The sequence below is a fragment of the Nothobranchius furzeri genome, chromosome 13, assembly GCF_043380555.1.
Source record: "Nothobranchius furzeri strain GRZ-AD chromosome 13, NfurGRZ-RIMD1, whole genome shotgun sequence".
NCBI classification, from domain to species: Eukaryota; Metazoa; Chordata; class Actinopteri; order Cyprinodontiformes; family Nothobranchiidae; genus Nothobranchius; species Nothobranchius furzeri.
In genome coordinates this window covers 24,272,713-24,344,801 of record NC_091753.1, presented here as the reverse complement: position 1 = coordinate 24,344,801, position 72,089 = coordinate 24,272,713, and the positions used below count along the sequence as shown (strand labels likewise).

The 72,089-nt window shown below is 44.2% G+C and overlaps 2 protein-coding genes across 6 annotated transcripts in view; both read left to right on the top strand.

Annotated features, from left to right (window-relative positions):
- vwa7 (von Willebrand factor A domain containing 7) overlaps positions 1 to 7,105 on the top strand; it is a 20,190-nt gene extending 13,085 nt beyond the window's left edge. For both annotated transcript variants that reach the window (XM_054742891.2, XM_054742892.2), the window contains 3 exons: positions 5,673 to 5,809; positions 5,949 to 6,108; positions 6,186 to 7,105. In XM_054742891.2, the coding sequence (XP_054598866.1) occupies positions 5,673 to 5,809; positions 5,949 to 6,108; positions 6,186 to 6,746 (858 nt within the window). In that variant the 3' untranslated portion in view covers positions 6,747 to 7,105. The remainder of the gene's footprint in view (positions 1 to 5,672; positions 5,810 to 5,948; positions 6,109 to 6,185) is intronic.
- A 21,636-nt stretch (positions 7,106 to 28,741) lies between these two features.
- LOC107396816 (von Willebrand factor A domain-containing protein 5A) lies at positions 28,742 to 65,176 on the top strand. 4 transcript variants are annotated; one of them, XM_015976666.3, is made up of 21 exons: positions 28,742 to 28,877; positions 29,103 to 29,147; positions 29,335 to 29,537; positions 29,619 to 29,841; positions 29,963 to 30,129; positions 30,295 to 30,409; positions 30,501 to 30,676; positions 30,761 to 30,849; positions 33,279 to 33,423; positions 33,742 to 33,821; positions 33,904 to 34,018; positions 34,104 to 34,262; positions 41,232 to 41,335; positions 43,074 to 43,303; positions 46,816 to 46,845; positions 48,996 to 49,034; positions 51,513 to 51,536; positions 59,448 to 59,483; positions 60,407 to 60,561; positions 60,675 to 60,798; positions 64,790 to 65,176. In XM_015976666.3, the coding sequence occupies exons 2-21, from the start codon at positions 29,108 to 29,110 to the stop codon at positions 64,867 to 64,869; spliced, it is 2,334 nt and encodes a 777-aa protein (XP_015832152.3). In that variant the 5' UTR covers positions 28,742 to 28,877; positions 29,103 to 29,107; the 3' UTR covers positions 64,870 to 65,176. The 4 variants fall into 4 exon arrangements, with proteins under 4 accessions (XP_015832152.3, XP_054598868.2, XP_015832153.3 ...); XM_054742893.2 differs by lacking the exon at positions 48,996 to 49,034; XM_015976667.3 differs by lacking the exon at positions 51,513 to 51,536.
- The last annotated feature ends 6,913 nt before the right edge of the window (positions 65,177 to 72,089 follow it).

Genomic DNA, 72,089 nt, shown 5'->3' with positions numbered 1-72,089 from the left:
GTTCTTCTGCCAGGCGTTCCCAGCAGACCCTCACTATGCGTTTGGGTCTGCCAGGTCTACGCGGCATGTTCCCTTGCCATCTGATCCAACTCACCACCAGGTGGTGATCAGTTGACAGCTCCGACTCTCTTCACTCGGGTGTCCAAAACATACGGCCGCAGGTCAGATGATACGACTACAAAATCTATCATCGACCTGTGACCTAGGCTGCCCTGGTACCAAGTGTACCGGTGGGCATCCTTATGTTTGAACATGGTGTTCGTTATGGCCAAACTGCGGCTTGCACAGAAGTCCAATAAGAAAACACCGCTCGAGTTCAGATTAGGTGGGCCGTTCCTCCCAATCACACCCCTCCAGGTCAAGCTGTCATTTCCCACGTGAGCATTGAAGTCCCCCAGCAGGACAATGGAGTCCCCGGATGGAGCACTATCTAGCACTCGTCCCAGGGACTCCAAAAAGGGTGGGTACTCTGAACTGATATTTGGCCCATAAGCACAAACAACAGTCAGGACCCGTTCCCCGACCCAAAGGCGCAAGGAAGCTACCCTCTTGTCCCCCGGGGTAAACTCCAACACACAGGCAGAGAGTCTCGGGGCTAACAAAAAGCCAACCCCAGCCCTCCGCCTCTCACCCGGAGCAACTCCAGCAAAGTAGAGTGTCCAACCCCTCTCCAGGTCTCGGGTTCCAGAGCCAATGCAATGTGTCGAGGTGAGTCCGACTATAGCTAGCCGGTACCGCTCAACCTCTGCCACAAGCTCCGGCTCCTTCCCCGCCAGCGAGGTGACGTTCCATGTCCCAAAAACTAGTTTTCTTGTCCGGGGATTGGACCGCCAAGGCTCCCGCCTCAGTCTGCCCCCCGATTCGCATTGCACCGGACCCTTCATGTTCCTCCTGCGTGTGGTGGGTCCACAGTTGGACGAGCCCATGTATCCGGTTCGGGCTGGGCCCGGCCGGGCCCCATGGGCGAAAGCCTGGCCACCAGGCGCTCGCTCACGGGCCCCAACCCCAAACCTGGCTCCAGGGTGGGACCCCGGTAACCCTCCGGGCCGGGTACTCTGACTCTTCATTTTAACCGCCATGAAAGATCCTTCGAACCGTTCTTTGTCTCGCCCTTCACCTAAGACCAATTTGTCATGGGAGACCCTACCAGGGGCACTAAGTGCCCCAGACAACATAGCTCCTAGGATCATTAGGGCACTCAAACTCCTCCACCACGATAAGGTGACGGTTCAAGGAGGAGTCTTGTTAACTTATAAATGTAATTCTGAATGGGATTCCTCCACTTGTCCATCATGAGAAAAAAAGCTCACCAGCTGGTGTGGAAAAATAACCTGACAGGAGGAATCGTACAACCTCAGGGAAAGGCTGTCGTCGTCGTCATCTTCCTCTGCTTATCCGGGTCCGGGTCACAGGGGCAGCATCCCAACTAGGGAGCTCCAGACCGTCCTCTCCCCGGCCTTCTCCATCAGTTCCTCTGGCAGGACCCCAAGGCGTTCCTGGACCAGATTGGAGATGTAACCTCTCCAAAGTGTCCTGGGTCGACCCGGGGGCCTCCTGCTGGCAGGACATGCCCGAAACACCTCCTGGGGAGGCGTCCAGGAGGCATCCTGACCAGATGCCCAAACCACCTCAACTGACTCCTTCCAATCTGGAGGAGCAGCGGTTCTACTCCGCGTCCCTCCCAAATGTCCGAGCTCCTCACCCTATCTCTAAGGCTGAGCCTGGCCACCCTATGGAGGAAACTCATTTCGGCCGCTTGTATCCGCAATCTCGTTCTTTCGGTCATTACCCAAAGCTCATGACCATAGGTGAGGATTGGGACGTAGATCGACCGGTAAATCGAGAGCCTGGCTTTCTGGCTCAGCTCCCTCTTCACCACAACAGATCGGCTCAGCGTCCGCATCACTGCAGACGCCGAACCAATCCGCCTGTCGATCTCCCGATCCCTCCTACCCTCACTCATGAGCAAGACCCCGAGATACTTAAACTCCTCCACTTGAGGTAGGACCTCTCCCCTGACCCGGAGGTGGCAAGCCACCCTTTTCCGGTCGAGAACCATGGTCTCAGATTTGGAGGTGCTGATCCTCATCCCAGCCGCTTCACACTCTGCCACGAACCTACCCAGCAAGAGCTGAAGGTCAGAGCTGGATGAAGCTAGGAGGACCACATCATCCGCAAAAAGCAGACACGAGATTCTCCTGCCACCAAACTCGACACACTCCACACCATGGCTGCGCCTAGAAATTCTGTCCATAAAGGTAATGAACAGAACCGGTGACAAAGGGCAGCCCTGGCGGAGTCCAACCCTCATTGGGAACAGGTCCCACTTACTACCGGCTATGCGGTCCAAACTCACGCTTCTGTGGTAAAGGGACTGAATGGCCCTTAACAGAAAGCCACCCACCCCATACTCCTGGAGCGTCCCCCACAGGGTGCCCCTGGGGACGCGGTCATAAGCCTTCTCCAAATCCACAAAACACATGTGGATTGGTTTGGCAAACTCCCATGCCCCCTCTATCACCCTTCCAAGGGTATAGAGCTGATCCACAGTTCCACGGTCAGGAAGAAAACCACATTGCTCCTCCTCAATCTGAGATTCAACTATCGATCGGACCCTCCTCTCCAGTACCTTGGAGTAGACCTTTCCAGGGAGGCTGAGGAGTGTGATACCCCTATAGTTGGAACACACCTTCAGGTCACCCTTCTTAAAGATGGGGACCACCACCCCGGTCTGCCACTCCACAGGAACGGCCCCCGATGACCACGCAATGTTGGAGAGCCGTGTCAACATGACAGCCCTACAACATCCATATCCTTGAGATACCCAGGACGAGCCTCATCCGCCCCCGGGGCTCCGCCGCTGTGTAGTTGTTTGACTACCTCAGCAACTTCCGCCACCAAGATTGGACAGTCCATCCCCAGGTCTCCCGGCTCTGGTTCCTCCTCGGAATGCGCATAGGTGGGATTGAGGAGCTCCTCAAAGTATTCCTTCCACCGTCCGACTATAGCCCCAGTTTACATCAGCAGCTCCCCATCCCCACTGTAAACAGTGTGAGCGAGTTGCTGCCTTCCTCTCCTGAGGCGCCGGACAGTTTGCCAGAACCTTTTTGGAGCTGATCGATAGTTCTTCTCCGTGGCCTCACCAAACTTCTCCCACGCCCGAGATTTTGCCTCGGCAACTGCCACTGCTGCACCTCGCTTGGCTATCCGGTACCTGTCTGCTGCCTCCGGAGACCCAGAGACCAGCCACGCCCTGTAGGCCTCCTTCTTCTGCCCGACGGCTCCCCGAACCTCTGGTGTCCACCAGTGGGTACGGGAGTTGCCACCACGACTGGCACCGGCCACCTTGCGACCACAGCTAGCAACAGCCGCCTCAACAATCGCAGAGTGGAACAAGGCCCACTCGGAGTCAATGTCCCCCACCGCTCTCCGGACGTGGTCAAAACTCTGCCAGAGGTGGGAGTTGAAGAACATCTTGACAGGTTCTTCTGCCAGGCTTTCCCAGCAGACCCTCACTATGCATTTGGGTCTGCCAGGTCTACGCGGCATCTTCCCCTGCCGTCTGATCCAACTCACCACCAGGTGGTGATCAGTTGACAGCTCTGCTCCTCTCTTCACTCGGGTGTCCAAAACATACGGCCGCAGGTCAGATGATACGACTACAAAGTCTATCATCGACCTGAGACCTAGGCTACCCTGGTACCAAGTGTACCGATGGGCATCCTTATGTTTGAACATGGTGTTCGTTATGGCCAAACTGCGGCTTGCACAGAGGTCCAATAATGAAACACCACTCGAGTTAAGATCAGGCGGGCCGTTCCTCCCAATCCCACCACTCCAGGTCAAGCTGTCATTACCCACGTGAGGCCTGAAGTCCCCCAGCTTGACAATGGAGTCCCCTGATTGAGCACTATCTAGCACTCGTCCCAGGGACTCCAAAAAGGGTGGGTACTCTGAACTGATATTTGGCCCATAAGCACAAACAACAGTCAGGACCCGTTCCCCGACCTGAAGGCGCAGGGAAGCTACCCTCTCGTCCCCCGGGGTAAACCCCAACACATAGGCAGAGAGTCTTGGGGCTAACAAAAAGCCAACCCCAGCCCTCCACCTCTCACCCGGAGCAACTCCAGCAAAGGAGAGTGTCCAACCCCTCTCAAGGACTTGGATTCCAGAGCCAATGCTATGTGTCGAGGTGAGTCCGACTATATCTAGCCGGTACCGCTCAACCTCTGCCACAAGCTCCTGCTCCTTCCCCCGCCAGCGAGGTGATGTTCCATGTCCCAAAAACCATTTTTCTTGTCCGGGGATCGGACCGCCAAGGCTCCCACCTCAGTCTGCCACCCGATCCACACTGCACCGGACCCTTCATGTTCCTCCTGCGGGTGGTGGGTCCACAGTTGGATGAGCCCATGTATCCGGTTCGGGCTGGGCCCGGCCGGGCCCCATGGGCAAAAGCCCGGCCACCAGGCGCTCTCCCACGGGCTCCAACCCCAGGCCTGGCTCCAGGGTGGGACCCCGGTAACCCTCTGGGCCAGGTACTCCGACTCTTTAAATTTACTTCCATGAAAGATTCTGTGAACCGTTCTTTGTCTCACCCTTCACCTAAGACCCATTTGTCATGAGAGACCCTACCAGGGGCACAAAGTGTCCCAGACAACATAGCTCCTAGGATCATTAGGGCACTCAAACTCCTCCACCACGACAAGGTGACGGTTCAAGCAGGAGTAAAAGGCCGTAGCATGTCGGTAAACCCAAACATGGAGGCCAGAGTCCTGGGTGACAACTGACTGGCACCTTAAAGGTGTGGTTTATTTGAAACACATTTTTTTAAATGCCACTTTTAAATCGCATAGATATTTTCCTGCAGGCTGAACATGTAAATAGTCTCCTACACCTATCTCCTGCGTTAGCCTCTGATAGAAAATAGACGGTGAAACTCTGTTTTTTTTTGACAATCCTCACAGATCTACATCACACTGTGAATTAGCATTCATGGACTCATTTTTACTTGTGACGGGAAAGGCTGTTGTTGGTTTAATATCCGGGAATCTGCAGCAAACTTTTCAACTAGTTTAAGCTAACCGTCAGCATTAGCAACACCACCACACAGCAGAACTCCTTGAGGGTTGGGTTATCCGTGGAGGTAAAACATTTACATTGCAGATCAGTGGTAGAGTCGTGGTGCTGTTATCCAATCAGAGGAGACATGTCCAATTATAATATTAATTCTTAATAATTCTTCAGAACCTATCGTCTGAAGGTCGGCTGTGATGTGGGAACATTTCAGTTCTGAGAAATGGTGCGCCGGTATATTCCTCCCCCCAAGAATGACTTACAAGGCATGCATTCCTACTATAGTCCACTGCAAATGTGTTGAATAAACAAGTGTTCAACTCCTTTAATCTAGAAGCTACAAACTCAGCAACAAACCAGCAGTCCTAACATCTTCAGTGGAAGAGGATGGCTTATGTTTCTGATGCTGAAACAAATATGATAAATAAAGCAACAGAGGTGCTTCACGAGCAGTCAGTGCACATTGTTAGAGAATTAATCTGTTTTCTTTACTTAACTGTTTCTTGCATATTGACATGGTGATGATAGAAAATGTGTTTTCACAATAAAAGTAACTTTTCTTCATCAGTGATTTACAAAGGCTTTCCTCATCCCCTCAGACATCGTCAGCCCCCCACCTGGTTCCAGGACACAGAACAACAGTAGATTTTGACATTCTGAATCACGGTCCTGCCCGACTCTTTAATCTGACTGCTGATGATGACTGTGGATACCTGCTCATGAGAGGACCGCACAGGTAATGTGCAACTGACCGTCTGGTATTCACGCTGCAGCTTTTTTTCACACATTCAATAGGAAATACAAATTCAACATAAAAATGTATTTTTTAAACAATCACCAAAATAATTTGTGTCTTTTACATTCCCGTCCCTCAGGTTCCATGTGGAGAAGCAGGGGTCTTTCCACGGTCAGGTGTATCTTCTCACTCCTGCCTCAGCTCAGGCAGGAGTGACGGTCACACTTACACTCACTGTGCATGCTCACGACCCTCCAGAGTCCAACTATGCAGTGGTGTACTTGACTGTGGTCCCCCTGGTGAGAAATATCACATTTAGTGGGAAACTTAGTTGTGGAAATTTTTCCCTGAATGAAAATATTTGTGCTCCTTCCAGAACGCTGACGCCTCTCCACCATCCTGCTCTGTTGTACGGGTCCAGTCTGACTGCACTGAAATCTGCTCTCAGTCCAGCTGGAGCGTGTCTCTGGCTGTGTCAGACAGTCGCTCTGGCCTCGCTGCTCTTCAGGTGCACAAGGGTGAAGGTGTTCTGACTTTATTTCACAGCTCTCCACCTGCAGAGCACAGCACTGGAGAGGCCCATTCCTCTGAGCAGCAACATGCTCACAAAAACACAGCAACCAGCAGAGGCCTCCACCATCAGTATGAACGCCACAACTACAGAGCCAGATTAAAGACAGAGGACCCGCCGCTGAATGTGTCCAAGTGGACTCTAGACTCGTCACAGCCTCTGTGGGTGACGTATACATCCACCTGCTGCTCAGATCAGGCAGAAGTGCTGGTGTGGAACAGCGCTGGAAACATGAAACGATGCCCTCTCACATCTGGACAGCAGAGGAGACACAAGGACAGAAGCACAGAATCCAGTGGGGCTGGGCGGGCAAAACTAACCATAGTCAGTCTCCTGCTGGTCCTACTTTGGCCCACACGACTATAGACTGTTAAAGTATTGGTTTTGTTGTTGCTTTTAGGTAACTTTAATGTTTCAAATCAGCAAATAATTTTCATTATCACACCAAAATATCCAGCATGAACACAAGAGAAAACACTATCCAGCCTAACATTGCCCTGTGGGGAAAGTAACGGACCCCTATGAAACTGTTTTAGAACACTTAGCAGGAAAAACTCAAATCAAGCATTTGAGGTAACCAGTAATAAGTCTGTGTTTTGATACCAGAGGGTTTTCCAGAGGAGTACATACATTTACACACTTGCCCAGGTTGGTTTGAGTAGTATTCCTCCATTAATAAATAATACTATCATCTGAAACTGAGTTTTATATAAATATATTTTATATCAGATGTTTATTTCCTGGTATTAGAATTTTGTTTGCTAATCTGAAACAATGAGGTGACAGAAAAAAACAAAAACGGAAGAAATCTGAGATAAAAAAAAAAACGTATTCTCACTACTGTAATTAGAAAAAAAGTGTATGTTTCCTCAGTGATTTTAAATAATTAATGTAACAGTGTGTATTTGTCCTGGCGACAGGGGGCAATTTATGCCTTAATTGTTGCAAGCAATCAGCATTTTTTGTGTTGGAGTAAGGCCTTACCAACGGATGCCCATTAGGGTCAAAAAGCCCTGGGGAGTGCAAACTTTAGCAAAATAACAAGCACATCAGACTCCCTTTCATCACTGGCAACAAGTGAAGAGGTAAATGTGTAAAACAACACCGTTTTAAAATGATGAAAATTTTGTAACTGCTTGTTACGAATCAGTAAATGCATTTTGTCCTCATGGGCTCCCACAGAAGGAAACATAGCGTCTACTATGGCATTGTCCAGAGATGTTTTCGGTTATTTCACCTTTTTCGGTTAAGTACATAACTCCACACGTGATCATTCATAGTTTTGATGCCTTCAGTGAGAATCTACTGATGGTGATGGTCATGAAAATAAAGAAAACACAATGAATTAGAAGGTGTGTCCAAACTTTTGGCCTGTACTGTATATATATATATATATATATATATATATATATATATATATATATATATATATATATATATATATATATATATGGAACATCACCTCGCTGGTGGGGAAAGGAGCAGGAGCTTGTGGCAGAGGTTGAGCGGTACCGGCTAGATATAGTCTGACTCAGCTCGACATTGGCTCTGGAATCCAAGTCCTTGAGAGGGGTTGGACACTCTCCTTTGCTGGAGTTGCTCCGGGTGAGAGGTGGAGGGCTGGTGTCGGCTTTTTGTTAGCCCCGAGAATCTCTGCCTGTGTGTTGGGGTTTACCCCGGGGGACGAGAGGGTATCTTCCGTGTGCCTTCGGGTCGGGGAACGGGTCCTGACTGTTGTTTGTGCTTATGGGCCAAATATCAGTTCAGAGTACCCACCCTTTTTGGAGTCCCTGGGACGAGTGCTAGATAGTGCTCCATCAGGGGACTCCACTGTCCTGCTGGGGGACTTCAATGCTCACGTGGGAAATGACAGCTTGACCTGGAGGGGTGTGATTGGGAGGAACGGCCCACGTGATCTGAACTCGAGTGGTGTTTCGTTATTGGACTTCTGTGCAAGCCGCAGTTTGGCCATAACGAACACCATGTTCGAACATAAGGATGCCCATCGGTACACTTGGTACCAGGGCAGCCTAGGTCGCAGGTCGATGGTAGACTTTGTAGTCGTATCTTCTGACCTGCGGCCGTATGTTTTGGACACCCGAGTGAAGAGAGGAGCAGAGCTGTCAACTGATCACCACTTGGTGGTGAGTTGGATCAGATGGCAGGGGCAGATGCCGCATAGACCTGGCAGACCCAAACGCATAGTGAGGGTCTGCTGGGAACGCCTGGCAGAAAAACCTAAGACGGTCTTTAACTCCCACCTCCGGCAGAGCTTTGACCGCGTCCCGAGAGCAGTGGGGGACATTGACTCCGAGTGGGCCTTGTTCCACTCTGCGATTGTTGAGGCAGCTGTTGCTAGCTGTGGTTGCAAGGTGGCCGGTGCCAGTCGTGGCGGCAACCCTCGTACCCACTGGTGGACACCAGAGGTTCGGGGAGCCATCAGGCTGAAGAAGGAGGCCTACAGGGTGTGGCTGGTCTGTGGGTCTCCGGAGGCAGCAGACAGATACCGGATAGCCAAGCGAGGTGCAGCAGTGGCAGTTGCCGAGGCAAAATCTCGGGCGTGGGAGGATTTTGGTGAGGCCATGGAGAAAGACTATCGATCGGCTCCAAAGAGGTTCTGGCAAACTGTCCAGCACCTCAGGAGAGGAAGGCAGCAACTCACTCACACTGTTTACAGTGGGGATGGGGAGCTGCTGACGTCAACTGGGGCTATAGTTGGACGGTGGAAGGAATAATTTGAGGAGCTCCTCAATCCCACCTATGCGCATTCCGAGGAGGAGCCAGAGCCGGGAGACCTGGGGATGGACTGTGCAATCTTGGGTGCAGAAGTTGCTGAGGTAGTCAAACAACTACACAGTGGCAGAGCCCCGGGGGAGGATGAGGTTCGTCCTGGGTATCTCAAGGCTATGGATGTTGTAGGGCTGTCATGGTTGACACGTCTCTGCATCATTGCGTGGTCATCGGGGGCAGTTCCTGTGGAGTGGCAGACTGGGGTGTTGGTCCCCATCTTTAAGAAGGGTGACCTGAGGGTGTGTTCCAACTATAGGGGTATCACACTCCTCAGCCTCCCTGGAAAGGTCTACTCCAAGGTACTGGAGAGGAGGGTCCGATCGATAGTTGAATCTCAGATTGAGGAGGAGCAATGTGGTTTTTGTCCTGGTCTTGGAATTGTGGACCAGCTCTATACCCTTGCAAGGGTGAAGGAGGGGGCATGGGAGTTTGCCCAACCAATCCACATGTGTTTTGTGTATTTGGAGAAGGCTTATGACCGTGTCCCCAGGGGCACCCTGTGGGGGGACGCTCCAGGAGTATGGGGTGGGTAGCTTTATGTTAAGGGCCATTCAGTCCCTTTACCAGAGGTGCATGAGTTTGGTCCGCATAGCCGGTAGTACGTCGGACCTGTTCCCGGTGAGGGTTGGGCTCTGCCAGGGCTGCCCTTTGTCAGCGGTTCTGTTCATTACCTTTATGGACAGAATTTCTAGGCGCCGCAATGGTGTGGAGTGTGTCGAGTTTGGTGGCAGGAGAATCTCGTCTCTGCTTTTTGCAGATGATGTATTCCTCCTAGTTTCATCCAGCTCTGACCTTCAGCTCTTGCTGGGTAGGTTCACAGCCGAGTGTGAAGCGGCTGGGATGAGGATCAGCAACTTCAAATCTGAGACCATGGTTCTCGACCGGAAAAGGGTGGCTTGCCAACTCCGGGTCGGGGGAGAGGTCCTACCTCAAGTGGAGGAGTTTAAGTATCTCAGGGTCTTGTTCCTGAGTGAGGGTAGGAGGGATCGGGAGATCGACAGGCGGATTGGTTCAGCATCTGCAGTGATGCGGATGCTGAGCCGATCTGTCGTGGTGAAAAGGGAGCTGAGCCAGAAAGCCAGGCTCTCGATTTACCGGTCGATCTACATCCCAGTCCTCACCTATGGTCATGAGCTTTGGGTAATGACCGAAAGAACGAGATTGCGGATACAAGTGGCCGAAATGAGTTTCCTCCGTAGGGTGGCCGGGCTCAGCCTTAGAGATAGGGTGAGGAGCTCGGACATTCGGGAGGGACTCGGAGTAGAACCGCTGCTCCTTCAGATCGAGAGGAGCCAGTTGAGGTGGTTTGGGCATTTGGTCAGGATGCCTCCTGGACGCGAGGTGTTTTGTGCTTGTCCTGCCGGCAGGAGGCCCCTGGGTCGACCCAGGACACGTTGGAGAGGTTACATTGCCAATCTTGTCTGGGAATGCCTTGGGGTCCTGCCGGAGGAGCTAGTGGAGAAGACTGGGGAGAGGATGGTCTGGAGCTCCCTAGTTGGGATGCTGCCCCCGCCACCCGGACCCGGATAAGTGGAGGAAGACGAAAACGACGATTATATATATATATATATATATATATATATATATATATATATATATATATATATATATATATATATATATTAGTGGTGGGCATAGATTAATTTTTTTAATCTAGATTAATCTCACTGTAATCTTGGAATTAATCTAGATTAAAATGGCTCATTCAAATTCTGCCAAAGGCATATGTGTGTGCTACCTAGATAATGAATAAAAGCAAGTCTTTGAGAATGGAGGCGTATTTCTTGTTTCAATAATGCATCACAGACTGATAAAGCAGTTTTACTACGATAACTGATGATGAAAATAAATAATGATCAATAAGTATTTGTGTTTAATAGCTGTTTATTCAGTTCAACAAATTCTGCACTGTAGGTCTACAGAATAGGTTGTGATTAACTATTTACAGTCAGTAGCATTTGGTCAATCAGTCCAAGCTCTATTCCTCCTTCTTCCACCAGTCACTCAAGCAGACCAGCTTGTTCACAATGTCTGGTGACAAACTAGATCTTCTCTTCTGCACAATATGGCCTGCTAAAGAAAAATGTATATATATATATATATATATATATATATATATATATATATATATATATATATATATATATATATACATACATATATATATATATATACATACATACATACATACACACACACAAACTATCTGGCCTGGGGAGGGGGTTAAATTTCTGGGGTGCCCTTCCAATGCCCCCGTTTAGTTTGCATGTAGGATCGCCTCTGGTGAATAGGAATAAGAGCTGGAAATGATGCCACAGCTCACCTGTATGAGCAGAAGCCAACTGTTGCTGTTGTTGTCTCTGAAAACGGCAAGGGGAGTTATCCTAGCTCAACTTTTCTAAACAAATATAAAAATTTATGAGTAAAATGTTTATTATTACAGGTGAACTTGAGTCGATGCCACATGAACAACGACCTGTAGAAACAATTTATCACTTTATCACAATAAACAGCTGCTAAAAGAGCTAAACTTAGTTGGAAACCGCACCTGTCTGAGAAATTCTTGTCTCGGTTTTCTCACATCCGAGCGCTGCTTCGGCCGCGGACGGTGAAGTGTGGCCCGGGGAAAGCCCGGCTGGAAATGTCGGAGGTAAACAAAACAAAATAAAAAGAATGAAAGTCTGATTTATGGATTAAACTCTGGTGAAAGTACATAAATTATTTACTTGTCCCGCGCGATGAGAAGGGAGAAGCGCTTTTGGTGGCGAAGGCGCGACTGTTCGGCTGCATGGGGAACATTAAACTCCGCGAGCCTGGCGTCCGTCCATACGTACGATGATCCGCGCCGAGTATACATCCGCGCCAACCAGGTATCCATCCGCGCAATTTGAAAGTCATCATAGCTTACTTAGTATAGACCCAGATCCCAACCCAACTTTGAGAATAGATTAACGGCGTCATTTTTTTTATCGCGCGATAAGAGTCTGGCTTTGCCGCAGCACGTTAATGCCGATAACGGCCCACCCCTAATATATATATTGTAACGTGAGGAAATATGGGTTTTCTGTCACAAAGGTGGTGTTGGACTCAGCTGGGTCAAAGCTGGGTCATTGAGAACTTTCACCCACAGATTAAGACCTGAACGCCAGCGAGTCTGGGAGGAAACCATAACATCTGCCACCTGCAGTACCAGAAGAAGGAGTTCTCATGGACAAGTAGTCATAACAAGTCAAAACATAAAGTTTAAACTTCCTTTTCTTGTTTTGAATGTTAAAAGTTTAATCATCAATTTGCTCATTATAAATGTGTTTTAATCAAATGAATGACTATTATGCTTTGGGGTAATTATAAGAGATTTAATTAATCCATTCCTAATTACATGTTAAGGTTGAGAATGTTTGGTACTGACCTGCACACACACTCAAGCACACAAACATTCACACACACCCACACACATCTGCTCACAGTAAACTCCAAAACACATTTGCTGACGCACACGTTTGCTTTGAGAGGAGAAAGGTTTTTGGTAAGTTTCAGTCTTATGATTTCAGTTCGTGCTTGACAACGAAAGAGAGAGGACCTGAAGGGGGGGGCAGAGCTGGTTGGCTCGTTTCTCCCCCCCCCTCACGCTGTTCCTGTAAGCCAGACAGAATAGCTGAATCGCAACTTCTAACGCAGACTCATTACCGAGTCTTTTGATTTCTGAGTGAACTTAACTTAAGAAAGCGCATCGACAAAACGCTTTACCATCAACGTGTACCGAGGGCAACTCTGGACCGGTTCCGTTCGACACCTACGTCTCCCCTGTCAGCCTGGTGTCATCTGGATGAACCACCACCATCCTCCACGGCCCGCATCCGAAAGAGGGTCCACAAGAGTTCGGTGAGACAGAGCACGGTGTTTAGCGTTTGATGCAGTTCTCTGATAAGACCTAAGTTTATTCAAACCATCACTTCACTCAGACACCTGTTTCTTCCTGAAGCAAAATCAGATACACACATGCATCCATCTCACCTCATGTTCAATTCTCACTACACTTTGCACACACACGCATCCATAATCACATCATATCACTCTCAATCTTCATTCACCGACAGAAGGTCTATTTGAGCAAGAACAGCATATCAGCTGTTAAAGATTGTCCCACAAAGTTACCAATGTTGATTGTTATTTCCTGTTTGTCAATTTTCAAAATCATTAGTTTAATTTGAAGAATTAAAACTTTTAATTGTCAAACTGGTTTCCTCATTGAACTGAAACACAGACACACAGATATTATCGTCAGTTTATCGATGAAAACAACCTTTGAGTCTTCTTAACAATATAATTGAGTAAAGACAGTTTCTCCTTACAATATAACTGAGCCAGTCAATTTTTTTCTTTACAAATATGGCTGAGCCAGCCAAATTTCTTTACAATATGTATATATATATATATATATATATATATATATATATATATATATATATATATGTGTGTGTGTGTATATATATATATATATATATATATCCATCCTAAGGCATTCCCTGGCCAGACAAGAAACAGTCCCTCCAACGTGTCTTGGGTCTTCTTCGGTTTCCTCCCAGTTAGACGTGCCCGGAAAGCGTCCTAACCACATGCCTGAGTCACCTCAGCTGGCTCCTCTCAATGTTGAGGAGCAGCGGATAAACCACATATTCAGTTATACTCTGACTGCTATCACACTGATGTGTTCATCAGTAATCACACATTCTATTTTCAGTGAATGAGATTGTGGGAGCACAGATGTGTTTTTCTATTGATGTAATAATAAGGTTAAAATTATAGAATTTTTTTTATTTCTTTATTTCATAAAAAAATATGTAATAAAACAAGATCAGAATAAAATCAATAAACATAAAATTCTATCCAAAATCCATGATTGAAAAGGAGCAGACATAAGAATACATCTTATGAAGCTCTGCCCCTTTTTACAAAATGAAAACATTATCAGCTTAATTATTAACAAAGAATTTTCAATGAAACAGTTGTACTTAGAATGTAAATAAATCACAGGACCACCTAATGAATAAATGCTAATCGACCTGTTTCTTTAACAATCAAGTGTCTTGTTGAAAAAAAAAAAAATATATATATATCTCAATTCCCCTCATAATTCAATGCTGTAACTTTTAATTTAATATATCTTTTAAATATACTAAGTGGCTTAGCAGCTTTAGTTTTATTGCTTAAATTGTTCCAGAATTTTACTCCATGGACACTCATACTGAACTCCTTCACTTTAGTTCAAAATGTTGGTTTTTTTGAATACATCAGTTCCTTTTAGATTGTAACTGCTTTCCATTCTTATGAACAATGACTGTACATTTATTGGCAAGATATTTTTGAAAGCTTTATACATTATTTGCAATAGTTAAACTCCACCAACCTTCTTCTTCTGGCTCTTGGCGTGTACAGATGCTTTTTTCTCCTCTCCTCTCCCTTTTGTCCCAAGGCTCGTTGTCCTGTCTTGTGTGCACGGTGCTTCTGCATTTTTTCTGGAAACTGGAAATTATTAAAAGTGGATCTGGTCAGATGGTCACTCAACGCGATTGACAAAACATTTTTCAACAATGAGAACGGGAGAAGGAGCTCTCGGATGCCCCTCTGGGACAGAGGCAGCTGGGTATATCATGGACTCCTGGAAACAGTGGAACATGATCTGCCTCTCTCAACTGTCTGAAGAGGATTCTGAAGATGTCTGGATATTCGTGGTTTTGGTGTCGGAATTCCTGCTGTTTGGCCTGAGCGGGTACCTGGCTTACCGGAAAATTAACAAGCTTTCGAGAAATATTGGCTCAATCCCGGAGCTCAGGGATGGAATGCATCGCACTGTGAATGCACAAACTCATATAATTGTCGAGATGAGTCGTAAGCTTGGAACTTTGGCTGAGATTCAGGCTCTGGCATAAAAGGTGGATTCCATCAATGACAGAGTTGTGGACAGATCAGCACAGATTGGGATAGATTAATTACGCCATTATTGGATCTAGAGGGGTTGATGACCAACAGAACTCTAAGGCAGAGAGGAAATTATCTCTGTCTGTCCCCAAAACAATCCTTATCTGAATCTGGTGCCCTTGAGCCTGTGAGGCTGAAGTAAAAACTCCCACGGCCTTCACCGGTCACAGCCTGGACGTCTCTGTAAGATGGTTGCACTTCCATCTTTCTAACAGTTTTGGGTCACTATTGCTACAGTATTCTAACTGATATCTAAAGCTTTTCTGATCAACTTGTAGTGCTCATTTTTGTGTGTAAAGAAACTATTTCCTTTCTCAGACTGGGTGACATTTCTCTCCCATATGGAGCCATTGCTGACAGCATGATACAGGAAAGGCTTTTCATTTTTAAGTAATGTCCTTTTATAGTAACCTGTCTGCTGGACACCTCTTAACTGAATCATCAGACTCACCTGTGGTTAACACCTGTGTAGCGGAAATCCACATTTTATCTCCTCAGATTAACTTTGTTTGGACTCACACGAAGAAGAACATAACTATTTTCACATAGTTTTTCCTCTCACATTTAGCAGAAGAAAAACAAAAAGGGGAATTTGAAACTGGCCTGCAGTTTCAGCATTTTGGTTACCTCTTACGACTCTCCCAGGATCGTAAATTGCACCAATTTGACTGGTCTCCCTTCTGAGCCAATCAGGAGGCGCAAGAAATATCAGAAACCGGCCTGTTTAACATCAACTCTCAAACTGACCCTTTTCTCAAGATGGGGGAAGTCGTAAAGCTTCCCTTAATGTCCTCCTGGGAGCTTCATGACTTCAGTCTTTATAAACCTTGCATTCCTGTTTATCTATAATCAAAGAAGGTGTTTAGGTTGTTTACCCTTAAAATAGAAATCAAGGTGCTCCAAGTTTAAAATGTTATCAGTAACAAATCTAAACTGTTTGTTTTGTATTTTCTTTTATGTTAAACATCTGTCAATTTGTGTTTCTCCAGTTAAAATTCATGCTAATGGTAAAACTGCCTAGTTTTAAGACATACATTTAGTTCTTCTCTGCTTAAAGTAATACTTTGACCCCCATCTGGAACAACTTTGGTAAATTGTGATCATTGTTGGAAAGGCAGAGGTTATGTGAAAGAGCCACAGTGTCATCAAGTGGTTAAGGAGTGAAATACATGTGGGTGTGACAAAAAGAAAGTTTATCAAAAAACCAGAGATGAAAATTCATTGTAGCAGAACAAAGAAGAAAAACGCGTTAAGCAAACCTCTGCTGGGCTTTTCCATCTGGGCCCAGCAAAAGATAATTGACGCTCATTAAAGTTGTTAAGCCAAAAATCTCAAAAGTTACGGTAAAACTCATAAGTAACCCGTTTGTTTTGTTTTCACTTTCTACGTGAAACCTGAAGTCTGCGTGGCCCGTACGGAGAGTTTTCATATTAAGAGTTAAAACAAATTTGAAATAGTTTTTCTTTATTCAACTTCGTTTGGAACAATTTGGATTCGCGATCTGAATTCCACATTTTCGGTGCCGTTGAAGCGAAGGAACCTCGAAAGTCAAGCCACTCCTGGGTAACGAGATTCTCCTGAACTCATACTTCATCGACCAACCTGGGGCCAAACATACAGGTCTCAGTCCTCGGCACTAGCCAAGACCCGGGCTGTTTCAGCTTCTGGCCACCCTCTGGCGACGAGGAGAAAGGTCTGTGTTTTGTTTCATTGGCTGACTTTCACGCTAAGCCCATTTATTGAATTCAGATTATCAGAGTTTCTGGCGTGTTTATTTCGATCCAAATTCACGTTTAGCTTTGAAGATTTATCAATTTTTCTCTGCTACCATGCACGCACACACACACACACACACACACACACACACACACACACACACACACACACACACACACACACACACACACACACACACACACACACACACACATACACAATTTGCCCCCTTTTAGAAATTATTTCCCATTTTCCTATAATCTTGGCGTCACCAAATTTCCACTTTATTACAGATCAGTTATTCCATATCACTGCCATAAAGCTTTGGGTTAACAATTGTCTTAGGCCCTGTCCACACGTAGCCAGGGATCTGCCAAAACGTAGATATTTTTCTACGTTTTGGCCTGTCATCCACACGAAAATGGAGTTTTTTCACACGAAAACGGATCTTTTTAAAAACTCCGGCCAAAGTGAAGATCTGCGTTTTCTCCGTTTTGGGGGTCTGCGTGTGGACAGACAAAACCGGAGTTTTAAGGTCTGCAACGTCACTTTCGGCGGCCAAAAATGCTGACATCACGTGTGCGACCTGTGTTTACACTACCCGACAGCATGGATGCCCTCAGAGCTGCGCTCACTTTATCAATTGTCCAAGCGCTTTTTGCTTCTTTGTTTTTGCAAGCAGAATGACTGCTCCTTGCAGAAGACCACAGACGAAGGACGAGGTTAAGAATGGGGGAAGTACTGCCGCCTACAGGTCTGGCATGTCCTTAACAACGTATTTATCTGGGTACATGTGGACAGAGTTTTTTTTAAGCGAGGTGGTGTGGATGCAAGTTTTTGGAGGGGCGGATATTCATTTAAAAAAAAACCCGGCTACGTGTGGACTAGGCCTTAATTCCATGCATGAAACGATGAGCTGTGTTTGGTCCTTTTTGTCCATACCTTAACTGGTGTTTGTAATAAACTCACAAAACATAAATAACACCTGATCATTGTCTAGAAATGCTCGAGAATAACCGGCACATTCTGTCAAGAATTCATCCTTTAGATTAATTTGTGGTGTTAACTCTGAGACTGATTACATTGTGAAGATATAGATATTAAATCCAACGGTCCAGTTCCGAAAACTGGTGGTGCCCTGATTAATTAATATAAGATTATAAACAAGCCAAATTTACGCCACATTTGAAATATAGATATAAATCTATATTTATCGCTACACCTGTTAATTCAAATTTTGTTGTCTTAAGTGTGGCTTTTCTCCTAAGACGATAATTGGGGTGTACTCATTATTGCAACATTCGCGTAAATGGATTTGTTAGGAAAAATCACTTTTTTGGCGCAAATTAAATCTTGTCTGCAATCAACGGCCCACATTTGTGAGAGTATTTTGTAGTTTGGTGTCTCAAAGAAAATGTTGATTCTGAAAGGAAACTGTTTTCTGACCAATGTAGTGGGGTGTACTCATTTATGCTGAACACTATTTTGCTATTTTTTCAGCAGCTCGGGGTAGGATAGGGATGCAGGGCTGGTGTTTGGGGCTGACACATCACTAGTGTGGCTGTAAGAAGAAACTGCATTGTAGTAACGCACCATTTACATGCCCAGTAACGGCTACGGCATTACAACAATGGGAAATTATTTAGACTACTCCATTACCTAAAAAATAATGCCATTGTTAACGCAATTATACTTAAATACCAATACTCCTGGCATTGGCCAATGGCGTTTAACATCTACTAATGTCAAGATGTCAATCACTGTCATGGTTCTGCTGTCTTCTGCTGTGTTTTGTCATTCATTGTTTGCAGGTGAGTGTGTTGGGGAGCTGCAGCTGAAGCCAATTAACTCCAGCTTGGCCAGAGGATTTAAGGAACAGCGCTCCCACACCTCAACGCTGGCTGATACTCAATTGTTGGGTAAATCCTGTCCTAAATCAGAGAGACCTGAAAACTAGTTTGTCTGTTCAACCTGATCTGCGTTTTTGTCTGCCCCAGTCCTGGATACTCTCCCCCTGCCTGAGGTGTGTGTTTTTTTTTTTTCATCTCAGCGCTGTTCGATTCCCTGGCCTCCACTCTCCACCGCTCACCTGCCTTCCTGGATCTAACCGTTCTCCTGCGACAACCTCCACCCCTGCATCAGCCTGACTTGCCTCTCCCTCCAGCTCGTATCCTGCTCAACTCAGTAAGACCGTTCCTCTTATCTTATACTTTCCTGGTTCTCTGTTTCTGCCACTCAAACCATTGTGTTTTTTTTTTTTTTTTTTTTTTTTTTTTTTTTTTTTTAACGTGTCCTGTCTGGCTGTGAAGCAAGCAGAATTGATGTCTGAATGCTGGTGACAAGCCTTACAGATTTATTCTCAGGTGGAGCATCAAAGCGTTTGCTTTAATGTCACGCCTGATACTTAAAACTTTATTGTTATTGTTGTTGAATGCTTTGTAATTCCGACCAGACACGGAGACAGAGGTGAAAGGGAAAAGAAAAAGGGGGGGGGGGGGGGGGTCCACAAAGATAAACAAAAATGAACAAGAGTCTGCTTCTAGACCTGCAGAAAAAAAAGACAAAAAAAACAAAACAAAGGGACACAAAAAAAAGGGACACAACAACAATACAACAAGATCTACCTATCACTGCGTCAACTTGATGAAAAGAAAAAAATATATATATATAATCAATATTGCTTAACTGAAGAATCACGATAATAAATCACAACGCATTAAGTGCCCACCATAGTCTTAAGACCTGTGTTTAACGTGCCCAAGCCCATACTTTTGAGAGCACCATGTGAGCACCTGTGTGTGTGTACACGCGGTTGTTTATTTAAGGTTTTTCTATAGGAGCGCCCAACAGAGAGTGTGAGGGACCACAGATCTGCCCCCCAAAGATGCACAGGAGACGGGGGGAGCTCCAAGTCCCAGAGATCCAGGTGCTGCCCCAGAACACAGGAACCCCAAGGAGACTGCAAGCAGGAAGGCCCCCGCCCCCCTCGAGAGGCACAGAGGATCGCCCCGGGGGGCCACAACCAGCAGCCGGCAGAGTCCCTGGAGATATCAGCGGCAAGCCCACAGGCCCGCCCGCAGCCTCCCACCCCCTAGCCGGCCGAGCCCGGGACCCAGCGACCCGGGACCCAGGGGCGACCACCCCCGCCAGGGACCCAGCAGAGCCCAGGGACCCAGACCCCACCAGGCAGCCACCGGGATCTAACAGGCAGATGCCAAAATCTTAAACCCCCAGACCCGGTTGCCACGAACACTCAGGCAGACCAAGGCACAAGCCCCCACACCAGGTGTGGCAGGGGGAGGGGGGACAGAGATCTATATCATCAAGAGAAGTTCCAGGAGAGGGGAGGACCCAAAGGCCCCACCTGACATATACAGTCATACACAAACACAGTCACACGCTCCCTCCCTCATTCTCACACATGCACATACAACCCAAGACTTACAAAAATGCACGCCGGACACCCACTCATGCTCCCCATACACACCCTATTCACTCTGGTCCTGGTACTGCTGCACATTGGGTACAACCATCACCGGTAACCAGAGTTTGACCCTTTCTGCTGGGGTGCTGATGAGCAGGCTCCCCCGCCCAACGCTGAGCACAGCAACCCACCACCCCAGACCCCAACCAGACAGCCAGATCTCCCTCCTAGTCTCCAGCCCCAGGAAGCCTAGCAACAACAGAGGTGGCTAAGACCCCTAGTCTCCCTCCGCCTGCTCCAATATAGTGTTGTGTGATCATGAGGTGTATTCCATGGCTGTGGTGAGTGGGCAGTGCGGGCATCATCCAGCATATGCCAGCTGATGCCACTGCACCACCCCACTTACACCCTCAGCCATCAGTGTCTGAGTGCGGTTTAAAATTGGAAGTGGGCACCGGCACTCGGGAGGAGGCTGAAATATCCCCCTGCCAAATGCCGTTGAATGCGCTCACTCCCAAGGCCCTAAGTGTGTGTTTGTGTGGAATGTCATCAGTGGAAGTGTATAAGGTGCAAATAAAATTGGGGGGCAGGTTTCCACAGGAATGCGGAAATGGGGTCCATACCCGCACTCCCTGACTTGCCTACCCCCCAAGGTCCTATGTGTATGTTTGTGTGATGATGTGAGGGAGCAGGAGGAGAGAAATATGCGGGGATGGGGAAGAATGGCTGGTTGGGCTTAGCCCTCCAGGGAGCCAGCTCCCCTACTGGCCCCAATAGGCACCTCTGTTGTCAAACTGCCACCCAGGGCATGGAGACCCCCAGCCCATCCTGCCAGGGCCCAAAGCAGCAGCATTACAGAGCCTCACGGAGTCCGAGGGCACCAACCCAGCCCCACCCCAGCAGAATATCTATGCCCACCCCTGCATTTGCACAACTTCCAGAATATATAAGACATGGGGCATCCAGGTAAGGTTGGGTCCTCCCCCTCCTGGACCTCCCCCTCCCCTGTGATGGAACGGCAGAGGAGCCAAGGTCTACCTGAGACCCCCGAACCCGAGCCAGGCACTGCTGGGTGTCCCTGCCTTCTTCCCGGCAGCATACATGTCAGGACCCGACCCCCAAGGCCCCGCCCAGATCCCCACACGGGGCCGGCCACCCCCAAACCCCGAGCCCCCAGGCCCCCACCCAGACCCGCCCAGGGGCATTGCAGCCGCCAGGCAGTGACCCATGGCCGCCGCCAAGATCCCCAAGGGGCCCCACTCAACACTGCCAGCAGTCCACCCCCCGAGGCAACCCAAGCACCTCCAGAGGGGGGCAACGGCCCCCCAGTAACAGACACCCCCAGTGAACCCACCTCCAGGGAACATCCGGATACTCCAAACTCAGACCCCACATAAATGTGGGGTCATTGTGTTTTTTCTTATAGTCGGAGTCGTCCCGTTTTCCTGTCCCTTTGGATCTGCGCTCTTATTCTTTGGTTTCTTTGTTTTTCTTAATAATAAAGACTTTTATATCATCGCTCACCTTATCCGTGTGTGATTCTCTCATGTGGGTTAAGAGACTTCAGCCCACCATGACAATCACAGGGCGGAAATGCGTCATTGCAGAAGTACCTAGACTGATGCCGAGTTGGCAACATTTCTTATAGACAAGTCTTTAAATGTATACACATAAATAAACATGTCAGAATAATACTTGTAAACTAAATGTTTTCGCTTTGATGCAAGACTTGCATATTAGCAAACAAGAGGTGCTGCTTTCAGCCGTACACAAATGTGTTCTTGGCCAAGAGCAGCCAGAGGAAGCAAAGCCAGAGCTGGCCTACCTGGTGTAATGGACAAAATGTCTAGTTTGCAAATTTCATTTAAGGAGTTGTTAAACATGATCTGTTTAAAATGTTCTGTTCTCGTTGGGAAATGATTTGGTGATGGAGCGGTTTTCTGGAAACGCATAGGTGGCTGGTGAGAGGTTACTGGGGGCCTTTGCTGTGGCTGTTACCCCAAAAACCTGGACCTGGATGAGCAGACAAAATGGATGGATGGATGGTTTCCAAACAAAAGCAGTGGTTCTCAAAAGAAAAAGTTCAACAAATTAGGTTTAGCCTTTTATTTAGCACACATGCACTGGTCTCTAATTTGTTTAATTGAATGAATCTTCACTTTTTACTATTACATGTTTTTAATCACACTTAACATTCAAAGACTCAAGTAAACCTTATTTTCTGTTTGCTATTATATGGCTTCTTTGGACAGAAACTTGCAACAAAAATATACTCAGGCACATTGGTAGATAAGTGAGTAAAAATGGAACAATAAACAATATCAAGCTTGTCAGATGAACTCAATAACTAAACGTTTTTGTTTAAGAACGTGAAGTGGAAGCTACATCAGAGAAAACCTCACAGCCCCAGAGCTTCTTTCTTCATGCTGCATCCCAACAGTGCATTTCCAGCTTCCACACACTTGGACACACACACAGCTGAAAAATGGAGTAAATTAACATTTGAATTTACTAGTAATACAATTAAAGAAACTCTGAAAACAGATCAATGTCAATTGGGAAAAACCTTGTTGAAATTTAATACAGATACAGAATGACGAACATGTCAGAGACAATATGAATATGAAAATACGAGATCTTAATTCAACTCCTTTTCAAATGGTTTGGTCAGACATTCCTGCTAAAGGTCTGCTAGAGGTCCCTTTGTAGAGACCTGGCAAAACTCATTCTGTTTCTCTCTGCACAAAAGGTGCAGATGCCACTCCTCCTGGCCGTGGAACCTTATCTAGGAGTCACTGTGCTCTCCAACCCATTAATCTCCCTCCCCTGTCCAAATGGAGGTGATAAGCGCTGCTCCATGTGGCTGCACGCACCGAAGTGAGGAGAGTCCCAACCCTACCTCCCCACCCAGTGGACACTTATGTTGTGTAATGTCTGAAGTCTGTGTGCATATCTGCCTGAAGTGTTTTTTTTTTCTTTTCTTTTTTTTTTTTTTTTGCATAGCGAAGCTCCCCTCTCTGTTGAGGGTAACTCTGAAGTGCCTTTTTTCCCTCCCCCCGACTCTATCCTCATATAACCCTCTTGATCTATTACGGTAGCGCGACCCGGGTTGCGATTGACCACAGTCACCAATTCTTGTCATGTATGTATGTATGTATGTCTCAGAATTGTGTGTACTGAAACTCAAAATTTTCTCTGGGATTAATGAAGTATTTTTGAATTGAACTGAATTGAAATCATAAAATTTAAGCATTTTATATTGTATAAATAATGGATTAGAGTGATCAGTTACTGTTGATGAGTCTTAATGCAATTTTTTGTAAAACAAACAGTGGTGTGTTGGTTCAAGTAGGAAAACAGATTAACCCCCTGAAATAGAACAAAATAATGAGAGAAAAACTCACAAGCAAGAAAACAACCTAGGTACATAAGGCAGCTTTGTTTTAATGTGAAATGTACTTGACCACAATGATTACCATTTGCTTGAACCTGTACATCCGCACACAGCTTCTTGGTAACATGGTGATTTGCTGAATATGTGTGCTGATGGTAAATGGTAAATGGCCTGTATTTGATATAGCGCCTTCTAGAGTCCTGGAACCCCCCAAGGCACTTTACAACACAATCAGTCATTCACCCATTCACACACACATTCACACACTGGTGGGGATGAACTACAATGTAGCCACAGCTGCCCTGGGGCGCACTGACAGAGGCAAGGCTGCCGAGCACTGGCGCCACCGGTCCCTCCGACCACCACCAGCAGGCAATGTGGGTTAAGTGTCTTGCCCAAGGACACAACGACAGCGACAGACTGAGCGGGTCTCGAACCTGCGACCTTCCGATTGCGAGGCGAGCACTTAACTCCTGTGCCACCGTCGCCGTTGCTGATCTCAAATGTTAGTATAAATATGAATTAATATTACAAGTGTGACAAAAATTAAAAAAGAAATCTGTAAGCTCTGTAAATGTAATGTAAATTTAACTCTTGGGGCGACGGTGGCACAGGAGTTAAGTGCTCGCCCCGCAATCGGAAGGTTGCAGGTTCGAGCCCCGCTCAGTCTGTTGCTGTCGTTGTGTCCTTGGGCAAGACACTTAACCCACGTTGCCTGCTGGTGGTGGTCGGAGGGACCGGTGGAGCCAGTGCTCGGCAGCCTCGCCCCTGTCAGTGCGCCCCAGGGCAGCTGTGGCTACATTGTAGCTCATCCCCACCAGTGTGTGAATGTGAGTGCAAATGGGTGAATGGCTGATTGTGTTGTAAAGCGCCTTGGGGGGTTCCAGGACTCTAGAAGGCGCTACATCAAATACAGGCCATTTACCATTTACCATTTACCAACGTTTAAACCAAGTGAATACAGCTTGTGCAATAATTTAACTGAGATCTGTTCACTTGTTAATACTGTTTTTATTTCTTTTTCACAAAGGGGTCCATTATCTCAAGCAATATTGTAAGTACAGCTAAATAGAATAATAAGATGTCCATCTGAATAAATACAGCAAAATGTATGTTTTTATTTGAAATATGTAAAAAAGTCCCTTTAGGTCTGGATATTAAACCCAGTGATTCTTCTACAGCCTGTAGTGAGTAATCTTACGAAGTACGTCACGTTGCATGCTTATTTTACCCAACCTTGTTTCTGTGTTTCTAACATAAAATGTATCCTGTCACATATAGATGAATTTTATGATCAATACAAATTTGAACAAAACTAAGAGTAACTTCTTGTTCATTTGATAATATTTTACACATAAATATTTATCTTGTGGCTCTGCTGTTCTCTCATTCCTCAGCAGTTACCACCCACAAACTGAAATCTTCCTCAGGAATATTCTTTGGAATAAAGATGCTGTTTGGCTTTGGGAAAACTTGTGAGTCCTGTGAATAATTAGACACAACTGAAAGTAGAATGCAAGGTTTTGAGGATCTCTTGTGAAAATATTTCCTTCTGACTAGAAGCTGCTTTTGTGTTGCTTTAAAACAAAGGTTTAAGGTCCATGGGCAGAACCTACAAACATAATACCACAAACCTCTTGTTAGCAGCTAGCAGATTTTCTATTATCAGTTCAATAGTTTTTCTTTGCCTCAAAGTTTTGATTTTTCTGAATAAACCTGCTGTTAATATTGTTATCCCTAAACATTTAAAAATGTTATGCTTTGCAGTGGCGGAACAGGAGGAGGCACCTGCATGAGTACCGCGTCTCACCCGTTGGGAGTGTGGTTGTACACTTTTATAATGAGAACGTTGATGCTTTGTATGTTTTTTTTTAAAGAATTGTACTTTAGTTACTGAGTAAATTAAAGTTACATAGAAACACATGGGAGTTTGGATAATGAAAAAATAACAACAATAATAATGTAATGATAATAGAGGGTAAATTGCTTTAAGTAAATTGCTTGAAAAGCTATTTATATTATTACCACTACTTGGGACCAATAGCTGTGATAATCTATATAAATATAGATTATCCCCTGCTTGGTGTTAGGATGATTAATTAGAAGATCCTAGGATTATTTTAATTATTAAGGGATCGTGCACACTTCGCTTTGATTCAAGAAACAGTCAGGTTTATAAACAAAGTAAGAATTTATTTACAAACACTTAAGACTTGACAAATTGTTTAAACTATTATTTACTGAGAGTGGATGCATGCTAAAGGATAGTCTGGAACCTATGTGTGAATATAATGTATTCAGAATCTCCGCTCTCAGAGCTGAGTTCTGGATATAAAAGAATTTAGTTTGCGTTAAGCTATAAGTTGTTATTATCAAAACCACATGCAGACGCTATCTCGCTGTGCTCTACCTCACCCATTTGGAGACCCCCGTTTGGATCCGAGATTTCCAGGAGCCGACGACCCTAATGCACCTGGTTCGTAGAGAAACCTCGATGCGACCAAATCAGTCCTCAGATGTCTCCGGGTCACAACGATAGATGAAACCGAGCGTCTTAAAAATAACTCTGAAGGAGTTTTGAGTCAGCTTTGTTCTGCAGGAAACTATCTTGTTGTTTCAGCTTCGCAGGTGCAAAAAAGGTTTAAGGTTTTGACAACGTGTCAAAATCCTTGTGGTTAGAGAGGTTATGCAATGGTTTTGTCTGAAGTTGAACTCAGGGAAAAACCAGAGTAAAACTAGTTTAACGGATTGATGTTATCTTGAATAGCCAGCCAGAAGTTGGCACGTTGAGGATGTTACCAAGCATCTCAGAACACACCCTCTTCAATGGAGACTCCGAATCCAGGCAAAAGGTTAACTTATGTGTCATGCATTAACTTAACTTTACTTGTGAGTGCAAATGTTCTGACCTCGTCAAGTAAACATACTAATCATACGTCATTAAACACAAATCAATGAAACATTTCATTATTTATAATTAGCAATAACAAGTTACTTTAATGATTATTTTTAATTATAAAATCTTCTTTTCTTCTTCCATCTGGGAATAAAGGAGTTTATTTCTCTGTGAGGGATTTTGGAGGAGAAAATGTTTATTGTTTATCATTTATTGTCTCTGCAGTCCAGCTGGTGTGAGGAAGTAGGCGCTGATTAAAGGGACTACATGCAGACTTCGAGTCTCCTGTTAGGGGAAAAGATTGTAGGAAGTGTCATAGCCAGGGTACCGGTAAGTTGACCTGGCTGTGCATTTGACCTGTGGGATCTCAAAATCAGCCCATTTCGTAACGTTACAATAATAAAGTAAGATTTGTGTTTTTATTATAATTTCTCCAACAGTGTTATTTGTTCATACTTTATTTCTCATCTTTGTGTGATTCAGAGAATAAAGCTGCTGTGCCTCAGCCCAGTAGAGATCCTCTGCTGCAGCTGGTGTCCCTCCAGAAGGCTTCTGGCTGCTGGATGCAGAGCTGGCTGCTGTGCTGGGAAAGACCAGTGAGAAGGCGGAGAAGTCAAAACCTGCATCGGTGGGTTGTTAACACAATACGGTTCAAACTGATTGCATTGCAGGTTAGAAATAAATTTTGAAAACACACTGGCATTTAGTGAAACTAAATCACATTTGATTGTTGCATTTTGAAACTCTTTGTAATTACAAGTCACTTTAATCCACCAAGTTGCACCACCATCTGAAAAAATGTCCATTTTCAAAGTTTTGTTGGATTTCAACCCACACGCATTTGTGAGAGTTGGAGTGGTGCATTTTGTCATGTAGAGGTTTAAGTTCCGACATGCAGCTTCATTTTATGAATCAGGTAAACAAGGAAGCGTTCGCCACCGTTCTAGCTCTGATCTGGCCTCATGGTTTCAAGGTGGATGCAAAGGTGGAGTGGGAGCTTCTGGCTGGGAGGGCTGCATCATGGATCCAAGATCAGAACAGTAGTGATCATTGAGCTGCAGCTTAAAAATGTGTGATTAAATTAATCCGTGTTTTAATTCTTATGCTCCACGTTTTTTTTCCCCATCTTCTCCAGCTACGTGTGTGTCGGAGTGTGTAGAAGCAGGAAATGCACCGTTGGGTAGCAGCGTGAAGCAAGAAGCTCTGGGGCTGAGTTTTTATTTTTTTAACAGTCTCACCTTCAAGACTAACTATGCCAAAACGTATCCCTTCTATAATAAATGGTTACCCTACATTAATGTAAAGAATACCTACATTTCAATTAACTCTGTCTCTTGTGTGATTTCCTACTTGTAACAAATGAAACTCAGCATGTGCTGGAATAAGTTATGATGTCACTAAAACTTCACAAGTGTGATTTTCTGCACATTACCCACAATGCATTGCAGTAAGATGACTGTACTCACTTTTCCAGTTTGTGGCCGGGGCGGAATCGCAGCCTTCTACCACAGCTTTTCAAAATAAAATAAATAAAATTTCCCCGAACAAATAAAACATATTAAATATATAAATAATGTAGATTATTTCATGAGTCTGTTTACTGTGCTGTATTTTTCTAAGGAAGCGGCATCAGATCTGGAGAAACCAAGAGACTCCGTATACATGGGTTCGTTGATTTGTTTGTGGCTAATGACATTTTCTAAATGCCAGTTTCTCAGATTGCTAAACCAATGCCTTTACAATTGTATTTCAATTAACCTAAATATTAAAACATCGAAATTTCAACACAACTACAGATCAATGCATTTTCACCTACATTTACAATACCATGCTGTTTCTGTCAGGATTCATGAGTTTTGCAACATTTATGCAACATCTAGTTTACATCAAGATTTCAATGTCAACCATTCTGATGATTCAGATGGAAAATCAATATTGTTTTACCGTAATTATCTGACGGATCTAGCATATTTTCTTATCTTTCTATCTTTTTCTCCCAGCCTGTCTTTCATTTTATGCATTATTCTATTTCAAGATTCACTTTGTGGTTGTTTACCAAATGTGATATGTTTATTTGTGAATAATTTCAATAACAACAAAACAAAACAAACAAACAAAAAAACCTCGAGGTCCCGCCCGCCCGGCGCGCGTCCACAACTAAATCTAACATACCCGGTAACCCAACCTTGAGCCGACGCCTACCCTGTTTAACAAGCAGAAAGCTGCGCACAAGTCAGTCAGATAAAACAAACCTGCGGTGAAACAAACATCCGTCAATCTAAGGAACTGTCTTCCCAGGTAAGCTACTTTATGTTGGACTTGTTTGAAAGCCGAGGACTGCTTTAGTAAAGCTGAAATCGGCTCCTAAACATATTATTTGATATTTTCAACTGTAAAACTGTTGGTAACAGCAAGTATCGGTTACATACGGACATAAGTGGCCTTTAAAGTACTTGTATACTATCGCCTCCCCAACTGTAATTTATTCCTAATAAATAAAACCACACAAATCTTGTTTTGCAGGTACAATGGCGAACTGTGGTCTGGTTACTATTCAGAAGGAACCAGGTAAAAAGCTGTTTAAAAACTAACAACGTTATCTGTAGCCTTTGTTCGTTCTTGTCCTTCTTTATGGATTAGTTTGTCTGACAAACACAATTCCGTCAGTATCATCTTGTGTGTCGCAGTTCTAAACAGTAACCTAATCACTGCTTGTTTATACATGTCTGTAATGTTCTAATTAATCCTGTTTCAGTTCCTCTAAAAAGCATCGAGGTGGACCTGGAGGTGAGGGACCATGTAGCTACAGTGGTCTCCACTCTGAACTACAAGAACCAGGAAGACAAACCACTAGAGGCTGTCTTTGTCTTCCCTCTGCCTGGAGATGCTGCTGTGTGTCATTTCAGTGCTCAGATTGGACAGACACACATTGTAGCTGAGGTGAAGGAGAAACAGCAGGTGAGCTGGACAGAGTTCCTCTAGAGCGGAGCTGAAACACAGTAAAGAGAACATTACTGACACGTTTCATGTGGATTGCAGGCTCGAGAGGAGTATGACGATGCACTGAGCTCCGGTCAGCAGGCCTTCCTACTGGAGGAGAGTGAGCAGAGTCCAGATATATTCTCTCTGAGTGTGGGCAGTCTGCCTCCAGGAGAGAGCGCCTCCATCAGGCTGGAGTACGTCACTGAGCTGGCTGTGCAGGCTGATGATGGGCTGAGGTTCTGTCTGCCTGCTGTGCTCAACCCTCGCTACCAACCTCGGGGTAGGAGAAGCAGCTGATGGATGAAGGAGACACACGTCCCGTTAGAACCCACCAACCTGACAAAGTCTCCAGATCAAACCAACACCAGGTGACTCCCTGTTGTCCGTCATGTTGTTTCCAGGTAGTGAAGGCCCCAGGGTCCAGGTGAGCTCAGTTCCAGCCTCTCTGGTGCCCTACAGTCTGTCCTTTTCTGTCCAAGTGTCCTCTCCTCGTCCAATCTGTAAAGTGGAGTCCAGCTGTTCCCTGGAGCCTCTTCAGTACCTGAACAGTGATCAAACACAGGCCACGGTGGGTAGAGAGCTGATGTTACTGCTGGGTGTGGTTGTTCCTAACAAGATGAACAACTTTATTTGTGTGTGTGTGTGTGTGTGTGTGTGTGTGTGTGTGTGTGTGTGTGTGTGTGTGTGTGTGTGTGTGTGTGTGTGTGTGTGTGTGTGTGTGTTTGAACTGTAGCTTAAGTTGGCTGCAGGACACAAGTTTGACAGAGACGTTGAAGTGCTGATTTATTACAAAGACGCCCACCAGCCCACTGCTGTAGTGGAGGCAGGACAGGCCTCTGCTCAACCTGGTGAGCTCACACATCAAAACTAGTGTTATTTGTGTATTTGTGAAATAAATGGATTTTATGGGATTTATGTTGATATTCTGTCCTGTTCCAGGCTCACTGATGGGTGATCCAGTGGTGATGGTGAGCCTGTACCCTGAGTTCCCTCAGTCTGTGATGTCCTCACTCGCCTCCAGTGGAGAGTTTGTGTTCCTGATGGATCGATCTGGGAGTATGAGCTGTCCCATCAATAACAGCAATCCACAAGAAACTCGCATAACTAGTGCAAGGGTATTTATCTGAGGGTTATCTGTAAAATATAAACATTTTCATGTGTCTTGGATGTTGATTGTGATGTTTTCTGTTCCTCTTTAGGACACTCTGCTGCTACTGCTGAAGAGTTTACCTATGGGCTGCTACTTCAACATCTACAGCTTTGGGTCCAGCTTTGAACACATCTTCCCGTGAGTGATTCTGTCCTTCCACACTGCAGACTAAATGTGTTTCAGTTGTTTTTATCAGTTGATGATGACCACATCAGATTTGTTGGGAAGTCTAAGGTGACTTATTCAGTCATATCGTGGTATGTCTATGGTTTCAAACAATCCAAATAATTAAAAGAAACGTTGTTATCTCAGAAGCCGGAAGCGTTGCCATGGTGATGTTCCGTCCACTCTGCTGCCTTGCAGCCCCAACGCTGTAGATCTCAGATGGCTTCTCTTTTCTCCGGACATGTTCACTTTTCACCCTCTGTCCGGAGCGCCTGGCGGAGTTACTACTTTGATCAAAATATCTGTTTTTTCGTCCCCAGGAACATGGATCAAATAATTTGGGGGGGGGGGAGAATAGTCATGAAACAAGAAAACAAAGCAAAGTGTTTGAAAAGTAAAATGTAGGAAGATTTATCTTCACTACACGTTTTTACCTGAATAAAACAATACCTTATATGCATTTAGTATTTATACATCTGATACAGTTCAAATCACCTTCAAAACTCAGTCACACACCCAGAGCTGCTTAAAGGCATTTGAGGCCAAGGCAATAACCCCCAAGCCCCCCCCCCCCCCCACCCCCCACCCCCCTCGGGCAGCTCACACCTTTTACAATGCCACGCCCCTTATGCCCTAATGGGCAGGACTAATCTAAGGACAAAAACTTGGAACCATAGAAAAAAACATGGATCATTAGTGTATTTGGCCCCTAAAGGTTTGAGAAGTACTGGACTAGATTCATCGTCTGGTCCAGCTCTCTCTTCACCACGACAGACCTGTACAGCACCTGCATCACTGCAGACGCAGCACCAATCTGCCTGTCGATCTCCCGCTCTATTTTCCCTCATTTGTGAAGAAGAGCTCAAGATACTTAAACTTCTTCACTAGAGGCAGGACATTGTTCCTGACTTGGAGTAGGCATTCTATCCTTTTCTGACTCAAGACCACGCGGTCTTGGATTTAAAGAAGCTCATTCTCATCCCAGCTGCTTCACACTCAGCTGTGTTCCGCTGCAGCAAAAGCTGGCGATCACGGTCTTATGTAGCCAACAGGACCACATTGTCTGCAAAAAGTAGAGAACTGATCCTTATTATCCAAAAATGGATACCTTCATCACATTGGCTGCACCTAGAAATCCTGTCCATAAAAGTTGTGAACAGAATTGATGACAAAGAGCAGCCTTGGTGGAGTCGAACTTTCGCTGGAAATGAACCCAACTCACTGCTGGTAATGTGGACCAAGCTCTTGATACCAATCATACAGGAGTTAACAGCCCCTTTCAGGGAGCCTGGTACCCCATACTCTCAGAATACCCCCCCACCAAGCTTTCCAAGGGACCCTATCCCTGAATAGGGAGGCTCAGGACTGTGATCCCCCGTAGATGGAACACACCCTGTGGTCCCCCTTTTTAAATAGAGGGACCACCACCCCAGTCTGCCAATCCAGTGTAGCTGCCCCAACGTCCACTCGATATTGCAGAGCCGTGTCAACCAACAGCACCACATCCAGAACCTTGAGAAATTTTGAACAAATGTCATCCACTACTCAGGCTCTGCCATCAATGAGCATTTTAACCACCTCAATGACCTCAGAACCAGTGTTTGGAGAGCCCAACCCAAAGTCCTAAGACTCTGCTTCCTCATTGGAAGCTGTGCCGGTGGGATTAAGGAGGTCTTTGCAGTACTCCGCTCACCAACCCACAACGACCTGAATCAAAGTCAGCAGCACACCGTCCCCACTATAAGCAGTGTTGGTAATGTGGAGGATCATGCGTACGAGAGGCTACCATATGTTTCTTAAATCAGGATTTTGACTGTTCGTACAAACATTCAAAATTTTGTTCATTGGAAGAAATTTAGAAATATTTCTACGAACGTTTAATGAATGAGGCCCCTGGTTTGAAGAGCACATGTGGACATGCCTGAACATGGTGTTCATTATGGACGATCCACGAAAGCTCAGAGGTTCAATAACAAAACACTGCTTGGAGTCAGATCAGGGGGGGCATTTCTCCCAACCACACATCTCCAGGGCCCTCTTTTACCAAACGTTGGTAGAAACTGTCCTAATATTCTCTTTATTTATTTATTTAACATGCGGTGGCCTCATGTACACACATTCCTCCGCAATCGTCTGATGATAAATCCCACCTGTGCATACCAAGGTGCTCGTGTCCGTTCACTGTCATTTAGAGGTCTTTGGGCTGCTTGCTATGGGTGACCCCACCAGAGGCATAAAGCCTCACAGCTTAGCTTGTAGGATCATTGGGACACTCAAACCCCTCCACCATGATAGGGTGGCACCCCAGGGAGGATGTTCTAAGAGTTTGAATGAACGCAAATTCATTAGGAAGTTCTCATAACCGTCGAAAGGATATAATACTGTTTTGTATGTGATAACAGTAAGAGTGTAGAGTACAACGAGAAGACCATGGAGGAGGCTGTGAAAAAAGTGGAGGTGATGGATTCTAATCTGGGAGGAACAGAGATCCTTCATCCTCTTCAACACATTTACAGCCAGCCCTGCATTCCCAAACAGCCTAGACAAGTGAGTAATTCTAATATATAAATTACACCAACTGGAAGTTTAACAAACCCTTTAACTCCCTTTAGAAAATCAGTCTTTAAAATGTGGTTAAAATGGACATCAACGCCTGATCCACTCACACCCTTTGTGAAAATGTTGCATGAACCGGTTTTAAAACTCGTATTTGTCATAGATTAGATTTTTCTTCCTGAACTTTACCAACATAGTTGTTACTAAATCACCAGAGTTACACACCTCTCATTCTGACACACTGATGGATTTTCTTCACATTTCTGGGTAGGACTTTGTTTAACTTTTGAGTAACGTCTCGTCCCTTAGCTGTTTGTCTTCACTGACGGAGAGGTGGGGAACACCAAAGAAGTGATTGATCATGTAAAGAAGAATGCAGGCTCCCACAGGTAACACCACAGAAACACTGACTCATAGTTGGTGTCATGACCTGCTGCTGCGTGTTGTAATGAACAAACTATGGGATTTTAGATGTTTCTCATTTGGGATTGGAGAAGGAGCCAGCTCTGCTCTTATTAATGGGATAGCCAAGGCAGGAGGAGGTCATGCTCAGTTTATCACTGGGACTGACAGGATGCAACCAAAAGTAAACAAATATAACTCCATATGTACCAACAGATTATGTTGGACCAAGGATGTGATGCATCTATTTACTTATTTTTAACAACCAGGTGATGCAGTCACTGAAGTTTGCACTGCAGCCATCCGTGGAGGAGATTTCTGTCGCATGGGATTTACCAAAGGGAGTGTCCGCTACCATCCTCTCTCCTCCCATCACAACAATGTTTCAGGGTCAGAGGTCACTGATTTATGCCCAGCTTACTGGAGAGGTAGGATTATCGTCATCTTCATCATCATCATCATCATCATCATCTCATTTCATGCTCTAAAATCCCTGTTAATTGTTGATGAGGCCTGAAAAAATACACTGACTACATTTGAAGTATTTTTTTAACACGGGAAAGGATTTTTAGGGGAGGGACTTTACCGCGTTAATTATATTAATTAATTAGAAAAAAGTGATGCATTAAAAAAAATCATGCATTTAATCGCAGCTTGCATTTCAAGCAAGGCGGAAACTTTGTCATTGCATGCTTTCCTCGCAGACCGAATATCACTGACGCACACAACACGGTGCTCTGCTAATGGCTACCAAAACAGAATAAAAACTGAAAGAAATTGCCTTGCTTGGACTAATGCAGGATTTAGGAAACACGTCCGCCTCTTTTCTTGTAAAAAATAAAATAAACCTTCCATAAAACTACGGAGTCTGTGTGGCAGACATTTTTCAGAGATCGTCTCTGCTGCTGCCCGGTGACACTGGAAACTTTACAAAAGTCGAGGTAAACAATATTTTTAACATATCTGTAACCTTTGTGCAGCGCTGAAAGCATCAGTCAGAATAACTTTTGCCCTAACATGAGTTCTGTTTCGTCCCCTCCTGACTGCCAGTGGCAGTAAACAGAGTGGATGTATCTCTTCGTGCTCTGCGCAGGTCGAGTACTAATGTAAACAAAGTCACGCACGTGACACGTAGCGCACCATGTCGCGAGTCTATAAATTACGCGCCGATAGCTACGTTCTGTTCTCTTTGATCTTCTCGCTGTTGGCCTGGCGTGCTTCGCTGGTCAATCGCTCCTTAAGTCCGTGATTCGGATCTTATTGATCGAGAGGTGAGTACTTTTTCTACTTGACGTCTTCCTGCCCGGGACCGTGTGGTCCGAGCGCTCAAAGGAGCCCTCTGGGGCGGTGGATCGACGCTGTTATCTGTCATTAGTTACCGAGAGCGGGCTGTGCGGCCGCCGCCGTTCGCCGCCGCTGCCGGCTCGGATAGGGCTCGCTGGCGGTCGCAGGTTTTCCCCTGTGGAAAGGGGAGGTGGGTGCGGCCGGCGAGCGCTACAGGTAAGTGGGGCTGGACGTTCTGACCGTGGTGGTGGCACGCTCGGATTACCCAGCCGACACACGCATGTGTGTTGTTTTACAACTCCAGGACTGAATCGCGTTCTTCAGTTTTCCTCGGAAGTCCTCGCTCAGTTCCTGTGGAGTCGCTGGCGTCTCCCACACCGGTAGGGATGATGGCGTGTACGTCATGCGGGGCTCCCCTCCAGGTGGAGGATGGCCATGACTTGTGTCCTAAGTGCCTGTGCGTTGGTCACCTCAGAGAGGCGCTGACTGACCCATGCATGAACTGCAGCATTTAGCCGCTGGCGGTGCGGGAGGACAGGCTACGTCAAGTAGAGTGCCTCCTGTTTGAGTCAGACCTGCCGCCCTCTGGTATCCCTCGCCCATGTTCCGGGAGACGGAGGGATAGACTGGATGAGGAACGCGGCAGCCCGAGGCGCAAGAAGCGGGCTGTGGCGCACTCCTCTCGCCAGGAAGTGGACACTTTGCGGGCAGAGGTGGAACAGCTCAAAGCGCTGCTGAACAGAGTGCCGGACGACGGGGGCTCGGACGACCTGATCTCTATGAGGGCCTCAAATTCTGAGTTTCAGTCCCTCGAGGAGGAGGGCCCCTCTCCGGGTCGTAGTCAGGGGCTGGTAGTGGAGCCCCCAGGCCTGGGAGGTCACGGAGACTCGGGGATGTCCCTCCATAGCTCAGCAAGCTCAGAGCTGGCGGAGGAGCCCTGTCAGTTGTGGGCGATTCTGCGAGCGGCACTGGCCAGGATTGGACTGGACGACTTGCCGGTGGCCCGTCCGGCGGGGAATCCCTTCTTCCGCCGGGCTCCGGCGGCGCCCCCGTTTCAGGTCCCACCATTGCCGGCCTTTGTGGAGGAGCTGCAGCGGTGCTGGGGTGACCCGAGACAGCTCTCCCACCATGGTAGGGATGCCAGGACCCTGGCATCAATGCGGGAGGCAGGAACTTACGGGTTGGACCGCATGCCCCCGGTGGACCACTGTGTTGCCTCTTTGGTGCTCTCCCCGGATGAGGCATTGAGGGACAGGGTCCGCTGTCCGAGCACCCAGTGTCGGGTGACCGACAGCTTACTGTGCCGGGCTTACGACATCGGGGCAAGGATGGCACGCACCAGCAATTCGCTGTTGGTGCTGTTGCTAGCCCAGTCCCAGATGCTGCAGTCGGGCGCAGCGGGGATGGCACTGGGCGATACAAACGACGCAGCCCTGCAAGCGTTTGGGCTGATGTCCAGGGAGCTTGGTCGGTTGTTGGGCACACTGGTAGTGGCTCGCCGTCAGGTCTGGTTGGTGCAGGCTCTGGTGTCGGATGACTGCCGACAGACCCTGTGCGGTCTGCCCTTGGTGCCGGGCCAGTTGTTCAGGCCCGAGGCTGAGAGGGCGTTGGAACGTCGGCGGCAGTCCAGACAGGCCGCAGAGGCCTGGAGTGGGCGTAGCGAGGCAGGGGTCCTCCCCGTGCCACAGTCCAGGCCACGAGGGGCACGGGACCCTCGGCGCCAGTTTCGTCAAGCCGCCCCCTTGCAGGTCACCCAGCTGACTGCGGCTGCGGCAGGGACTTGGAGATGCTCGGGGGCAGGTCAGGCACTGCCCCGGGGATTCTCGGGGCAGGACAGGGGCCGCCGCTCCCCCAGGGCCCCAAACAGGCGTTGGAACACGGCCTGAGGGCTGTGGGCCGGCGGCGGGCAGATTTACACCACAGCACCTGGCCCTCTGGGAGGCCCAATGCGGAGACGCATGTCCCAGGGCTACAGGTTGCAGTTCAGTCGTCGGCCCCCACCCCCTTCGGGGGTCAGGGTGACTTCGGTCACAGATCCTGCACGGGTCAGCATCCTGATGCAGGAAATAGATGTTCTCCTGGACAAACGGGCCATAGAGGTCATTCCGCCGCATTTGCAGGCAGACGGCTTTTATTCGACGTATTTCTTGGTGCCGAAGAAGGGCGGGCCCCTGCGGCCGGTACTGGACCTCAGGGGGTCTCAATCGGTTCCTGAAGGTGCTGCCCTTCCACATGCTTCGGACTCGCGATGTCCTTCAGGTGGTTTGTCCTTGAGAGTGGTTTACGACCATAGATCTCAAGGACGCATACTTCCATGTCCCGATCCATCCGGGGCACAGGAAGTACCTGCGGTTTTCTTTCCTCGGGAGGGTGTACCAGTTTCTGGTTCTGCCATTCAGCCTGTCTCTCGCCCCCCGAGTTTTCACACAGTGTGTGAAGGCAGCCCTGAGCCCCCTGTGTCGGGCAGGGTTGAAGGTCCTGCCATATCTCGACGACTGGCTCGTCTGCGCGCCGTCGTGTCGCGAAGTGGGTCTGGCCACGGCCAGGGTCCTTGCCCACGTCGAGGCACTGGGGATGACGGTAAACCTGCAGAAGAGTTCTCTGGTTCCGACTCAGCGGGTGGATTTTATTGGCATTGCCATAGATTCTGTGGCCCTGCGGGCGAGGCTGACCGAGCAGAGGAGGGTCCGGATTCGGTCTTTGCTCCGGGCCTTTCGCCTTGGGGCGGCATCCCGGTCCAAGTGTGGCTACGACTGTTGGGGATGCTGGTCTCGGCTTCTGCACTGGTGCCTCTCGGGCTGCTCCACCTTCGGCCCTTGTAGAGGTGATTCAATGGCTTCCGCCTGGATCCCCGGCGACACCGACGGGTCGAGATGGAGGTCACGAGCAGCTGTGTGGCTCTTTAGCGTCGTTGGGACGATGTCACCTACCTGAGTCTCGGCGTCCCGCTTGGCGCAGTTCCCGCCAGACGGGAGATGGTCACGACGGATGCGTCACCCCGGGGGTGGGGGGAGCATTGGCAGTGCAGGTCGGTCCAGGGGTTGTGGAGCCCCCGTCAGGCACGGCTTCACATCAATGTCCTGGAATTGAAGACTGTCTACTTGGTGCTGAGGCGCTTCTTGCCCTTTCTGCGGGGCAAGCACGTGCTTGTCCGAATGGACAGCACCTCGGCGGTGTTCCATATAAACCATCAGGGGGGCACCAGGTCATTGAGGGAGGCTCAGACGCTGCTGACCTGGGCTTACCCTCGCTTGGCCTCCGTCAGGGCGCTGCACCTTCCGGGGTGGAGGAACTCTGTGGTGGATTGCCTGTCCTGGCGGGGTCTTCCCCCGGGGGAATGGAGGTTGCACCCTCAGGTGGTGCAGAGGGTGTGGCATCAGTTCGGAGAGGCCCAGGTGGATCTGTTCGCCTCGAGGAGCAGCACGCATTGCCCCTTGTGGTTCTCCCTGGCAGAGGCCGACGCCCCTCTGGGGATGGACGCCCTCGCCAATGCCTGGCCGTTGTTTCGGCTGTACGCTTTCCTACCTTCTCCGTTGCTCTTACCAACCCTCCATTGGGTGGTAAGAGCCAACTGGCCCATGAGGCTCTGGTTTCCATTGCTTCTCAGTCTGCTGAACGGAGAGCCGTGGCGGTTGCCGGCGAGACGGGACCTCCTGTCTCAGATGGAGGGGAGGATTTGGCATCTGTCCCCAGATCATCTTCGGCTCACGGTGTGGCCATTGAAGGGGGCAGGCAGCCCCCAGTCGGCTTAGAGCCCTCCATCCAGCAGGTGCTGGATAGTGCCAGGGCTTCGTCTACAAGGGCCACGTATGCTCACTGTTGGCAGCGGTTCTCTACCTGGTGTTCCGGCAAGGACGTGGACCCTGGTTCTTGTTCCCTGCATGAGGTTCTGCGGTACCTCCGGCACCTGTTTGACAAGGGCCGGGCCGCCTCGACCCTTAAGGTTCACCTGGCGGCTATTTCGGCCAACCACCTCTTGGTGGATGGCAGGAGCATTGGGGCTCACTGTTTAGTGACCCAGTTTCTGCGGGGCGTGAGAAGGTTGCGTCCTGCCTTGTGCAGGCCGGCACCTGCTTGGGACCTTCCCCTGGTCCTGCAGGCCCTCTGTGGGCCACCCTTTGAGCCAATGACTACCGCCCCGTTGGCAGTGGTGTCTGTGAAAACCGCCTTTCTCTTGGCAGTGACGTCGGCTAAACGGGTCAGTGAGCTGCACGCACTGGACATCAGCCCCGCCTGCCTGCGGTGGAAGGCAGATGGGTCGGGGGTGACGCTGTGGCCCAATGTTGCCTTTCTTCCCAAGGTTCTGCCCTCTGGCTACGTGAATGCCGCAATCGAGCTGGGGGTGTATTTCCCTCCCCCATTTCATTCGGAGGAACAACGGTGGGCGAATTTGCTGTGCCCGGTCCGGGCACTGCAGCTCTATATTGTGGCCACAAACACTGTCCGGCAGTCGAACCAGCTGTATGTCTGTCACTGAGGAGTGAACAGGGGTCGGGCCCTTTCGAAGCAGAGACTGTCGCATTGGGTCGTGGATGCCATTGCTATGGCTTATGCGGCAGTGGGTGCAGTGGCTCCCCCTGGGATCGTGTGGCGTTCCACCAGGAGTGTTGCTACATCCTGGGCGGCGATGAGAGGTGTGCCACTGGCGGACGTCTGTGCTGCGGCGTCCTGGGCAACTCCGTGCACGTTTGCACGCTTCTTCCGCCTCAACGTTGGCCACGGGTCCACGCTCGCTTCGGCGGTGCTGCCTCTGGTGGCTACTTCCTGAGTGACAGTGAGTTTTATGTTCCTCGTGACACTGCTGGCATAAGTCTTCCATTCTGTTTACTGCCACTGGCAGTCAGGAGGGAACGAAACAGAACGGAAGTTACGGTGTAACTATGGTTCTGTGAGTTCCTGGATGACTGCCAGTCACAGGGGTCACTCGGAACTTCTCGGGCGAGAAGATCCTGGGAGACCCGAACGTAGCTATCGGCGCATAATTTATAGACTCGCGACCAGGTGCGCTACGTGTCACGTGCGTGACTTTGTTTACATTAGTACTCGACCTGCGCAGAGCGTGAGGAGATACATCCACTCTGTTTACTGCCACTGGCAGTCATCCAGGAACTCACAGAACCATAGTTACACCGTAACTTCCGTTAATGAAAGTAGTCAGACAAATGAGAGACCACTGGCTGCAGCTGGGAAAATGCTCCGCGTGTTTCTGAGACGAGTGACTGTCTAAACATCGAATGCGTTACTATCATTAATCAGCGAGGTGTGCTGAAGCGGTCATCAGTTGATCGGGAGTTAAAAGGGCGGATGGGCGGACCAACTGGAACCACTTAGTGTTCATGATCGTTCTCAGAATATGTCACACCTGCTCTGGATTTTTATACGTATATATGTTTTTACTACATGATGAGTAGAAATGTTAAATGCATTTTTTTTTAGAAATTAAAAAGCTTTAGTTTACAGTAGGGCTGGGCGATATGGCCTAAAATTAATATCACAATATATTGAGGATTTCAGCTCCAACGATAAATGGACGATAACTACCAGTATGCAACGAAACAAAAGTTGTCCACTAGATGGAGCTGTCACATGTAATATGTTGAGTCACATTTTTAGGTGACTCAAGGTGGTACAGCTTCTTAAAGGGACATGAATGTTTCCAACCTACACACATCTTTTTATTTTTGTACCATTAAATTTATTGACATGGGAAAGATTATCACGATAAGAGTCAGAAACTTTAACGATACATTTTCGATTGATTGCCCAGCCCTAGTTTACAGTAATAATAACCATGTCTAATGTTTGATTCTCTGCCTCATTTTTCATAAAAAAATAGCTTTGAGGGCACATTTTTCTGATCGATTAAAATGTGATTAATTAATATTAATTAATTACAAAGCCTCTAATTATTTTTAATCGAGGCCCACCTCTAGGTAGTATATATTTTTACCTTGCTAAAAGTTTTGATCACTGCGATCTTCACCAGAGCTAGCCGCTAATGGCGGTGTCACTGTCCTCCATTTATATGCTCTCCTCACCGATGACAGTTACATGCATGATCTAATGTGTAGACACATACACTGACTATATTTTTTGTTGTATATTTATTTCAGAGTCCAGCTGCCTCAGAAGGCTCTGTGACCGTGAAGTACAGCCTGGCAGGCCATCCTTCTCAGAACCAGCTGAACTTCGGTCTCAAACCTGCTGAGGACACTGGGTAAATCTTAGTTTGTCATTAAAATGAAAAGTTATCTGTTACTGCTGTTGGGATTCACTTGGAAGTAGGGCAATGTGATCTGATGATATAAGATTAAGGATTATATTGTGATGAGGATCTACCAAACCTCAGAAGTCGTAGAACCATCAATTTGCATTCAATCACCCGTCTGCCATTATATCTGGATGCATCTGTGGGCACACATTTGTTGTCAGTTCACCTCTGCTGGTGTGTTGTGAAAGCTGCTTTGCTTGGCTAGGTCACATTATGAAATGGGTAGAATTCACACAGGTGGAAGCTGGATTTAACAAATCAAAGCATTTTCTTCCAGGGTAGAAGTGATGATTTACATCACTTTTATTTAAGAAAAAGAGTTATATGGAATACTTGTACCACCGTTATGTGTTTAGAGGAAAGAACCACCTTCAGTCTGGCCATGTGGTACTTAGCAGCTACACTAGGGGAGAGGGGATTATGTGCTGACGTCATATATGCAATGTACCGATGTCTGATTTGTAGTCATGCTTATCACGAACTTTTACAAGCTGATAAATCACAAAGGACATGACTGGCGTGGTTGAAACGCCCATCATTAGTTTTCATTTGAATTGCAGTACAACATATGTGCGATCCAGGGTGTAAGGCAAGGCGGATTAGAAAATAGTTTTTAGCCCCATTTTTTTCATTCTTCTGGGGACTCATGAGCCGACCGGAAATGGGGGAGACTTGGGCTCCCTATTGTATCACAGAACTAGGTAATACCATCACTTTTATGGATTAAAAAAAATCATATACATAATCCTGAAAGGGGGTAAAGTTAGGCATTGCTGCTTTAAGTGGCATTTGCAGTTATTAGAGATGTAAGATATTATAGGTCTAACATTAATATCATAATTAAAATTCAATATTGGAAAATATCTGTTAAGGGTTTCCTCAGCACCCCCTTGTCCTGCATGTTTTCAATGTGCTTCAAGCACCTGATTACATATTTGAATAGCTTCCTCTGGAGGAAATCAAGTGCTGCAGAAGCCTGTTAATCCGTCATTAATTTAAAGTGAGAGTCAATGCATGGGTATAGACGTATTTCATCCACACTTCCGGTTAGTATAACGCTTCTTAAAGAGGCGTCACCTGGCGGACCGAGAGAGCGGCACTGAGGCAGGGATAGATTGCCCCCCCCCCCCCCATCTCCAAACCCCCTCTTATCTATACAGGTTATCAGCAAAAAACAGGCTATTTAGGCGTTACTTGCTCTTTAAGTCAGGTGTGTGGCAGTGGAGAAACACTGGTGTTTGAAAGGGCAACATGGAAAACATGTAGGACAGGGGGGGCGCTGAGGACCAGGGTTGAGAAACCCTGCTCTAGGATTTTTTAAACTGTGGTGGTGAGGTGTCTGGTAACGCAATTGGGATTTGGTTTAGAATTTTTTTGATCAATTTACCTAAAAGAGGTGCACCTTATCAGTTAACTCAAAGTTCTGTTGAACAGACAAGTTCTTGGGAGTGGAGAAACAGCAACACGGATCTTTGTTCTCCACCTTCACTTGAGCCTCTGCCACCATCTCTTTTAAAGGCTCTTGGGTGGTGATGAGGACTTGAGAGCAGCTGGGGATGGAGGGAAGAGTTGGGGCAGCAGCCCAAAACCTGTGTGGCTCTTTCATAGTTCTGGCTCCAGGTAGCAGGAGATGGGGCTGCCCATGGTCCTTGTGGCTCAGTACGTTTCTCCCTCCTTTCTACAGATTAACAGTCCACAGGCTGGCTGCTCGTACTGTAATTCGCTCTCTGGAGTTAGAGCAGGCACCATATGGAGATCCACGATATGGAGAAGCGCAGAAGAAGGCGGCGGAGCTCAGCGTCCAATCAGGAGTGAGCAGTTCTTTCACTGCTTTCATTGCTGTTAATAAAGACAACGGCAAGTCAGTTCAAGGACCTCTGGTGCGCAGAAATGTTCCGACTCCTTTCTACGGAAGTGAGTAATTTTTTTGTTTTTATGGGTTGTATTTTTAGTACGTTGTGAGTTATTTCTTCTTTTTTAAATGAAACTATAACCTTTAAAACTATAGACCCTATTTCAGCACATGCTCTGCTGTGACAACACTCTGTGTTTCATGGAGCCACATCTCACTCTACTGCTGGCATGTCTGTACTGACATTAATGCAGAGTGTATGTCACCATTGACTATGTCTACGTCTGTATCTCATTTGTCATCCTACCAATTGTTTGCATTGAAAGAATCATACAAATTCTTCAGTCATGCTCATAACATCATGGACACAACAACTCGGTGCTGGCACTCATAAATAAAATTCTAAATGAACAAACTCCAAACGCTGGGCAACCTAATATTAAACACGTTCCCAAAAGAAAAGAAAAAGGATTGGGCTACACTCAAATACTCAGCACATCAAGAATAAAATCATCAGACCAAAATAAAAGGCAAGAAAGTGGAAAAACAGACTCCATAACAACACCAGAGCCTCCCAAGGTTGTGTTCCTGGTTCTTTCCTGTACACACTTTACAAAATGATTGCCAGAGTTCTTTATCTACCAGAAGGGTTGGGAAATGTTCATGTGTATGTTGGTGATAAAACACTTTATGTCGGACATGAGGCCTGGAAAATGTATCCACATCACTCTGTCTAGCTATCTACAGTGGGTACGGTAAATATTCAGACCCCTGTCAATTATCCACACTTTGCTATATTGCAGCCATTTGCTAAAGTTAATGAAATTCCTATTTTCCCCTCATTAATCAGTGTTCCCACGGGGTCTTCAAAAGTCTTAAATGCATTGAATTTAGGAATCAGGAAATAATACCTTAGAAAGTCTTGAAAAAGTTTTGATTTATTACAACTGGGTCTTAAAATTAGTTCTGTATGTAAATTATTTGTACTGTAAATGTTTTGTCAACCACAATCCTTTATAGTAAATAACGTAGCACAAATAAAGAGTGGTGGAACCAATAATTAAGAATGCAGTTCAGCTTCGGGTCAAAATACTCCGAACACGTGACGTGTTCAGCTCTGGCTCTACAGCATTGATACAAAACGGTAAACACCACACAGACCTCTAGCAGAGGAGAAATGCAGAAAATCTCAGCAGACCCTGAGAAAGGTTGACTGACGCCTTGTAGCCTGGCAAGCCAGGCAAAATTTAATCTATTGTGTAGTCTGACAACGCTCCATTGACGGCTCTCGGTCGTGGGGCGGGTTCTACCGTTGTCTTTAAACCGATCTCCACATGCTACTGGACAATGAACGTGACGTACTCACCACACTGGATGTCGGTAAACGAGGCAGTCCGCTGTTGAAGAAGGCAAAAATACATCCTTTTTTTTTCTAAATAAAAAAATTAAATGCATCTATTTGCTCTCGATTCTATAATAAGCCCAAGTCCAAATAGTGCAAAATTGATGTAAAAGCCATTTCAAATGAGCTGTCGCCATCTTATTCCACTCTGTTGCATCATCCCACCCACCAGAGGAATATTGGGCCAAAAAGCAGATAAAGTGCTGTGTCCACAAACAGAGCGCTGTGATTGGTCCACCATAGGGAGCCTAAGTCACTTCCGTATCATGGTTTCCCGGAAGAACGAAAAAATAAATGCAAGTTAACGAGGCTAAAAGTTATTTTCTAAACCACTTTGCCTTACTCCCTGGATCACACATGTGTTGTACTGCAATTTAAATGAAAAGTATTGATGGGTGTTTCGACTTCGCCAGTCACGTACTTTGAGATTTATTAGCTAGTTCGTAATTAGCATGACTACAAACTAGAAATTGGCACGTCGCATATGTGATGTCGCCACAAAATATCCTCTCCCCAGAGTAGCTGCTACTTACCAAATGGCCAGATTTATGGTGGTTCTTTCCTCCTGTGGGAAGTTCACTGAACTTACAGCCATTTTCCCTCAGTTTTCTCCATGTCTGGTTCGATGACATCACTTTCATGAAGCACATTTGTTCTGGACTTATTTTCACACACAACCTAAAATATCATCCCCCCCCCATTCGAAAATAAGCCCATTCTTGGTATCAAAATGCGTCTTTAAAATTCACAGCCATCATATGTGAAATCCATGGCAAAAAACAAGCAGGATTAGAAAATAGCGTTTTAGCACCATTGACTTGCATTCTCTTTTTCATTCTTCCGTGGACCCATGGTGCGGAAGTGACTTAGGCTCCCTATAGGATTGAAACCCTATAGAGAGCTGTGATTGGCCAGCCAGAATGCTGCTAGGTGCTGCGGAGGTTCCAATGGAGCATTCCTAGACCAAACTTTGCAAAGCAAGAATTTGGTCTAGATCACTAGGCTAGACGCCATAGGCTGGGTGCCAGAACTCTGGACCTCTTTGTGACTGAGTGGAAACATTCGGGAGGATATCAGAAAAGTATTAAAATGTCCACTGCGGGTCACGTGACTGATCCCGAGTAACACTATGAGTGGAGGAGATGCTTCTCCTTTCAACAACACTTCTCTGTAGTTAGTGGATAAAAATTTAGTTTTCTCTGCAGGGTGGCTGGGCTCTCCCTTAGAGATAGGATGAGAAGCTTGGTTATCCGGGAGGGGCTTGGAGTAGACCCGCTGCTCCTCCACATCAAGAGGAGCCAGTTGACATGGCTCAGGCATCTGGTTAGGATGTCTCCTGGACATTTCCCTGGTGAGGTGTTCCAGGCACGTCCAACTGGCAGAAGACCCAAGGGAAGACCCAGGACATGCTGGGAGGACTGTTTCAGCTGGCCATGGGATGCCTTGGGATTCCCCTGGAGGAGCTGGCCCAAGTAGCTGGGGAGAGAGAAGTCTGGGCCTCTTGGCTTAGGCTGCTGCCCCCGCAACCCGACTCCGGATAAGCGGTTGAAAATTGATGGATGGCAGAGTGAAAAATTGATGGGGGTCTGAATATTTTCTGTGCCCACTAAACGTCTTCAGAGTGAAGACATTACAGCTTTACCAAGTTTGGTTACAGAGGGAAGGAATGTCAGATGTTGGAAAACAGAAGTTAAGGGATTTGCAGTGCAGCTATTGGGTTCAGTTAAAAATTGAGCTATATTCTAATAATGAATGCATTTATTTTGTTTTTGTTAGCTGGTATACTTTAAACAACAGTCCAGCTATCTGAAAGTTAATAGATGGTTTTAGACAAAATTTTAAATGTTAGTTAGCAAGTTTTTATATACTTCATTCAAACCAAGGTTTAATATGGCTCTTGGACACAACATCAACCTGGGGCTCGTTTTGCATTGATGTTTGTGTAAAAGATGAGGAATGACAGCCTCTTCTAAGCATCAAGGACCATACTATGTCAGCTATAGCTAAAAATGCTTAAACATGGTTCAGAACTTTGATTGGAAACTGTACACATCTGATTTTATCTTTGGAATGTACTTATTTTGGTTCTGACAGAGTAGGTTACTAAAACTAATGTATTGTTTTCTTCTCTCTTCTTCCTCTGGATTTTTTCAACACTCTCTTGTGGACCAGTGCCCATGGCTTGTTTTGCAATGTCAGGCCGTAAGTAAAACACTAAGCCTATACCTCTGTGGTGTGAGTTTTGAAGATACTTATCAGTGTCAGTTACTTCTTATGTGAATGATGTCAGAGTCAAGGATAACACAGGTTTCATGGGCTCAGCTGGTCAGAAGAACCCAACTCACCAAGGTCATGCTTGATATCAGATATTTACTTCTCAGTTGTTTATGGGTTTTTCTCGTCTAAGTTCAGCTGCAAGATTGATCTGAAAGACGAGCCATGGTGGCAGTTTTTACACATGGCTCCACAGATGCACCACATAATTGTAAATGATCTATTTGCAGTATCCATAAAGAGACGGTCATGAGAATGCAACATTATTGGGTTCTGGCTACACATTTACAGCCTGGCCTGCCAGACTCGTCCTCTGTTTAATTCAACACAGAGAACTATAATCTTCCCATGAGGAAGCATGGGGATGGCTGGCCAGGCAATGACATTTAGTGAGTTAAGAAATAAAATGAAACGCAGCTGAAGTAAAAAAATAAATAAATAATAAATTCAAGTTGTTGAAATGTATCTGGCCAGTAAATGGCCTGTAATTGATATAGCTCCTTCTAGAGTCCTAGAACCCCCCCAAGGTGTTTTACAACACAGTGATTCACCCATTCACAAACATTCATATGTTGGTGGTGATGAGCTACACTGTAGCTACAGCCGTCCTGGGGCACACTGACAGAAGTGAGGCTGCCAAACACAGGTGCCACCAGTCTCTCTGACCACCAGCAGGCAATGTGGGTTAAGTGTCTTGCCCAAAATCACAAACTCCTTTATATTATAAGACCCTACAGAGGTATAACTATCCATTTTGCCCCATCAGGATTGCATCAATATGTGCCACTGCCAGAAAGTTTTCTATGTCCCCAGCACTGTCTCAAGAGCAAGAAGGAGATTCCCGCACAAATGAAGGCATTCAAGAAGAGTTGGACAGGGCTGTCGAAGGTCCTTAACCCATTAGGAAAAGCAATATCTGTTCCATTATGCAAGTAGGATGGAAAGTACGGTCAGGGCCCTTCAAAAAGACTTTAGTGAGTTTCTCTGACCAAATCTTTGGAAACACTCCATGAGCGTGGCCTTGGGTCCTACTGTCCTCTGCTGTGCCTTATACTAACTGCTCAGCATTCTGGAGCTCAACTGGCTCTGTCTAGATAATACTAGAATCGGCAGCTGAGACACTAGTTAATATTCTTTTCACAGATTTACTCTTGGTACTTTCACACTAGCATCGGCTCCACTCCGCCTGGACCAGGTTTGCGGTGTTCTCATTCAGGGAGCCGTTTTTCCCTGTCTCACTGCTGTGAGGAGCACACACACTCCGTGCTGCCAGACACAGCAAAGCAGGAAACAGCCTGAGTCAGAGTCTCCAAAAGCAAGAATGCTCAGGCTGCTTTTGTTTAATAATGACTTCTCTGTTCTCTTTTGCCCCTCCCTTGTGCTCGGAGATGCACTCGTGACATCACATATCACAGACCGCCCATGTGTTCAGTCACATCCGCATTCCTAAGTCAGTGTGGAATGAACACGGCCAGACTGGAGCATGCGGGCGTAGTGGAGTGGAGCCGATGCTAGTGTGTAAGTGCCACATGGACCAGACTTAAAAAGGTCTGGAGAAGCAGAGGTGAACATTGTGCTGCCAGCAACTTTGTCAGTATGGCAGGTTTAGAGTCATTCAAACAGTTTCTTTAATTTTTGTCTGAGCAGTGCATAATGACTAGGCTAATCACAGCACCCAAGTCTGCACAGATCTGACATCTTTTAGTTTTTTAAAGTCCATCCCATGTCAGATATAGCTCGATGTACCTGAACATATTCCTGAATGCTAAAGGCACTGAAGGAGGTTATTTTCTGGAACATTTATGCTGTAGGTAACTTTATTGCATGAAAGGCTTTTCACCGGACCTTTGAATTGTTTTTGTTTTTCTAAAAGTGTGTCTAGCTTTAACGGCTTTTTCCAATATTGAATTTGGCTTTAAGAAGAAATTTTCATGTGTGACTCAGTTTTTGATCAATAATTTTAATTTTTAAAAGATTCATAGTAAAAAAAAAATTAAAACACTCAAAACAGGTTGCTGAAATTAATATCTTTCCCCTCTATTCTTCTTTTGGGTGTTTTTCATTGTCTCATGGACCAGCTCCCGTCATGGCTATGGCTTGTGCTGCACGACCAGGTCGTAAGTGAAATGCTAAATAACTTATCACACCATGAAGTGACAAAGTCTTTTTTATTTATTTAATAAACTCTCAGGGGCAGTACTTAGGAATTTTGATTCATAGATTTAGCTGCTCCCAGGTAGTTGTGAAAAAGCTAATGGGGTTCAAAATGTAAAGAAACAGGTCTTGTAATCAATACAATGAACATGCATTGTTTATGTCTTTGTTTGTTTATGCATTTGGATGGAAGGGTTCTTTTACACAAGAATGTAGCATTTAATGTTTTTACAGAATAACCATGTTGTTGTTAATCATGTGATGTTTTGCTTTTACCTATGAGTTTGCTGCACCTCATAGTTTAACAGGCGTAATGGAGGGAATCACACTTGTGTCGTAGTGTGATACTTTTATATGACTCAGAGGTTTTAAAGGTGTGGTTCACCAACATTTTTTTAAATTCTGATTATAATTGGCCACTCCTGAGTTTTTCATACTAACTGAATTACATCACACTGTAACTTAACATTAAATTTTCATGACTGAACATCTTCTAGGGCTCTAGTTTTAGCGAAGCACCAGATAACGTCTTTGCTAGTAGAGGCTAACTGTTAGCATTAGCATCTCCACTACACAGCAGAAGTAAGACTCCAAATCATGTAGTCTGAAGCTATCCTCGTATCTGGCAATCTTTTAGATCCTGAAAATTGTGCACCAGTGCTTTGTTTCCCCAGAGTGTGACTCACACGGTATTTGTTCCTACTAGAGACTAGGGCCTGCACGACTTTATTTTTTTTTAAGTCGACAGTCAAGTAATGAAAGTCGAGTCGACTTCGACTAGTCGTTGATGACGTCATACGCCGGAAGCGGCGGCGGGGGGGGGGTGGGGGTGGGGGTGGGGGGGGTCGGTCGGTTGGTTCGCTGGAGTTTTTGACAATTAAAATTGCGCCCACATTTTCTAAGTTAACACATCTCTTTTAACAACGGTAGTTTCTGCATCCTACTTCAGCCCTCTCCCCCCTCCCCCTGCGCAGCAGCGGCAAACTCACTGATGCGTCTGCAGCCTTTCCTGCTGCTCTAAACATTAAAATAATTATTTCATTTTCTGTTCCTCACTTCTGATTACCTTCAGTGGTGTCTGTTTGTTGCAACCACCAGGTACAAAAACTAACTTGTTTTTATTTGACTATTTTTCTGTCCTGCCTGTTTATTATCTTCCTGCATCTCCTCTCAATCCCTAAAGAAAAACTGCTACCTGGGTTCATATATATTCACCTTATGAGTTACCTTTGAACTGCAGTTCTAAAAGATCTACCGACCACAAAAACAGCGGAGTGCCGGCTGACTACAACGGGACCGTTTTTGCTGCGGAGTTCCTGCTGGAGCGGAGCGGAGTGGAGATAGTGGAATCTTGGGGGTGCGTCACCGGAGGACAACAGCTGATGCGCCTCGCTCCGCAGCAACAAAGCGCATCAGGCACAAATAACAGACAGAAAACATGAAAGGAAATGAGCCGACATGAACGATCGCGTGTTTAATTTGTTTTTGAGGTGGTGACACCTGATTTGGTGGTGCTCAGGACGCAATGTCTGGAGCGCACGTCAACGATCAGAGCTTTGCATGCGCAAACTGGTTAAGATTAGGATGGGGGTGAGGGGAATGTTAAATTGCAAGAGGGAAAACGTCACAGTTTGGTTAAATGTCCGTTTTACCGCCGGTGTCAGTACCGCACAGCGCGTCGCCTCCGCCTCGATCCAGACGCGCAGGGGCTCATCACCTGCTGTCTTTTCCGAGGACTGCATCTTGTCAGTCATTATCACGTGACAGCAACTAGTTGATGACAGGCATAAAAAGTCACTACAGAGCCGTGAAGTCGACTAGTCGACTAGTTCGTACAACCCCTACTAGAGACCACTGCAAATGCACTGATTAAATGAGTGAACCACATCTGTGAGGTTTTTGAGGAAAACACCTAATCCAGGTCATCTGACAAACTTGCCTGGGATGCAGCAATATTAGATGGGCCCTCTGACATCAGCATCTTTCATTTTCCTTGTCCTCTCCCATTGGAAGGCAGTTTTCTGTTTTTTCACAAACACACACACACACACACACACACACACACACACACACACACACACACACACACACACACACACACACACCCGTATTTGGCCCATCTTAGCCCTGCGCTGATTGGTTGACCAGAACTAAGACGCAAACTGTGACTAGCGTGGTGTCTGATGATTGGTGGGATGAAATACTGTAATTCTAAGAGTTTGTGCAAAGGCAGTGGAAGTGTCTAAGTTGTTGGCCCTATAAGGGGTTAAAGCCTTTTATTGTGAAGGTCTGAAGAAAGTTATCAGTCTATAATACTGATATTTATCAAAATAAACTAATTGTGGCTCTGACATTGGTATTTGTAACACAAAACTATGAAACCAGTTGTAATGTAATGCTTTCTTTTCTCTTCTTCCTTTGGGTGTTTCCTGTCTCTAAAGGATCATCTTTCATGAGATTTCGAGGTTTGTGCTGTACCATCCTCACCTCATCAGTTAAACACAAAACAATGTAGAATCATAACAAAGAAATGCTCATGACCATTTATTTATTTCAAACTGATGATATATTTTAACAATACAAGATTATCAGATAGGTCATTAACTTAATTGCTTTGTTTTAGTGCATAATATTTGGGATCAAATCTTTGCGATCGATCTTTTCTAATCAAAGGGGCATTATGGAAGTTTGACAGCCAAAACATGTATAGAAATAATACATTTCTTCATACATTCTCATGCAATGCCCTGGTCCTGTAGAATGAGCCCTGGCATTTTTACTGTGATTGCCTATTTTTCTGTAAAATCACAGAAAAATTTAGCTGCTCGGGTCGAGCAGGCTGCTTCATGCGCGTTCACTCTCAGGCATAGCCTGTAGCATTTGCCATCAGTAGCTTTAGCAGGTGAGAGAGTGAGGTAGTGCCAACTCAGCGACTTTGTCACTGTTCCTAACGCCTAGTGATGAACCTAGCTACATTTCTGAGGACGCTTAGCTACTTTCTTCTAGATATTTCCTGCAAATTAGCAACAAAATAGCCATTTTCGCTCCGAACCGTTATTTGAACGTTGTTTCAGCTGTCATCAGGAATATAAATATTACAGATACAAAAGATGTCACTGGTGCTATAGCTCATCCAGTAAGACGGCAGACTCCGGTGCGGAAGACCTGGGTTTGATTCTGGATGTGAACATAATTTAATTAGTTTATTTTTTACATTAATGGTATTTTTTTTTACAGTAAGATGCCCACATTTTTATTTGAGACTCGTCGAACGGCATTGAATTCACAGATAAAAAAAGATGTGGGTTCAACTTTCATTTTGGACCAATTTTTCAAGCAAGGGAAGGGCATGATCTGAGCATGCAGGGAGACTGACCCATCATAAACCTTTGTCGGCTGTGCTGGTACAGAACCAAATTATTTAATTAATTAGCTGCGTGTTCTCCTGTCCTCTGTCCTCCGGGCCACACACACACACACACACACACACACACACACACACACACTGGACTGTCTCAGCTATTATTTTCGTTGAATGTGCATGTACAGCATGCGCGCCTCGTGCACGAGCCTACTCTTGAAGCTGCCGTTATGCTTTTGGCCTGAGGGGGCAATCGCGAGCATAAAAATTCAAAACTCCGTAAAGTCCCTTTAATTAAAGTAAAGCAAGAATTGTAGTATATGTTTAATGGATATAAACTATTAAAGAAAAATGGCACGAAGATAATTAGAAAATCAATGATAACATCCTACTAAATAAACTGGAATGCTTTGGAATCGGGGGTGGCACTATACTGGATCAGGAATTATTTGACTGACAGGAAGCAGTTTGTGAAGTTGGATGGAATCAACTCATCATGCTTGGACATTGTTTGTGGTGTTCCCCAGGGGTCAGTGCTTGGTCCAAAACTGTTCATTCTTTATATTAATGACATCTGAAAGGTGTCACAATCATTAAAGTTAATTTTATTTGCAGATGATACAAATATTTTCTGTCCTGGGGATAATTTTAAGGAACTCCAACATACGCTCAACTCAGAACTACAAAAAATAAAATAATGGTTTGAATGGAATTATCACTTAACTTGAATAAAACTAAAATCATTTTGTTTGGGAACAGCAGCCTAAATTTACAAGAACAAATCCAAATTGATGGTGTGATAATTGAAAGAGTAAAGGAGATGAGATTTCTTGGTGTAATAATAGACAATAGAATCAGCTGGAAAGCTCACATTAAAATAAACAATAAAACCTCAAGAAGCTTCTCAATATTAAATAAAGTCAAACACGTTCTGGACCAAAAGTCACTCCACATTCTATACTGTTCACTTATTTGCACATATTTACATTACTGTACAGAGGTTTGGGGAAACACCTATAAATGTGCATTATCATCATTACCTGTGTTACAAAAAAGGGCTCTAAGGATCATTTATAACACTCGTTACAGAGATCAGACACATTATTTTTAAAATCACAAATCTTAAAATTTCCAGATATAGTTAAAGTTCAAACAGCACAGCTAATGTATAAAGTAGATGTAACCCAGAAGCTAGAACCTTAATGAGGTATTAACTAATTTGCTTACTAATATGATCCATCCTCAATTTAGATAAAATATAAAATATAAATTAAGGAAATTATAAATACTAATTAATAGATATCTAAATAACTAATAGATAATAATTTTATGATGAATTATTGGAAGGGTGAATAACTAAAATAACAAATTTAATATTAAACATCGGTTAAAGCAAGAATCTTGAACATTACTAACAAAAAACAGAAGAGGAAAGCTGTGTACTATTGGTCCAGGTGGGAATCTGAAATTTCATTGGCTGAGAGAAATAAGTCCCGCCTCCGCGAAATAAAACCGTTCGACGCAGCGGAGTGAAAGGAGAAACAAACGGCTGTGCAGCAACGCAGATACAGAAAGCAAAGACCGAGCGTTTAATGAGCAGAGAGAGAAAAATCAACGGTCGAGGCCGTGAAGGACCCTGATTTGGGGGCCGCGTAGATAGAGGGAGAGGCAGACTCGACCCCTTCTAATAAGAACTGGGAACTTGGAACCAACGCGATTTGTGTGGAGACGACAGAGTGAACCAATCCTCTGTAGGAGGGAACCCTTGGAGCGCGGTGGCTGGGTTTTTTTCCCCTTGGGTTTCATCCCGACTTCTATGATCACTCACTTGGAACAAGAACTGGATTTCTTCCTGACTAGGGAGATGGCGAGCCTTAACCACTGAACGAACCAGGACATCTCAAGTAACTGAAGAGCAGACTGCTCTCTTCTGTGAACAATCTCAATAGTGCAGTAGGAAAAAATTGCACCACTGGACTCTGACTTTCACCCCAATCGTGGGGATTTGACTTGACGCCGGCTGACTTATGACTCATATCATCAAATCTCATACCGACCATTATACTATTGTCAATTTGTTTCTTCTGTTTTTATTTGTCATCTTTATGTGTTATATTTCCTATTGTTATTAAAATTTTGGTATACAAACCGTTTCATACTATACCCGTGACTCCAGTCATTCTTAAACAACCTCCAATTCTCCCCGAACCTAATTATTGGCCCATTTGTTTAATTTTTTCTTTTAATTATCGTATTGTGTCCTGTAATCCGGTTACATAAAACTTGGCGAGCCAGCCAGGAGAATTGTAGAGTTGTTACCTTAGCTAACCATTGACTGACATCATAAGAGTGCCTGGAGGTCACAGAGATCTGCCATTTTGGCATTATTGGTACTTTTGAGGGTTTCAAAATGGAAGTTGTGAAATCAGAAAAGGTCAAGGTTTCAAATGCTGTTTTAATCAGTGGGTTAACTGATACAGACCTTGATAACGAAGTCTTTGAGTTTATGGAAGGATTCGGACCAGTTCATAGGCGCATTAAGTTACCAAACTGTGATCAGATTATTGTGGAGTTTCAACGTGAAGCCAATGTTAAGGAATTAGAGAAACAATGTTTACCCTATGACAGGTGTGTCAAACATGCGGCCCGCGGGCCGGATCCGGCCCGCAAGCGGGTTAAATCCAGCCCGCAAGACGGTTGTGTAAACTTTATTTTCATACTTTACAATGTAGAGTGAAAATAAACTTATCTTTGTGAGCAAGTTTTCTCTGTAATGAGTATAAATAAAACAAAGCTGCGCTCAAGGCTCACACAAGAACTTGAATCACATCCTGAAGTTGGCCGCCACTCAGGATGTGACTTCTGATATTGATGTGCTGGTTAAAGCTAAAAGATGTAAAGTAAAATGAGTCAAATATATTTTAAGTGCTGTATGAAACTGATCTAGCCATGTGATCTGTAAGCTCTTTGAATCACTAAGGAATGGTTTTTTTTTTTTTATTTATTGATTTATTTTATTTTTTTTTTTTTCAAATTTTCAAGTACACTTCAGGTGTTGTACTTGTTCTATTTTGGATACACTCTCCTCAGGCTCCAGCCTTGTTTTATATTGATGTATTAAAACAAAGAAAACAATCTGCAGTTGTTTTTAATTTACCGGTCCGGCCCACTTGGGACTAGATTTCCCTCCATGTGGCCCCTGAGCTAAAATGAGTTTGACACCCCTGCCCTATGACAAACCTTGTACTAGGAACCCAGATGTTTTCTTTCATATTCAAGACCTAGCCAGCACGTACAGTCTAGAAACCTGCACATCTGCCACTGATGCCTATCTTTCAGAGCTCAGGGACGTAGCTGCGCGTAGCAATCGATCACTTAAAGACCTTCTAATGGAGGAACTGGCAAAAATTGGGGAATCTTTGGGAAGGGATACCCATGCATCTGAACCAGTCACTGAACCAGAGCCAATGCTCCATAGTGACCAAGTTACATATTCCTGCCTTTAACACCAGAAGTTAACTATTTGAACAACTAAAAGGACAATTGTCCACCTACAGAGACTGGAAAACAAAACCCTTGCATTCCACCAAATCTTTTAAACACATCTGAGGTTCAGCGAGTTATTGTGGAACATATTGTTAAAAGCAGTGAGGTTATCCCTCCGCCTACTTCACAATACAGACTAAAACCGTTCTCAGGGCGAGTTCCACACCCTTCTTTTGAAACCAACTATGATACTTGGCGTAGTAGTGTAGTGTTATGTATAAATGATCCTTCACTCACCAAGTCCCAAATTGTATGAAGAATCATGGAGAGTCTGTCAGCCCCAGCAGCGAGCATCGTTAAAGCTCTTAGTCCAAAATCCAACCCGGAAACGTACCTTGAACATCTCGATTCAGCTTACGCAACTGTTGAAGACGGCAACGAGCTCTTTGCTCGCTTCTTAAACACAAACCAGGATAGTGGTGAAAAACCTTCCGATTATTTTCAAAGGTTATACACCTTGTTAAACCAAGTTATTCAGAGGAATGGAATTTCCCCCAGTGATGCCGGCCAGCAGCTGCTCAAGCAGTTTTGCAGAGGCTGTTGGGACAACTCGCTGATTTCAAACCTGCAACTCAAACAAAAGAAAGACAACCCGCCTCATTTTACAGCACTTCTTCTCAAACTGCGCACTGAAGAAGACAAACAGGCTACTAAAGCAGCGCGCATGAAACAACACTTAGGGGTACAACGAACTAGAGTGTATTCAAATGTGCAAACAACATGCTCTCAGAGTAAAAACACTTGTGAACTGGAAATAGATAACTTTGATGACTTACGCAAACAAATCGCTAAGCTCAGGAGCCAAATTGCACAGCTTAAGGTTAACAACACAGATGAAAAGACAAAGAAAACTCTAAAAGAGTCAAAACCCCGTGTGGGGACTAAAATTCCAGATAAGTCCAAACAGATTCAGCAGATAACAGCAGTGGTGCCTAGACCCAAGCCTGGATACTGTTTTAAGTGCGGGGAAGATGGGCACATAGCTTCTAGCTGTAGCAACGAGCCGAATCCAGCAATAGTTGCAACTAAAAGACTTGCTCTTAGACAGAAGCAGCGCGAGTGGGAGATGGCCAAGCCAATTGCTCAGTCTCCTCCTTTAAACTGGTAGAAGCTCCTAACGTGGGACAGATAGGTGCTAAAGTAGAACCAAGTCCCTCTAAGAAAAGGACAGAGACTTTTTTGCAAGCCAGTTCATGCTCATTCAGTGCCAGAACTTCCCAAAAGATTAGTGGGTGGACGATGCACAGCTACAGTCTCAGTTAACAGTGTTGAATGTAATTGTTTACTAGATTCAGGGTCCCAGGTAACCACCATTGCCAGTTCTTTTTACCAAGAACACTTACCTGACCTCTCAATTAAACCCATCAGTAATCTGTTAGAAGTCGAGGGCGCAAACGGTCAAGCAGTTCCTTATTTAGGATACATAGAGATAAGTGTCACATTTCCAAAAGAGCTCGATCAGTCTGGACTTGAGTTACCTACCCTTGCGTTAGTGGTTCCGGATATAAGCTCAAACTCTGATGCACCACTACTCATTGGCACAAACACACTCGATCCTTTGTATGAGCAATTGTCTGTGAATAACTTACCTGATTCCAAGGCACTCTCTTATGGGTACCGACACGTGCTAAAAGCCTTAGCAGTCAGAAAAAAACAAAGCGAAGATGGACGAGTTGGTTTGGTGAAGCTTCGAGGGAGAACCCAAGAAGTTCTCCCCACAAATAAAAAACTATTACTAGAAGGGTTTATGCAACCCAGCCAAAACAAGCATGAGCCTTATGCACTCATTGAACAACCCACCAATAGTTCTCTACCAGGGGGTATAATTGTAGACTGTTGCCTCATTTCCTTACCTTCACATAGTCCATACAAAGTACCTGTTGTACTCAGAAACGAAACTAACCATGACGTCACATTACCCACTAACTGTATGATCGCTGAGTTAGTTAAAGCCGATCGTGTTATGCCATATTCAGAGCCTGACAAAAAGTGATCAGAAAGTACTTGCGGCATGTAGTTCGCAGCAACAGACTTCACTTTCGGACTCTCCTCTCAGTTTTGACTTCGGTACTTCACCCTTGTCCGAAGAATGGAAAAGGAGGATCACCAACACTTACTTAAAATACCAGATGGTGCGAGGTGCCAAAACTGTGCAACTAAATCATAAAAACGGAATTAAAAACTCTAATCCGGTGCTAGATTTTCATGAAGAGTGTCACGGAGGAAAGGCAATACTGAAGAAGTGCGTTTTCCGGGCCGACTTGAAACTGCTAGAGGGAGCCAGACGCACACGGAGGGGCAGAGAGTTCCAGAGTTTTGGGGCTGCATAAGAGAAGGCACGCTCCCCCGTTTTATCAACGATAATACTCAGAAAGTTTATAATATTGTAAATACATTAAATGAACCGTTAGACTCTATTGTCCTTACAGAAGTAAATAAGGATGCCACATGCTTGTTGTATCACAGAATTGTTACATCTGTCACTTATGTCAGTGTTGGTTAAATCTGACATGAGCTTTCAGGTTGAACTGGGTGATGCTGGGCAGTATGATCTCAAATCTGTATCACAATGCATTGAGCAGTTACCTCAGTAACAAGAATGGACGATAACTACAGCAGCAGAGAGTTGTGGCAGTAGAAGATACGGTCGAGAAGCCTGTTACCATAAAAATCATTCGGATTTGGTTGCTGCTGCCAAATTCAGCCGACCGCTACCCCCTCCCACTGCTTCAACATTTGAATCATCCTCCATTTCCTCACTGTCTTTCCTTTCATTTACAGACTGGATAGGGTGGAGTCATGTGATAGGGTCATGTGACTCCACCCTATCCAGTCTGTACCACAGCATATTTTATTTATTCTTTTGTTGTTTTATTTATTTAGAGATTGATTTAAAGAGAAGTAACCTCTTGAGATAAGACCTTCTCGTTTTTATGGGTTTCCTAAGATTAGCGCTAGAAGGCAAACATAGACCATTATTGAAAAAATCAAAATAAGTCATCACCAAAAGAATAATAATAATTGTAAACAATCACACTCAAACCAGCTCACATAGGTCCTCAAGTTTCCTAAAAAATAGAAGAGTGAATTGACCATTTATGGTCTTTAAACTGATAGTCAACACAGTCTGAACTCAATAACCTGCACACAAACATGTGTTAAGGTGCGTCTTTCAGAAAGTTTGGAAACAACTAAGAGCGAATATCTGAATATTCATATATATGATAGCTGAATATTCCTGTTTTGGGCAGCTTTTGCATTCGAAGCTTATTTCCTTACTTAACTACTGACTTTAGGAACTGTAAAAAAGAGAAAGTCCTTGTGACGAAGGCTGTAAGATGAACTACAAGGTTTAGAAGAAATAGTCTCACCAGAATATGACTTGTTTTATACATTGAATTTTTATTCTGTGAAATGAATTGTTTTAAACTTAAACTTTGTTTGTTTGTTTTTTTTAATATCTCTTAAGCTGGTGGTTCCCGGATTGCAGCAGATTGTCTACCTGGTAAGTTTAAACAAAGAAAATAATAATGCATATGTTTTGTTTTATATTTACGGAGGTTAGTTTGAAAAACTTTACAATTATTATTAGCAAAATTGAAATAGGCTGACGTAAGGCCCATTTAAAATTTTATTTGGGGTTTTAAATAGAAATATCCGGGGTCAGGTCGCGGGGTTAGTAGCTTAAGCAGAGAGGCTCAGACTTCCCTCTCCCCAGCCACTTGAGCCAGCTGCTCCGGGGGAATCCTAAGGCGTTTCCTGGCCAGCCGAGAGACGTACGGTGTTTCTCAATGTCAAGGCACCTGGCCTTGTGAGGCGATGTCTCGTGAGGCCAGGCGTCTTACATACGAGGACACTGTCCTTCCTTGGTCAAAGGAAACGGTTAAGTAGAACAGACTTGCATTACGTCACACGGGAGATAAAGTTATATAGCAAAAGCAGCAGGGGATGAGGAAACTGCTGCCAATGCAGCAGCAAATCGAGGCGCCATAGCTGCTGAAAATAGGTGATCAAGGCCGATCTGCATTTATTCTCAGGAATATATTGTAAATATTGAGAGTTAATGATGTGGTGGTGAGACCTCAGGAAGAATAGTTGTTTGAAGTAGCAGCCATTGAGGATGCAATAAATAAACCAGACTAAACAGAGAGCAGCCTTCATTACCCGAGAGAGGCGCTGGCTGCAGGATTCAGTAGAGAAGGAAAAAGAAACATGATTAATATTTTTCTCTGCTCAGGTCGGTATCTTTTAAAAACTGAACCTCTGGAATCATTTTCATTACACACTGAGATTGGTAGATTTTCGAAGATATAACTATCAATTATTAACTTTTTTTAAATTATTTATTTATTTATTTTTGTTACTTCACCAATGAACACAGGTTAATTAAATCTACTTTTTAAAGTTTTTCATATTTGTATGATTCAGAATCCAGTGATGGTGTGAGCCCAAAGCCCAGTAGAGACCCTCTGCTGCAGCTGGTGTCTCTCCAGAAGGCTGCTGGATGCTGGCTGCTGGCTGCAGATCTGGCTGATGTGCTGGGAAAGACCAGTGAGGAAGTGGAGAAGTCAAAACCTGCATCGGTGGGTCGACGTTTAAAGAAAAAAACAAATTGAGAAGTATTCATAGAAATGTTTTAACCAGTGACACATGGAAAAAGCTTAAATAAAGTATTTTATCCGTTTCTGTGAATCAGGTCAACGAGGAAGTGTATGCCACCATTCTGGCTCTGATCTGGCTTCATGGTTTCAAGATGGATGCAAAGGAGGAGTGGGAGCTTCTGGCTGGGAAGGCAGCATCATGGATCCAAGCTCAGAATGGTAAAAATGAAGCAGCAGAAGTGGTTGTTAAAGACAGTCAGCCTTTTAGTGATGATTAAAATATTAACACTAAAGAGGAAGAAATGAGTCGATCCCCAAATACAGGAGTGGGTTTGCCCTTCTCAGCTTTATTGATAAACTTTCAGTAGTTTTGCATTTTATTAGGGTCAAGATCATTACTGGTGGCATGAAGCGATCTTACTCTAGTGTTTCCTTTTTTTTTTTTACTCGTGTCCCTCCAGCCGTTTTCTCATACAGTACCCCCTTAGTCATATGTGTGTGTTCTCCATAAGTTAAACCTATAACAGATAAATAAATGGAAACCGTTTGATTAAAACTCCCCAACGCTGAACCACGTTTCACTTGTGGTTCAGGTGAATTCTTTAACTTTATGACAATCCTCATGCAGTGTCCCCAAGAAAAGAAAAAGGGCTCCATGCTGAAACTTGGCAGCAATCCAGATCTGCACCGCACCACAGCTGGTGTGAACTCAAATCTATATCGCAATATATATTCAGTCAAGTCAAGTTTATTTAAAAGTTAAAGAACCATTAGTTGTCACACACACACACACACACACACACACACACACACACACACACACACACACACACACACACACACACACACACGCGTGTATGCAACATTTGTTCTCCTTTTCTCTCTCTCTTTCTCTGTCTTTCTCTCTCTCCTTTTCTCTCTCTCTCTCTCTCTGTTTTTCTCTCTCTCTTTCTCTCTCTCTCTCTCTTTCTTTCTTTGTCTTTCTCTCTCTCTCTTTCTTTCTCTCTCTCTTTCTCTCTCTCTCTCTCTCTTTCTCTCTGTCTCTCTCTTTCTTTCTCTCTCTCTTTCTTTCTCTCTCTCTGTCTTTCTCTCTTTCTCTCTCTCTCTCACTCACTCACTCACTCACTCTCTCTCTGTGTGTGAGTGAGTGAGTGAGTGAGTGAGACAGACAGACAGACAGACAGACGACTCACTCACTCGCTCTCCCTCCCCTAGTGTGAATTAACTCACCGTTCTAAAGCCCTGAACATCCCTGATAACCTAGAACATGCTACCACTAGATGCTCTAGGGTCTCTATTTGGTTACAGAAAGGACATCCCTCCCCGGTGCTTGGATCAAAGCGGGCTCTGTGTCTGTTCGTAGCTAAAGCTCCATGTATGATCCTCCACTGGAGGTCAGCCGTCCTTTTTTCCAGTGGAGACTTATACAAACTCCTCCAGCTGCCCCCAGGGACACGGCACGCAGCAAACTCCTGAGTCCACCTTGACTCCTAACAAAGAGCACCTATTGATAACCTTCACACAAAAGTGATAGATATGTTTCTTCCCACAAGACTGGAAGGAGCCCAACACTGGGGTGTTCAGGTTCAGCAGTTATCCACTCTCTTCCTGCTAACCCTCACCAGCAGCTTTAACCTCCAGCGATGGAAAAACATACTCACTGCCATCATCCCATTGATCAGATAGAGTACAAGTCTCAACGAAGGCTCTCTGCGACACAGACAAGGACCTCTGTACCTCCTCCATCACTCTCTCCATCACTCCGGTGGACCTCACATCCACCCGCTCACCAAGGGTTCTAGCCAAGATGTTCAGAAAGTGACCAAACTTTACAATCCCAGCACCAGTGAACTTAACTTTCAGTGCAGATGAAGTTAAAATGCCAGCTCGAGAGAATAAGTCATTGTCAAACAAGGGTTCTTGTAGAAACCATGTCCCTGGTCCCGTGTCAGACGCAGTGTTAATTTTGACAGGAAATTTTAATTTTATTTTAGTCTTAGTCTTTTGGCTAAATATTAATTTTAGTCTTAGTCCAATTTTAGTCATTAGATTTATTTTAGTTTTAGTCCCATTTTAGTCTATGAAAATTACAAATAATTTTAGTCGATAAAATTCACATAATTTTTCTAATGAAGTAATTTCCTACTTTTGTATAGAGCACGGAAAAACTAGTGTAATTTAATACACAGGGTCCAAACTTTTAACCACTACTGATCAGGTATAGCACACACAGCTAAGAACATAGAATATATTTGAATAAAAAAACACTTCACATGTTTAACACTTACGTGTTTAATAAAAAACAAAAAGCACACTGGGAATTACAAAGGTGCTCTTTTTAGCAATTGCACAACAACAATTTACAAGAATAGCAAATTTAAAAATGTTAACCCTGAGTCTATAGATATTCACTTGTTACAACACTGGCTCGACCAAACGGTGTGAATATTTATTTGCTGCGATTCATTTTGAGAAAAGCACTTTGTGCTAGTGTGACCTTTGCTCGGTTGCGTTTCCCTCTAGTGAGGTCACCTGTGATACTGAACACTCTTTCTGCAAAAGATTGAGAAGCTGGTATTGCCAGTATGTCTAATGCTAATGGTTTCAGGCTGTGATAAAATGTGTCACATTTTCCAATCCAAAACCCCATTCCTGTTTCACAAGTGATGGACTGTGAGAGCTCTTCCTTATACTGGTTTATCTGCTGTCTAACGCTACACTTGGAAGACTTTGGTTTAGGCTTTGTTCTGAATTTGGAGAGACAAAACACGTCTGAGACAAACTCACCTCACACCGTTCAGAGTTTGTTCTTTAAAGCTTCTATTAAATCCACCGTGTTGACGTATTTTAAAAAGTTTCCTCTACGCCGCATTTTTTGCTGCAGGAGTTAAAGTTTACATTACGGAGCAAAAGTTCGGCAGATGCGTTTGTTTATATTTGGCCGCTGCATGCCGGTTGTGGGGAGGGAGGGAGCTGGTGTGATCAGCTCTGAAAAGCTCCACGGCTAGTCCCGCCTGTTCAATTTGTTGATTGGTCCTTTTATGTGCGTCATGCATCTTTCCTGTCTTCTGAACAATGTTCAGCATACCGCCCAAGAGCATCAAATGTAAACCACCCCTTTAGATTTAAAGAGTGGAACTGCACAATAATCTCGTTCGTTTGACCAACCTCACTTATGGTGTCAACATGATATAAGTATCACCGCAATTACAACCATGAATGAAGTAATAACCAACCAACCCCCCCCCCCCCCCCCCCCTCACACACACACACACACACACACACACACACCACCCAAATAAACTTGCATAAACACCCCAAAATAGAAGAAAGTAACTAAAAACACGAGTACCCACAATGCACCTTGCCCACTGCAACTGAAGTAGAGGAAAAAGAAGGCGGAGCTTACCAAAGTACTTTTTACACTGTATTAGAGGAATTTTCATCAATACTCTAGAGTAATGGTACCTCCAAAAAAGTGCATTTTCTTTAACACCTAATGGGTTACACTGTAAAGAGTTTTAACTCTGAATATTAACACCAACACTGCAGGACAAAGTGATGTATTTTACACTAACTTTCATCGAATTGACTCTGATAGAGTTTGCATTCTTTGACACTGCTCATGTAACACTTGGGATTTTACTGTGTACTATTCCAAAGTGAGCCCAAACTTTAGACTTGAAACTTGCTGGTGCTTCTTTTAACATTTTTCTTTCTCTGCACGTGACTCCACCATATTGTCCCTTGTGTTCTTCTCCATGAGGAGCGCCCCCTAATGAACTTCTGCGGTGGTGGTTAAAAAACAGATACAGGGAAAGAGCATACTGGGACACATTCATGAGTTGAAATATTGCAGTTTTTTGCCAATTCAGTATTTTGTCCCACCCTTAGTTTGCACCGGGCTGCTAAAGGTCCTTAACCAATCAGGAGGAGTGGCATCTGCACCTTTTGTGCAGAGAGAAACAGAATGAGTTTTGCCAGGTCTCTACAAAGGGACCTCTAGCAGACCTTTAGCAGGAATGTCTCTGACCAAACCATTTGAAAAGGAGTTGAATTAAGATCTCGTATTTTCATATTCATATTGTCTCTGACATGTTCGTCATTCTGTATCGGTATTAAGTTTCAGCAAGGTTTTTCCCAATTGACAATGATCTGTTTTAATTTTATTACTAGTAAATTCAAATGTTAATTTACTCTTATTTTTCAGCTGCGTGTGTGTCCGAGTGTGTGGAAGCTGGAAATGCACTGTTGGGATGCAGCATGAAGAAAGAAGCTCTGGGGCTGTGAGGTTTTCTCTGATGTAGCTTCCACTTCACGTTCTTAAACAAAAATGTTTAGTTATTGAGTTCATCTGACAAGCTTCATATTGTTTATTGTTCCATTTTTACTCACTTATCTACCAATGTGCTTGAGTATATTTTTGTTGCAAGCTTCTGTCCAAAGAAGCCATATAACAGCAAACAGAAAATAAGGTTTACTTGCGTCTTTGAATGTTAAGTGTGATTAAAAACATGTAATAGTAAAAAGTGAAGATTCATTCAATTAAACAAATTAGAGACCAGTGTATGTCTGCTAAATAAAAAGTTAATCCTAATTTGTTGAACTTTTTCTTTTGAGAACCACTGCTTTTGTTTGGAAACCATCCATCCATTTTGTCTGCTCATCCAGGTCCAGGTTGTTGGGGTAAAAGCCGCAGCAAAGGTCCCCAGTATCCTCTCACCAGCCACCTATGCGTTTCCAGAAAACCGCTCCATCACCAAATCATTTCCCATCGAGAACAGAACATTTTAAACAGATCATGTTTAACAACTCCTTAAATGAAATTTGCAAACTAGACATTTTGTCCATTACACCAGGTAGGCCAGCTCTGGCTTTGCTTCCTCTGGCTGCTCTTGGCCAAGAACACATTATTTGTGCACGGCTGAAAGCAGCACCTCTTGTTTGTGAACATGCAAGTCTTGCATCAAAGCGAAAACGTTTAGTTTACAAGTATTATTCTGACATGTTTATTTATGTGTATACATTTAAAGACTTGTCTATAAGAAATGTTGCCAACTCGGCATCAATCTGGGTACTTCTGCAATGACGCGTTTCCGCCCTGTGATTGACATCTTGACGTTAGTAGATGTTGGACACCATTGGCCAATGCCAGGACTATTGGTGTTTAAGTATAATTGTGTTAACAATGGCATTATTTTTTAGGTAATGGAGTAGTCTAAATAATTTCCCATTGTTGTAGTGCCGTAGCCGTTACTGGGCATGTAAATGGTGCGTTACTACAATGTAGTTTCTTCTTACAGCCACACTAGTGATGTATCAGCCCCAAACACCAGCCCTGCATCCCTATCCTACCCCGAGCTGCTGAAAAAATAACAAAATAGCGTTCAGCATAAATGAGTACACCCCACTACATTGGTCAGAAAACCGTTTCCTTTCAGAATCAACATTTTCTATGAGACACCAAACTACAAAATACTCTCACAAATGTGGGCCGTTGATTGCAGACAAGATTTAATTTGCGCCAAAAAAGTGATTTTTCCTAACAAATCCATTTACGCTCATGTTGCAATAATGAGTACACCCCAATTATCATCTTAGGAGAAAAGCCACACTTAAGACAACAAAATTTGAATTAACAGGTGTAGCGATAAATATAGATTTATATCTATATTTCATATGTGGTGTAAATTTTGCTTGTTTATAATCTTATATTAATTAATCGGGGCACCACCTGTTTTCGGAACTGGACCGTTGGATTTAATATCTATATCTTCGCAATGTAATCAGTCTCAGAGTTAACACCACAAATTAATCTAAAGGATGAATTCTTGACAGAATGTGCCGATTATTCTCGAGAATTTCTACACAATGATCAGGTGTTATTTATGTTTTGTGAGTTTATTACAAACACAAGTTAAGGCATGGGCAAAAAGGACCAAACACAGCTCATCGTTTCATGCATGGAATTAAGACAATTGTTAACCCAAATCTTTATGGCAGTGATATGGAATAACTGATCTGTAATAAAGTGGAAAGAAAGAGAAGAACTAAATGCATGTCTTAAAACTAGGCAGTTTTACCATTAGCATGAATTTTAACTGGAGAAACACAAATTGACAGACGTTTAACATAAAAGAAAACCCAAAACAAACAGTTTAGGTTTGTTACTGATAACATTTTAAACTTGGAGCACCTTGATTTCTATTTTAAGGGTAAACGACCTAAACACCTTCTTTGATTGTAGATAAACAGGAATCCAAGGTTTATAAAGACTCAAATCATGAAGTTCCCAGAAGGACATTAACTCATTCACCGCCAGCAGTTTCCTGATCGCTAACGGCCTTCGCTGCCAGCGTTTCTCACCGTTTTTACTGTTTTTTTAAGAGTCACAGAACGTTGCGCTCTAGCATGATGTCGATGCCAAAACAACCTAAACAAAGAGGAGACTCACCTCTTACATCAGGAAGAAGCCATGTGTTTCGAGCGTTATCCGTTCTTTCATAATCCGTTGTCGAAATTGTGATCGGCAGACGCTTTTCCGGTTCGCGCCTCACTTTTTTTACAGGAACGGCCCAAAACTTTTTCCAAACACATGGATGGTCTGCTTCCTGATCATGTGATCTGTGACGTATGCGGCTGAAGATCGGCTTCAGGGCTGAGATGTTTGTTCTCTCAGCGCGGGGGCTCGTTCCAATGCTCAAACAGTAAAAAAAAATGCAAATGACGACTTTAGTCGTCATTGGCAGTGAACGGTTGGATCTAAAATGACGACTTTAGTCGTCATTGGCAGTGAATGAGTTAAGGGAAGCTTTACGACTTCCCCCATCTTGAGAAAAGGGTCAGTTTGAGAGTTGATGTTAAACAGGCCGGTTTCTGATATTTCTTGCGCCTCCTGATTGGCGCAGAAGGGAGACCAGTCAAATTGGTGCAATTTACGATCCTGGGAGAGAGTCGTAAGAGGTAACCAAAATGCTGAAACTGCAGGCCAGTTTCAAATTCCCCTTTTTGTTTTTCTTCTGCTAAATGGGGCGACGGTGGCACAGGAGTTAAGTGCTCGCCTCGTAATCGGAAGGTCGCAGGTTCGAGACTCGCTCAGTCTGTCGCTGTCGTTGTGTCCTTGGGCAAGACACTTAACCCACATTGCCTGCTGGTGATGGTCGGAGGGACCGGTGGCGCCAGTGCTCGGCAGCCTTGCCTCTGTCAGTGCGCCCCAGGGCAGCTGTGGCTACATTGTAGCTCATCCCCACCAGTGTGTGAATGTGTGTGTGAATGGGTGAATGACTGATTGTGTTGTAAAGCACCTTGGGGGGTTCCAGGACTCTAGAAGGCGCTATATCAAATACAGGCCATTTACCATTTACCATTTAAATGTGAGAGGAACAACTTTGTTTGGATTCACACGAAGAAGAACATAACTATTTTCACAAAGTTAATCTGAGGAGATAAAATGTGGATTTCCGCTACACAGGTGTTATACCACAGGTGAGTCCGATGATTCATTTAAGAGGTGTCCAGCAGACAGGTGACTATAAAAGGACATTACTTAAAAATGAAAAGCCTTTCCTGTATCATGCTGTCAGCAATGGCTCCACATGGGAGAGAAATGTCACGCAATCTGAGAAAGGAAATACTTTCTTTACACAAAAAAATGAGGGCTACAAGTTGATCAGAAAAGCTTTAGATATCAGAATACTGTAGCAATAGTGACCCAAAACCGTAAGAAAGATGAAAGTGCAGCCATGTTACAGAGACGTCCAGGCTATCCACAGAAGTTAAGTTTTTGGCACTCAGACAGCAACTGATAACATTACTCCGAGACAGGTCATGGGTAAGAAAATGAAAAACATATTCACTCACTTATGTCAAGAAGAGCAAAAAAGAAAATGTTTACAACTATTTGAACATTTGATTTCTTTAATTCTTTATATTTGCTCAGTGGTAATGAAATACATTGTTTAAATGGATAGTTGACTTGAGCATTGCATTAAATATTAGTTATAACATTAATGGTAAATTTGCATTGTTTTTCATGTATATGATGACTTGGATACAGTTTTCATAGGGTTAAGTTGTTTACATATATTTACTTATGAAAAGTTATATTTTAATATTTCTGAATAATACAGTACAGTATTTTCCCCATGAATGAAAACCTACATGAGGATATTATAGTAAAAATACCCTCTACATTTCAATGCATTCAACTTTATAGTAACAGTTATATTGGTTATTTAATAATAATTACCATGGTTTTCAAGCCTTGATGATTACAACAATTACCTTATAATACATGCTGTTACTTTAAAAAAATCATCTAGGAGCTCCGCCCATCTGGAGCGTTCTCGCACCGAAATCTAACACATTCACTAGGGTACTATTCCGGTGAAACCTGAATATATATATATATATATATATATATATATATATATATATATATATATATATATATATATATAGTTATATGTATATATAGTTATATATATATATATATATATAGTTATATGTATATATAGTTATATATATATATATATATATATAGTTATATATATATAGTTATATAGTTATATATATATAGTTATATAGTTATATATATATATAGTTATATAGTTATATATATATATAGTTATATATATATAGTTATATATATAGTTATATATATATATATAGTTATATATATATATATATATAGTTATATATATATATATATATATATATATATATAGTTATATATATATAGTTATATATATATATAGTTATATATATATATATAGTTTTATATATATATATATAGTTATAGTTATAGTTATATATATATATGTATATATATATAGTTATAGTTATAGTTATATATATATATATATAACTATAACTATATATATATAACTATATATATACACACATATATAGTTATATATATATGTGTATATATATATGTATATATATATGTATATATATATATATATATAACTATAACTATAATATATATGAAAGTCTAATGTTTATCAGTACATTACAGACAATAATGAACTTCATCACAATATGCAAATTTTTTGAAAAGGGCCTGTATATGTATGTGTGTGTGTGTGTGTTTCAACCATCATTCATCATAATTTGGCCTGCCATCATTAGTAGTAGAAATATAGTTTTACATTGAGTTTATAACTATATTTTGCCTCTGTCTCAATTATTACGGAGTTGTGGTTTCCCTGAACTACAAAAAAAGACCTGGTTTCTTAGATCAAATTTCAAAAACATCAATAATACTGATAATTCCTATTTTATATTTATGGAATATCACATTTTATTGATTATTTATTCAAAATAACCACTTACATCGCGCTACAACACCCTATGGCAAAGTCCCTTCAAAATTCCTTCTGGAATTTCTAATTTAAATATTTGCTATTTTATGTATTAACCTATTTTTACCACCATGTGCAAAATATCAAACACAACAAATGTGTTATTTGTGCAATAGGAAACTGAGCGCCGACCAGAACTAACCAATAGCGTTAGACTACCGCTTACCAGCTTTAAATGCCTCGGATGATGCAGAGTTGACAGACTTTTCACGGACAAGTAAGTCTTTTAAATATAAATATATGAGAACACAACATGACATGAGAATAATACTTGTAAAACAACATTTTTTAGCTCTGTTTGTCAGCTACAGAAACCCTTTAATAAACAAGAAACTTGAAGTCGTCATCTAAAAAAAACAAAGCAAAAGACTATTTGTGTGATATGGTTGCCACTAGATGGTGCCATCGGGTAAGAGAAACACTCCGAAAAGAGACTTTAACTGTATTATTTCCTGCTATTTCAGCTGTTAACTTTATTTTTTTCTCTAAGTGTTTTTCTTCCCAGAAGAAGCTACAATAATGTTCTGCTGAGCTGTGGTGCTCTCATGGAGGGGGCCTTAGTCTGTTGCTAACCACTTAAACATTCTCCCTCTCCTGATAACATTTTACTTTCTTTGACATTGAATATGCTACTACTAGTTTACCTGTTGAATTAATAATAGATTCTCTAGGATAAATACAACAAAGTTTTCTCTTACTATATAGAATATTTACTAAGAAATCACAATGTAGTCATATAATTACTAATTGGTGTGTGTGTGTGTGTGTGTGTGTGTGTGTGTGTATGTGTGTGTGTGTGTGTGTGTGTGTGTGTGTGTGTGTGTGTGTGTGTGTGTGTGTGTGTGTGTGTGTGTGTGTGTGTGTGTGTGTGTGTCTGCTCTGTTTTCTCGATCCCCAGTGAGCCGTGATGGATGGCTGCTTATACTGAGCCAGGATCTTCTGGAGGTTTCTTCCTGTTAAAAGGGAGTTTTCCTCTCCACTGTCGCTAAATGCTTGCTTAGTGTGAGGATTGCTGTAAAGACACTGACACTAGTCAGTAATTTGATGCAATTTGCTGGGTTCCTTATTTAGGAAACATTTTATTGATTGGCTTAATGAACTAACCTGTATTGGAGTGTTCATTGTGTGAAGTGCCTTGAGATGACTCTTGTCGTGATTTAGTGCTGTATATATATAAACATGAATTGAATTGGATGGAAATTCAATCAGCTCACCTCTGGGTTTCCATCCAATCTTCCCCTGATTGTTAAGTCTACCTCAGAGACAGTAGTTTAACCGTCTGGAGGCAGGCGTTGCAGATTTGCAACAGTTAAAACCTACCTACCTGGTATTTAATGAGCATTTTTTTACTCAGAAGTACCCCTGAAGGACTTAGTTCTTTGTCCTTTTATCAAAACTTATTTTGAGCCTGAGAGGGATAAGCCGATGCTGTGATGAATGTCAGATTTACATTCCCCATGCTCATGGGTTGAACAGTTTCCTCTTAGATTGTTTGGATAATGTCAGGTCATGGGTGGCTTTTCAACTTTTAGAATTTTAATGAGAAAAAGTTATCATTTTTCAGCTTAATGATAAGGTGGGTGTGGAACATCCATTTTATCTCTCTGTGTTGGCTCCTTAGAAGAAACACGTGGTGACCAGTCTGGGTGTCAAATTTGATGCAGCCCTGAAATTTGATAATCAGATAAACTCTGTTGTTAGATCATGCTTTTTTCACCTGCATCATATTGCTAGGCTTGAACCATTTCTGTACATAGAATTAATCAAGCTTCAATATCCAGACTACAAATGGTCCAAAATGCAGTGGCGAGGTTTCTGAAGGGGGCCAGAAGAAGGGATCATGTCACCCCCATACTGATATCCCTGCATTGGCTCCCTATTTGTTTTAGGATTTATTTTAATATTCTCGTTTTGTTTTTAAATCACTGCTGGGAACTGTCCATACATATCTGTGCAATGTTCTAGTAGCATATAGAACTTAATGTAAGGAATATTTGGAGAGTTAGATGATTTTCTGGGTCAGGTCCCTCCATAAAGTCAGATGAAGGTTTAGAAATAAATAAATAAATAAATAAATAAATGTATGAAAGTGCAGAAAAAGTCTCATGCAGTACTAGGATGAGTTTTACACATTTTTAAGCCAAA

What these genes read in the sequence shown, in the direction of transcription:
- LOC107396816 (XM_015976666.3), top strand. Translation starts at nt 29,108, where the DNA reads ATGGCGAACTGTGGTCTGGTTACTATTCAGAAGGAACCAG. An exon ending in TCCGACTCCTTTCTACGGAA is followed by an intron (nt 43,304 to 46,815) that starts GTGAGTAATTTT and finishes CTTGTGGACCAG; the next exon opens with TGCCCATGGCTTGTTTTGCA. An exon ending in ATCTTTCATGAGATTTCGAG is followed by an intron (nt 51,537 to 59,447) that starts GTTTGTGCTGTA and finishes ATATCTCTTAAG; the next exon opens with CTGGTGGTTCCCGGATTGCA.